This window comes from Rana temporaria, chromosome 13 (genome assembly GCF_905171775.1).
Source record: "Rana temporaria chromosome 13, aRanTem1.1, whole genome shotgun sequence".
NCBI classification, from domain to species: domain Eukaryota; kingdom Metazoa; phylum Chordata; class Amphibia; order Anura; family Ranidae; genus Rana; species Rana temporaria.
This window is the reverse complement of record NC_053501.1, coordinates 75842472-75914560: the sequence shown is the minus strand read 5'-3', so window position 1 is coordinate 75914560 and position 72089 is coordinate 75842472.

Sequence of the window (72089 nt, the reverse complement as noted above, 5' to 3'; positions counted from 1 at the left end):
AATTAAAGATTAAGAGATACGTCCTGGATAAGTCTATTCAATATCAGGGTGCTTGGTCCCCTCCAATTTTCCTGTACTTGACCTTGTTCCAAGGATTTTGAGTCGGACTAGTAGGTGTGTTCCTCTTGGCAGATGGAAGTTGAGGCGGATTAGTGTCCATGACCGGATCAAGAGATATAATTTTCAGATCATACAGAAGTCGTTCACCCTCTTGGAAATTATGTATTATATGGTTTCTACCATTATAATTGAATTTTAAGGCGAAGGGGAAAGCCCATTTATACTTGATGTTTTTGTTGATGAGGGCAGACAATAACGGTTTCATTGCTCTTCTTTTCTGAATGGTATATGGTGAAATGTCAGAAAATATTTGTATATTAGTACCTTGGTATTGAAGATTCTCCTGTTGTCTGGACCGTTTCATAATGTCTTCTTTGGTGGAGAAATAATGAGGCTTGACCACCACATCTCTGGGCAAACCATCTCTTCTCATTGGACCTAATGATCTATGAGCCCTATCAATTTCCAATTTTATATCAGGTGCAGATGGAAGGAGGATTCTCATAATGTCTCGTATTGCTGAATGAACGTCCATAATGGACTCAGGAAGACCCCTAACCCTGAAGTTTTCTCTTCTTGACCTGTTTTCCAAATCGTCAATCTTAGTTTGAGCAGCCTCCAGTTGTTCTTGTAGGAAATGGATATGATCATCATGTTGTTCAGTTTTAGAGACGTTAGTGTCCAATTTATGCTCAACTGAGTCTATCCTGTTGCCAAGACATTGGAAGTCTGCCCTAATATCTTTAGTAATTTTCTCAGCCGTGTGAGCTAAACCCCTTTCCAGCATTTCAGAGATCCTGTTATAAAGATCAGCAACATTGAAAGAAACTTCTGGAGCATTTTCAACGTTAGTAGTTACTTGTATAGGGTCATGTGATGGAGAAACCATAGGAATCCCATGATCAGCCATTATAGGTGTTATACCCTCCCTTACTACAGATGAAAATAAAGCTGAAGATGTAGTAGAACTTAAGGTAGGAGGTGATGAGGAGGGTGTCACATGAGACGAGAAATGTTCAGTAAACTTAGGATCCACCACAGGTACCTGAGGACTTGTATGAGGAGGGGTGTCCATATCAAAAAGACTCTCCTTGATAATTGAGTTCTTATTTTTTTTGCCCTGTTTCCCCTTCATATAAAATAAGTGTTATAGTGAATTCTTATCAGCAGGGGTAGAGTTGTTCTATATCGTAAAATCAACAGTTCACTCCTATATCAGCTCCTATAGGCATAACAGTCTTATAACCACCATCTTACAGTGGGTATTGCTTATGTGAACTGACCAGGTCCAGATTTGAGCCTTTACAGTAAGTATTGTGAAAAGATCAGCATCATAAAAATGTCTCAAATTACGTATCATGCAGGTGTCATATTAGTGGATAGGTCTGCAGCTATCTTCGACTAACATCGGACGGTGAGTAGGAACCCCTCAGTAAGTTTCCATTGCAGGAATAATCATAGGATAATCCGATATTGTATAACACAGGCCCTGGGGACCGTATCGAGTTGGTAACCAATCTCTGACTACTGTGATTAGTCTATTATTGCAGTCAGGTATCCAGTGTACAAAAAATTACCTCAGTGTAGAGAAGGAATTAATATAATAAAAATTCCAAATAGTGTGATATAATGGATTATTTAGGTTGCAAGATGTTACGGTGAACTGGGGATAAAATCCATCTACACTCTATCAGATCCTCGCAGTAGTTTTGCAGGATAATGGTCACAAGTCACCACACACTGAGTTTTAGTCACTGAGGTGGATTATAAGAGAAAAGTGTTTAATTTCAGCAGTTTTCGCCTCAGAAAAGCAGTTACACTTTTTTTTTTTTTTAAGTCTGTGGTAATATACTTGTAGGCCACAAGATGGCGGCGTTGCCTCCGCAGTTTAAATATATATCAAGTCTGTGTTAATAAACTTGCCGGCCACAAGATGGCGGTGTCACCTCCGCAATTGAATTGCTTATGAATTCTGTGGTAATATACTTACAGTCTACAAGATGGCGGTGTCACCTCTGCAGTTTAGTTTTTCAGTCTTTCCAAGGTATTTCATCCAATTCTGAGGTGATAATTTGACACCCCACAGGGTGTAAGGATCACTGTCACAGTTTTAGCTTTCAATCCACATAACGATCGGAAGCTGTGTTCGTTTAGCCCGCTGTCACAGTACTTTAGATCGAGGGGTATAATGTTTACTGGGCCCCAAAATGGCGGCAGGTCTCCAGGTTAAAGATCTGCTCCCGGACCTAATAACCGCTTCAAATCGCCGCTCAAGCTTATGTCTCTGGGCCACCACGTAGATCGCTACACATCTGAGGAGGATGACACTATGATTGTGTCTTTTTCTGCTGTTTTTACCTCACTTGAGCACGGCTGTGATCAAGGCTTCATAGGCCCCAAGATGGCGGCGGGACGTCTGCAATTGAACTCTGTCACGGACTGATTTACACCGCCGGCAGACCATCAAAAGGCACAATAATGGTATGGGGCTGTGCAGGGAGATTCCCCGAGTCAGGATGGAAGGGTTAGAAGTTTAAATTCCCGATCCTCGGTACCGGATGGCTTCGGATTCAGTTCAGCTAGGACGGAGCTCCCTCAGAGAGCATCCATTGCCATCAGCGTCCGGCCACGCCCCTCCACCCAGGATGTTCTAAACGGATGATTACTACTACAGATAAGCTTTTTGTTATTTAATACATTGTGAGTGACACCTTGATATGAATACCTGTTTTTAATATTAAAAACGTGAATACTACGCTTAGAGGGCGCTGCTTTTTGTCTCCTTGTGCCTTTTCAGAATTACTTTTTCTTGCAAGCCGGCAGCCTTCCCTGCGAGAGTACAACTGTATTATTTTACATGAACTTGTTCCAATGGACTAATATTCACAGTTCAGTGATCTTTTATTGAAGATTGGTGTCTTTTTCAGTCTTTTTTCAATCCTTTTTTAGTTTTCTCTCCCTCCACATCTATCCATCTCCTTAATTAGTTTTATACTTCACTTTCTCTGGAGTGCACTTGATTTATCCTTGTGTTTGCTTATACAGCTAACCCTGTCTATGTGGTTTAAAGCGATTTTGCCAAGCACGAGAGTGTAAGGCATAAATATCTGGTGAGTGTGTCATCCAAAGGGAGTGGAATCACTGGCACTTAGTGGTGTGGTGGAAGATCAGAAAAGTTTACACTGGATCAACCTTTTTTTTGGATGAATCCCATTATGCTTATGAACTTTTTTTTTTTTTCAAATAACAGTTTTTATTAAATTTCTCATAGGTAAAAACAAAACACAGACACAGATGGAGTCAGATAAGACCCATATACAGTTATAACAATGCGAATTGAGTGCGCAACGGAAATAGAGGGGAATGGGCCGAAAGTATAAAACAGTGCAAAATGTAAACAGTCTCCCTCGGTATCGGTGCCATTAATACTAAACATAGTAAACAGTATTCTAAAGTTGGTATCATATATAACTTGGCAGAGAGAGTCTGCCTTTCCAGAAGGGGATAGAGGAAAGGGAAAAGAGAGAGAAAGAAGAGGGAATAAGTAAAAAAGAGCGTTAGGTTACCGTGTTGACTCCTGCATTGGCTTATGGCGGGTCCTCCCGTTGGCGCCACCTCTCCCAGACCTCATCATGGCGGTCCAGCCTATCTTGCATTCTAGCTGTCATCTTCTCCATTAGTTCCACATCCTTGACCCTGAAGTACAGAGCCTCCTGGGATGGGGGTGTGTTTTTTTTCCAGTTCAGGGCAATCAGGCATCTAGCTGCAGTCAGAATATGTCTGAGCAGTTTCTTATACGGTTTGGCCATGTTTGGCTGATCAAGGCCCAGCAGGAAAAATTTGGGTGACATGGGGAACCGCTCCTTAAAGAGGCGGGATAGCAATTGTTGTGTACTTTGCCAATACGAAGCTATGAGGGGACATGACTAGTATATGTGGAAGAGAGAGCCTCTGTCCCGCTGGCAACGCCAGCAGTGGTCAGAAGTGGAGGGATATATTTTATGGAGTATGTCTGGGGTTTGGTACCAGAAGAAAATAATTTTGTATGCATTTTCTTTATATAGGGTGCACAGGGAGCTTTTAGCAGCCTGCCTCCAGACGGCCTGCCACGCCTCCATTGGGAGCTCCTCCCCCAGCTCTCTCTCCCACCGTAACATGTATGCATGTTTTGCTCGAGCTGGAATGCTGTATGCGTTCAAGATCTGGTATATATCCGAGATCAGCCCTCTTCTGAAGAGCCCTCCCAGAACAATACGCTCAAACGGAGAAGGTGGGGAAAATTTGAGATGTGGGGCTATGGTTTGGGCAAAATGTCTAATCTACAGATAACTATAGAACACCTGCATTGGCAGGTCATATTTCGCTTGGAGCTCCGAGAAAGGCAGCAGTCTACGAGACCGAGGGTCTACTAAATGGCCAAAATGAAACAGGTTCCGCAACGCCCACGGCCAGGACATCTGGTGTGTCAGACTGTCCGGTATGCTTATGAACTTTTTATTGGATGTAGTTTATTTCACTTGTCACAGGGTGATATTGTTACACTTATAATTTGAATTATCACATTGTCATCATCTTTATAGCAATACTTTAAAGTGTACTGCGTGTGAAGTTGTCTTCATTTTATTTTATTTTTAGGTTTTCCTTTGCACTCGGTGGGGGGTCCATACACATAAGTGCAATTTAGCACCACTTTTTTCACTATTGAGTTTAGAATCACAATTTTTTTTTCAAATATATATCTTATTAAACACCAAAAAGGAGGGGGGAGGCCCCCACATTACAATAAGAATGTGAACATTGGCAAGATTACATAGTCCATGTACCGTGTCTAAAATAGTTACATACATACATTACAGCGTACGTGTTAGCATAAGACAGTAGACCCAGTGTTTCTCTCCAGAGAGGTCATCATTCACTATCAACAAATTCTGTGGAATTATCAGGAGAAAATGGGCTCCCTCCCCTCGCTCTTTTCACCTTTTCTTAAACCTAAAACAAAAATACTGAAAGGTATAAGGGGAAGGGGATAGCTCAATCGGGGGGGGGGGGGGGGTTTGGGGGAAGAGGAGAGCATGGGGGAAAGACATTGCGGCGACTGTAAGACATGAACTCAAGGCTTGAGAAGAGAGAGGAAAGGAAAGGAAAATCTATGATCCCAGAAGGCGTTGCACTTAATTTGAGAAGATAAAGACATTCCATATACCGCAGGTCTGTGTGTATAGCTTCCTTCTGTGTTGTGCGGTGAGGATCAAATCCTCCATCTTCCTCACCTTCTCTACCTTCCTCAGCCAATGTGCAATGGTCGGGGGGGACTGTTGCTTCCAATAAAGGGGTACACATGCCTTTGCAGCATTAAGCAGGTGGCCTATCAGGCACTTCTTGTATATTTTGGTTGGTATCTTTGAAGGGTGCAAAAGAAAGAACGCGGTATCATCTGGGATACAATATTCTGTAAATTCTTGTGTGATGCAACAGACCTCTCGCCAGAAATCTCTCAACCTGGGGCAGGACCAGAAGATATGCAACAATGACCCCTCCTCCTCGCTACAGCGCCAGCAACGGTTCGAGGTCGAGGGGAAGCATCAAGACGCCGCCGAAACAAGTCACTCAGTGACACTGATGAAGAAACACCTAAAACTGTTATTTTTTTAGATCAGCAGGGGGAGAAAGCCCGCACCAGCCGGGCGCAATCTCCAAAATCAAAAATAAAACCAAAAGTCAAAGACTATTTCGAAGGACTCACGAATGAACATACACAAGGAGCCAGAAAAAACAATAATGGATGAGTCAGAGGGATCACCACAGTCTAGGCGCCAGGGGGAAAAAAACACATCTGGGACAGGTGAAGGATTGCCTCAGTTTCCAAACGGACGGCAGGGGTGTAGGCGCCAGGGGACATCCGTTATGACGGGGGCAGGCGCAAACCAGAGGGCATAGTGATGAGGGAAACAAGGGGCTAAAAAACAACGGAGCAGTACGGCATACCTGGTAATGAAACAGAAGTCTCAGGCCGACTTCTATGGCTGCCATTTTGGGCACTGGCATGCCCTTCCTGACAGTTCCATTCATTAATTATCCCTAACAGTTTTGTCAAACTTTTTTTTGTTTATTAAGTGCTGTTAACAATCTTGTCAAATTATTTATTATCGTTTTTAATTGTTATTTTATGTAACTTGTATATATGTAGTGCACAACATGTGTTCTCAATTATGGCCACTAGATAGCATGCTATATAATGGCAGTCCCAGTCCCATTCTATTAGCTTGACAAAGCAGTGATCCTCATTGCGCATGCTCTGAAACACATTGGAAACATTCGGTGACATTGTTGTGCTCCATGCTGCACTCCATGAATGCCCATCCCTCATTCTGGCTCTCTTCTACAGACTAGCCAGGTTCCTGGACCCAGCCAAGCGGCATCTCACCTGACAAGGACTAACCAGTGCCTGTGTTATCTTTTCTAATGTAAGTGGATATATACCCTTCTTTTATTAAATAAATGATTTACAGTCTGCACTTAGAGGCGACTTTTTATCTCTCTTTTGCATGTATCCTGAGACTGCTTCTGCTCCTTACAAGAGTCTTTCCCTGATGTGCTGACATCTCTGTGGCTTTGTGACTCCATTCTTGGCTCTACTACGCCATAGACTCTTTCAGTAGTAACTTGTGGACTAAATATACAGATATCTTAACAACACTAAGATCATTGTATTGTGCCATTTTCCATTTTGTTGTACTCTGAGTGCAGACACTGATTCCCCTCCAGCAGATCTCCATCAAGCTTTTCCACCTTAGAAAGCACACCCTCCTCAACCAGGCAGGGCAGCCTAAAGAACATTGTGCTAGGCCCCATACGACTCTGGCCTACACAGCCCAAACACTTGCACCCCCCCCCCCCCAAGGCCAAAGCCCACAAGAAAGAGAGCTCACCAGGCCACTCCCAAAGGTTTAATAGCTTACCCCAGAATGCTTCACTGAAGGACACTACTAGTGGTAGCCAGAAGGGACAAAATGTCTCAATAGCACCAGCTTTACTACTGTCCCATAACTATAGCCCTAAGTGCCAGTGACAGCCAGTGGTGGCAGAAGCTTACTGCAGCAATTCCAACACATGGGGAGAAGCCGAATTCGAGGCTTCAAATTGTTCAAGGCAAATTACAACCCAGGAAAGGTAAATACCAGACACCCCTAAAATACAGGGTGGCTACAAATTTCATTCAAGTCCCACATTAACCTTATCGTTTGATCAAGGCTGCATTCCCATTACTGGAGCCATTAGCCTTTAGACATTTTTTATTTTGACTGAACCCCATAATCTTATCTATGGAAGGATCCAAAGTAAATCAATTCATGGACATCATCTTCCATGCTGTTGCCATAAAAAAATGACAATTCACCTAAAAAATACTTGTGTTCAGTGTAATACCCTAAGAATCCAACTGTCTTCAGTCTCACTCTTACTCTGATTTATAAGCCATTTCCACCCCATTGCTGCAGTCAAAGGTGGTTTCTGTGGAAGCTGATTTATTGCATCTGTCTGGGCAGCCAGTCAGTATTTCTATCTTAAAGCGGGGGTTCACCCCAAAAAAGATTTTTAACATTACATTCAGCCAAGTCGTTAGAATGACATTTGGCTGTTTTTTTTAATTTCCTTGCCGTACATACCGTTTTATATATATATGTTCACCGCGGCTTCCGGGTATAATCTGCGGGACTGGGCGTTCCTAATTGATTCACATGCTTCCGATCATGCATAAATCGCGTCATGAGTTGCCGAAAGAAGCCGGACTGCGAGTCGGCTCTATACGGCGCCTGTGCACCGACATTCGGAAGCATGTCAATCAATTAGGAACGCCCAGTCCCGCAGATTACACCCGGAAGCCGCGGTGAACATATATATATAAAACGGTATGTACGGCAAGGATTTACAAAAAACAGCCTAATGTCATTCTAACAACTCGCCTGAATGTAATGTTAAAAACATTTTTTTGGGTGAACCCCCGCTTTAACCTGATCCTACCCTCAACTTAGAAGTTGAGGTACTGTAAGGCAGTGGCTAGAGTAAGAGCCTCAACGTTTAGGTAAAAACACTTTTTATTCAAATAATTAAATTATGGCTATTGGCATATTTGGCCATCCAGAATCTGGCCATCCTGATGGCTAGCCTATTATGACAGAAAGTCAGCCAAATATATCATGAATAAGTCACAATATACTGACTACAACAGTTCAGGTAAGGATGACATCACAGAATTAGCTGGTTAGCAAATACTGTGCTCCCAGACTGGAGATGAAGAACCATGGCTAAGTGGAACAGGCTGGACAGGTTTTCAGACATGACGGAGCGTGTTAATAAAATATTCCCAGGGCTTTCTAGTATATATCTCCTCCTCTGCCTTTGTCGTGTTGATAATTCTCACAGTTTTATACTAGGTTGGGTGTTTTCACACCCAGAACTTCAACTCTCACTCTTCTGTTAAATGACTAACAGGTCTGAAAATTGTTGTCATTGAACAGCAAAAATGTGTGCTGTCTGATTACTGAAGCAGTGACTCAAAGTCTAGTGTGATACAGGATATGTGCTCCTCTGTGATAATGCCAAGCTTACCAATGCAATATATGACAAAAGTGGCTTAATGAGGGAAGAAGGTCACCATTAGACTTACTAGTTAAGGTCAATAACACTTAGTACTTTGTATTGATACATATTGCATGTTCCTATGAATGCTGCCTCATGGCCTATCAATGCATCCTATCATTTCTATCAATGCATCAATAACAGTGCGACTCTGCATTCCCGAACTCCCTGTCTACTCTACCAGAGGTCCCCGGATCAGAGGAGTAAGGGCTGCCGCTCCCTGCACGTCGGGCTCAGCCACCAGGTACATGACAGAGGGAGCTCGCTATCCATTCATAGTTCTGACTGACCACAAAAACCTTGAATACATCCGTTCTGCTAAAAGACTGAACTCACGTCAAGCCAGGTGGTCATTGTTCTTCTCCAGATTTGATTTTGCAATTTCTTATTTACCAGGGCCAAAAAATATTAAGGCTGACGCCTTGTCTCGCAGCTTTTTATCAGAGTCTCCACCTCCGCTTCCTCCACAACCCATTATCTCTGAGGATAGGATTTTGGCTTTCACCCAGACTGACATCTCTGAGGCCTTGTTACCTGCACAGGCTGAAGCCCCTCCCTCCACTCCCTCTGGTATGCTTTTTGTGCCCCTGGCTCTTATTTTGCAGGTATTGCAGCAGGTACATGCATCAAAACTTGCAGCGCATTCGGGGTTTAGACAAACTTATGAGATTATCTCTCGCAACCTCTGGTGGCCATCGATTAGGCAGGATGTGTTAGCCTTTGTCCAGGCTTGTGAAGTTTGTGCCAGAAGCAAGGGCAGTACCTCTAAGCCCCCGGTCTTCTATGTCCTCTACCAATACCTACCTGTCCCTGGACCCATTTATCTATGGACTTTATCACTGACTTGCCTCTGTCCCAGGAATGTTCCACGATCTGGGTGGTGGTAGACAGGTTCAGTAAGATGGCCCACTTTGTTCCTCTTCCGAAACTGCAATCTGCTAAAGAACTGGCATCTTTATTCATTAAACATGTTTTCAGGCTCCATGGGGCACCAATCAACATTGTCTCAGACCGTGGCTCTCAGTTTATAGCCCAGTTTTGGAAGGCCCTTTGCTCTCAGATGGGGATTAAGTTATCGTATTCTTCAGCATATCATCCTGAGACAAATGGCCAAACAGGAAGGACTAATCAGACTCTAGAGAAGATGGTACGTTGTCTGATGGCCAATGATGAGGTGGAGTGGGTCAACATCCTTCCATGTGTAGCGCTACCCCCGGAGGAGCCGCTGGTTAGATTTGGGATCGGCGTATTTAAGTTACCTCTATGTGGTGTCTAGGGGTGATGGTAGTGATGAGAGCAGTCATAGAATGTCCAGACTGTTGGTTGACGTTTTCAAATACTTTATTTCTTGGTCAAACACGACCAACATGTCAACTTAAAGTAGACAGGATAGTTTGGTGAAGGAAGAACAACTTTGCAGAATCAGGCTATGGATAGAGAAAGCAGTCCTGCCTTCTATAATTGTATTTGTCTCGTCGCCACTCCAGCCGGAGTGGGTAAAGTGCCCCTGGACAGGCCTCTCTCACAGGTCTGGCAGCCAGGGCGCCACTTAGAACTTCTGGGAAGGAACAAGTCTCTGCCACAGACTTGGCTCTATGAATTAGGGTGTTGAGGTGAGGCCTCTGCCACAGGCCTAGTGCTTGAAAGTTTGAAAAGTAGAGCGAATCCTCCCAGTATGTCTTTTGAGGTCACCGACTGACAGCCTGAATACAACCTGTCAGTGTCCGGTGCCCAGATCCCCGGTGGTTCGTTCAAGCCCTATTAGATCACCTGCCTCCGGGTTCTCCTCAGACCGATCCCCCACTGAACAACACCCAGCTTGGGATCTTCTCAATAAGGATGGAAACCCAGTAAGTCACTGGGGTCCCCTGACAGCATCAGTTGCTCCGGGCTATGAGAGCCCAGAGACAGGAACTCCACAGCACGTGACCCCGGCCTGGTAGGCCATAGTGGAGGGGCCCGTGATGTGCGCACAACCTAAAGGTGGGTGCCGCACCTGGAACCAGGAACCCGCGAAGAACCCCAAACCACAGCCTCCGCCACAGAAATCCCCCTCCCCAGCATGCCCCGTGAGGGAAAACTCCTCCAATTGGCTGCTTGGAAGAAGCGGCTCCGCCTGGACCCCTCTGGCACCACCTGCCATCCAAACATGAAACTGCATCTCTGGAGTACAGACTGACCCACAGGACAAATCCAGAATTGGCGAATTTAACAAATCAAATGAATGAGAGCAACATAACTCTCTCATTCCCCCACTGAATTTATTATAGCACCTGTACGAAAAGTACACAGGCGCTACACATGAGCAGAGTTTGCCTTTAATAATTGTGCCAGCTCATCTACAGGGACCTCTCCTTTCTTCTGTGTTTACGGGTTACATCCTTGTGTGTGCTCTTTTGATCTTCCACCCTCTGATGTTCCAGATGCCAACACCACGATTGAAAATTTCTCCAAAATCTGGTCTGATGTTAATCGTGCTATTTCCCTTTCTGTGCAGGCTTTTAAGAAAACGGCTGACAAGAGGCGTTTAAAGGCTCCAGGATATAAAGTTGGTGACAAAGTGTGGCTATCATCTAGGAATCTGTCCCTGCATGTTCCATCCAAAAACGTGGCCCAAAATTCATCGGGCCCTATGAAATTTCAGAGATTGTTAATCCTGTGTCCTATAGATTAAAACTTCCCCCGTCCATGCGCATTCCAAATGTCTTTCATGTTTCATTGTTGAAACCTGTTCATTCCAGCCTCCAAGTAAATGAACCAGGACCGGTGGATGTGTTGGATAGTCAGGAATATGAAATGGCATTTATTCTTGATTCCAGACGAGTACGCAATTCCTTGCAATATCTCGTTCATTGGAAAGGTTTCGGCCCAGAGGATCGATCCTGGGTCCCAGCTCAGGATCTTCATGCTGACCACCTTAAGAAGAAGTTCCATCTTCATTATCCAAGTAAGCCTGGGGGTGCAGGAGCAACCTCTCGAGAAAGGGGGGGTACTGTCAGTACTAGGATCCCTTTAGGACCCAGCACAACTCACCTGACACAGCCTTTGCCTGGGAAACAACAGTGATTGGCCAGCTCACCTTTAAATCACCTGTGTCATCATCCAATCAGTGCTCGTGATTTAGTTACCTTGTTTGCCACTGTGTGATCCAGCCTGACCTTCTGCTCTGTATATTCGTGTATGACCTGGCTCGTTTGACACCGTTTGTTCGCTTCTGATTCGGTACCGTTTGAACCCTGTTCTACCTGTGTATGACCCAGCTTGTCTAGACTACGCTTACCCTGATTCTCCTGTAGCAACATTCATCTGCAGCGGTGAACTACAAGTCCCAGCTGACCTGCTCATCCCACCTTCATCTGCAGCGGTGAACTATAAGTCCCAGCTGATAAAGGAGATAACTGAGGGCTAGTTTTTGGACTTTTTAGGCACAGTTTGGTTGGTCAGAATATATTCACACAAGGAGAGATTTTCTCTAAAAAGTTTTTTGTTTATTTAGACATAAAATATCATAGTATAAATGTCCCAGCTGACCTGCTCACCCCACCTTCATTTGCAGCGGTGAACTACAAGTCCCAACTGACCTGCTCATCCCACCTTCATCTGCAGTCGTGAACTACAAGTCCCAGCTGATCTGCTCATCAGACCTGCTCATGGTATGTGCTTGTTCTTGAACTGTTTGCAAAGTTAGCACACCTGAATTGTTATATGCTCCTAGCCTGACAATACATAGCAAAATCAAGCAGGAATGTGAGACAAGGGGGAACAGAGTCCTGGACAGGGCAGGGAGCATATCAGGAACACATGCAGGCTGCAGGCATCAGATCAGACAGGGACAAGCCGAACAGAGAAAATACTAAAGCCCTGAACCACAGTGAAGGGCGGGCTTATATACCTGCAGCAGCTCATATCAAGTGAACCTTAATTAATAAGAAGTCCATTCCCTGGGAGACACCCGCTGGTGGCCACCAGAACTGCACCCTTGTTGCTGGAAGGAACAGTGCCACCAGCAGGTGACCAAAGCCATAACACAGATCATGACACATGGTTTGTTAGCCAAATTGGGTAGTCGGAACAAGCCAGGAAATCAGGAAGCCAGAGATCAGCATAGTGAGAGGCAGAAGACAGGATCAGGAACCAGAAGGGACATCAGACAACAGGAACACAGCAGAGAGTCTCTATATAAGTTGAAGGCATTGAAGAAATAAATCAGGCAGTTAAATAGCCAGAAGGGGCTGGCTGTGGGTTTGACTAACGAGCAGGAGATGATCAACATGTGAGCCACTGTGGAACTATGAGTACTGGCAATCAACCAACAGCTGAGCAACCTGAGCACAGAGAAGGAAGTGCTGAAAGTCCAGCCCTGACAATATCCCCTCCTCAATGACCCCTCCCCCTCAGAGGACCACCAGGATTGAGGGGAAAAACGTCTATGCAAAGCACTGAGGACAGGAGCATGTGCGTCCGAGGATGAGACCCAAGAGCGTTCCTCCTGACCGTACCCTTTCCAATGAACCAGGTGCTGTATGCACCCTCGGAACCTATGGGAGTCAATGACCGATTTTATCTCATACTCCTCATGGTTCTCGACCTGCACCGGGCGAGGACGTAGTACCGAGGTGATGAAGTGGTTGCACACCAAAGGTTTTAATAGGGAGACATGAAAAACATTTGAAATACTCATGTTAGAAATACGCATGTTAGAAGGAAGGTCTAATGCGTAAGCCACTGTGTTGATCCTACGGAAAATATCGTCGAAATAAACCACCAAAAATAATTGGCAAAGCCAAGAAAATGTTGAAACGGACGTAGACCTATAAGTCGAGGCCAATGTAGAACTTCAGATAATTTCTCTGGGTCCATCGAAAAACCGGAAGTAGAATTGTCATAACCCAGAAATTTAACCTGTTCACAACGGAACTCGCACTTCTCCAACTTACAATACCGGTTATTATCTCTCAGCCTCTGTAGCAAACAGGAGACATCTGTGTGGTACCTCTCTAGGGATTTAGAATATATGAGAATATAGTCAAGATAAACCACCACACATTGCTGCAACATATCTCAAAGAACATCATTGATGAGCTCCTGAAAAACTGCAAGAAGCGTTGCAAAGACCAAACAGCATTACAAGGTATTTCTAATGTCCTGTCCTGGTGTTAAACTTAGTTTTCCATTTGTCACCCTCCTGGATCCTCACAAGATTGTATGCCCCTTTCAGATCAAGCTTCGTGAAAATCGCTGATCCCTTGAGGCAGTCAAATAATTCCATAATCAACGGAATTGGGTAGGCGTTCTTAATCGTGATGTGATTGAGACTCCCTCTAAATCAGGGGTGCCTAACCTTTTGAAGAGCGAGGGCCACTTAAGCGACTTAGTAACCAGTCGCGGGCCACAATGAGCAGATGAATGGTCCGCGTCCACTCTGCATATGCAAAGCGGACACAGACACAGCCCACTATACTCTATGGGCCCTCTCATCTGATCAAATGGAAGGGGACTGATCCACTTTTGTTTTTTTTAGCAGATCGGTTTGGAAATAAGCAGGTGTAAACGGACACAAGTCTGTTTACATCTGCTGCTCCATAGGTGGTGAATGGAGGGTCTGATAGATCATGTTAAAGGGGCCTAAGGCTACTTTTACACTGATGGTCTGCGGTCTACCCACACCGTGGATGCAGCACAGCGCACCTGTGGCTTCCCTACAGGTTAGCTGTACTTTGCCATAGAATTCTATTATATCTTTCAGGTGTGGCACACTTTCTGAAAGTGCACCAAACCCACAGAGAAAAAACAGACGTCTGACTCAGTGCAGGTGCACTGCACTACAACTAAGGATCAGTTGTAAAGCAGCCCAGTAACCACTGCAGAACATATATGTCCATATATGCACTGTGATTTTAGTAATAAACGTGCTGTCCCAGGTAGAGTGCATTTGGAATCACTCCACCTATGACAGGAGCCAGTGCTATAATGGAAGCATTGGCTTATGTTGCTCTGCTCCGCAGCTGCTTGCTTTCTCTACCGCTGGCTTCATTCACAACACTGATGCTCTGGCATGGTGGGTAGGCAACCTGCACTTGCCAACCCACCACCCCAGAGCAGGAGGCCGTGGGCCACATCCGAGGTCTCCGTGGGCCACATGTGGCCCCCGGGCCACTGCTTGGGCACCCCTGCTCTAAATCGATACAAGGTCTCAGTTTATTACTCTTCTTTTTCACAAAGAAGAAGCCAGCACCAGCAGGAGATGAGTATTTGCGGATGAACGCACGAGAAAGTGCGTCAGCAACATAGTCATCCATAGCTTTATCCTCCAAGACAGACAAAGGGTAAACTCGGCCACAGGGAGGCATAGCACCAGGTTGAAGGTCAATTGCGCAATCATACGACCGGTGTGGAGGCAAACTACTGTCTTGTCCAAAGACATTGCTAAATTTGCAGTACTTCTCTGGCAAGGAGGAGAGGAAAGAGATGCACAAGCCCTTAGCCAAATTCCGAAAACATGGCTTACTGCATTGTGGTGACTAGGAAAGAACCTCAGCACGAAGCCAATCAAGAGGGTTTGTGCTTCTGTAACCAAGGATAACCAATAACCACCGGATAATAAAGAGAAGAAATGACTTGAAATTGGATTATCTGATGGTGAAGAGCCCCTATGGCCATGATCAACAGAGCAGTCTCATGAGTCAAATGGGCAGGTTGTAGAGGTTTCCCATCAATAGCCTCAATGGCAAGTGGAGTGGCACAAAGCTGCAGTGGAATCGAGTGCTTAGACACAAAGGCACTGTCTATAAACAGGCCTGCAGCCCCAAAGTCGATTAGAGCCTGTGTCTCGATGGACGTCTAAGACCACGAAAGGGTAACCAAAACTAGAGGCTTATCCTTCAAGGTAACTGTAGACGGGAAGGATGGAGTGTTCGTGCTCGTGCCCGTGCTATCTCCAGAACTTTGTCTCCGCCCACCCACCTGAAGCTCCTGCCACGCCACGCTGGGGAGAGAGGAGAGTGAGCCGCGAGTGTGGGATAGAGGGAGATGTGGAGGTTTACACGGCTATGCCAATCATCGCAGCCGCCATCCCTGTGTGGCCCACCTCGGACCCCACGATACCCCATGATGCTGTTGAAGCTGCTGAAGCCTGCACTGTGACCTAGTGCGTTTATCACTTGCCACCCCGCTGAACTGCCCCCCCCCCCCCGACTCTCTGGTTTTGGATGTACAGTGCTGTCCCTGTACCTTAAGCTGCTTGAGAGAGATCTGTCCTCAGGGGAAGATAAGAAAGCTGCCCTGGAAGCTGAAAGTTGGGTTCCCCTTCGGAGTAGCTGAATACCCAATGAAGGTTTCTGGATTTGCGAGCTGGCCTGCAGTAGGATATCTCTATCGGACTGAGTGCCCTGGAAGCGGTAGGATCGAATAAACCTAATGGATGCATATTGATGTATACACTGAGTAATTGAACTGTAATTGAAATGAATGAAACTACTGCCATAGGAATTCAAAATAAGCGGAGAGCCTATCTGTTCGGCTGATATGGCCTGTTGATTGTTTATCAATGACTGGAAATAAAGGAGATAAAGGGCAACTGGCTAGCACCTGTTAATTGCTAGCTGTTGTCCAACACTGGGACTACCTAAGCCTGCTGATAAAGCCCAGCTGATAAAAGCTAACAAACGCAGTGGATGACTATTCCTACTTAGTGTAAAGGTTTCTTGCTCTCTGATAAATTGCAGCAGATAGCCAATGTTGCTAATGTCGAATTACAAACGTTATGGGCTGTTCTCACCAAATTCGAGTGGCATGTCACGGCCCATAATTCGCTGTGGCATCGCAGTGCATTGTTGGCTGATGATTGGCCAAGCATGCACTATGACCCGCATGCTTTGGCCAATCACAGCGCGCAAAAAACGGAGAGCCATAATTGGCCAAAGCCAGGGTGGCTTTGGCCAATTATGTCTCAGGGGGTTTAGTACACACCCCACACTATATAAGGCCGCCTCCGTGGCCTTGTGTAGTGTGTTGCGGTGGTTAAAGACAGAGCGACAGAGAGAGTGTCATTTATTTTTAGTTAGATAGAGCAGGCAGGCAGGCGAGTCAGTTACAGTTACAGTGTGTAGAGGACATATATGCATCCCAGATGTTGTATATCTGTTTATACACTGTATTGAGTTTAGCTAGATCCGATCCTGTATGCTCTTCCTAATATACTGACAGGCAAGCAGGTGATTGTGCTAGCTGCAGTATTTTCACTTGGTGTACCGTGTCCTCTGCACAGTATGCACCTAAAACTACGTTAATACAATTGCTGGTGTTCGCTTATTAATACCACAGGCAGTGACTGATCAGCAAGTATTCTCACTTGGTGTACTGTGCCCTCTGCACAGTGTGCACCTAAAGCTACGTGAATAAAATTGCTGGTGTTCTCATATTAATACCACAGGCAGTGACTGATCAGCATGTATTTTCACTTGGTGTACTGTGTCCTCTGAACAGTGTGCACCTAAAGCTACGTGAATACATTTGCTGGTGTTCTCATAATAATACCACAGGCAGTGACTGATCAGCAAGTATTTTGACTTGGTGTACTGTGTCCTCTGCACAGTGTGCACCTAAAGCTACGTGAATACAATTGCTGGTGTTCTCATATTAAAACTACAGGAAGTGACTGATCAGCAAGTATTCTCACTAGGGATGAGCCGAACATCCCCCCCCGTTCGGTTCGCACCAGAACCTTCAAACGGACCGAACGTTCGCGCAAACTTTAGAACCCCATTGAAGTCTATGGGACTCGAACGTTTGAATTCAAAAGTGCTAATTTTAAAGCTAATATGCAAGTTATTGTCCTAAAACGGGTATGGGGACCCAGGTCTTGCCCCAGGGAACATGTATCAATGCAAAAAAAAGTTTTAAAACTGAAGTTTTTTTCGGGAGCAGTGATTTTAATGATGCTTAAAGTAATTCCTTTAAATATCGTACCTGCTGGGTGTCTATAGTATGCCTGTGAAGTGGCATGTGTTTCCCGTGTTTAGAACTGTCCCTGCACAAAATGACATTACTATAAAAAAAAATTCATTTAAAACTGCTTGCGGCTTTAATGTAATGTCTGATCCCTGCAATATGGATGAAAATCATTGAGAAAAATAGCATGGGTTTCCCCCCAGATCATTACCAGCCCCTTTGGCCCTATATACAGCAGTAAACAGGCGGTGCAAACAAGACAGGGACTGTAGGTTTGTTGTTAAGTAAAATCTGTTTGTAATTTTGAATTTCAGCCAAAAAATCTATTTTTAAGCTTTTTGTAAAAGATAGAGAAGGGTTATCACCCTTGTAACATTTGTTTTGCTGTCTGTGCGCATCTGTTCAGAAGATTGTACCTCACTTTTTGTCCCAATGACAAATATCTTTTTGAATTTTTTTTTTTTTTTTAGTGAAAGCAGGATTGGTGATAAAGCATCAGTAAACAGGAGACACCTCTTACAGAAGAGAATTTCCCTTCCTAGGGGTAGATTTCCTCTTACTTCCTGTTGTCTCCTTCCGTTTGCAAGTAGGAGTAGTTTGTAAGTTGGATGTTTGAAAGTAGGGGCCTGCTGTGTATACTCTGCAGACATTTTGGCCCTAGGTGTTGGTGTTGCAACAACACTGTAAGCCCTCACAGTTAGTCTTGGTGGGCACTGGAACGCCCTGCTGTGAACTATTATATCAAGAATTGTAATTTCATGCCATTGTTGAACAGTGGTAGAAAAATTGGAGCTTTGGTGCTGGCGCCACAACACTCTAAGTCCTCACAGTTACTCTTGGTAGGCGCAGGAATGGGCCCTGCTGTTAAATATTAGATCAAGAATTGTAATTACATGCCCCTGTTGAACAGGGGCAGAAACATTGGGCTTTGTTGGTGGTGCTGGTGCCACAACACTGTAAGCCCTCACAGTTACTCTTGGTGGGTGCAGGAATGGGCCCTGCTGTGAAATATTAGATCAAGAATTGTAATTACATGCCCCTGTTGAACAGGGGCAGAAAAATTGGGCCTTAGGCACTGGTTCCACAACACAGCAACCCATCACAGATACTCTAGTTGGAGCGCACTAAGGAGCCCTGCTGAAAAGTATTGCTTCAAAAAATGTAATTACACGCCCCTGTTAAACAGGGGTAGAAAGATTGGGCCTTAGGCACTGGTGCTGGTGCCACAACACTCCAACCCTTCACCGATACTCTAGTTAGAGCGCAGGAATGAGCCCTGCTGCAAAGTATTGCATCAAAAATTTTAATTACACGCCCCTGTTGAAGGGGCAGGAAAATTGGGCCTTAGCCACTGGTGGTGGTGCCCAGAACCAACAATGTTCTTACAAGCTATCAGCAAGATCATTGAGGAGGAAAAGGATATTCAGTCAGCATAACAGGATAGTCACTCAGCATCAGCATAGGCAGTCTCCAAGGGATCTGACATTTCAAAAAAATTATTCAGTTACATCAGCATCAGGTGCTTGGTAGCTGGTGGTGATCCAAGCCTGATTCATTTTTATGAAGGTCAGTCGATCTACGGAGTTGGTGGAGAGGTGCACCCTGTGATCGGTCACAAAGCCTCCAGCAGCACTGAATGTGCGTTCTGAAATAACGCTGGATGCAGGACAAGCCAGTAGCTCAATTGCGTACTGTGCAAGCTCTGGCCAGTGATCCATCCTCAAGACCCAGTAAGCCAGAGGATTTTCGGGGGGAAAGGTGTCCAAGTCTGAGCTTGCCCCTAGGTATTCCCGCACCATGTAAAACAGACGCTGGCGATGGTTGCTGGAACCGGTCATACCTTAGGGCTGCGGACTAAAAAATTGTCTGAACGCATCGGTCAGACGGCCACCTTCTCCACTGCTCCTTCTGTGACTCACCGAAGCCTCAGCAACACGTTGTCCAGGACCAGGATTTTGTAACCCCCCAGTCTCTGGGAACACGTTGCACAGACCTTTCTGCAAAGCCTTTCCGAAGATGTTTCATCTTCTGCTCCCTCTGCGCCTGCAAGATAAGGTCCGCAACCTTATTCTTGTAATGTGGATCAAGGAGAGTTGCCAGCCAGTAATGATCCCTCTCCTTGATAGCACGAATACGAGGATCCTTACGCAGGCTTTGCAGGATCAGGAAGACCATAAGGCGTAGGTTTGCTGAGGCATTCGGTGCAGAGTCCTCTGGGTCACTGAGGACAACATGATCCGCAGCCACCTCATCCCAGCCACGTACAAGACCATGGGTTCCTTGGGACTGTAATTGATCCCTTGAAGACTGCTGCTGATGCTGAGTGTTAGGCTCCATCTCCATGCTGACACAATCCTCCTCCTCTTCCTCCTCCTCCTCGTCCTCTTCCAGGCAGCCTGGCTCTCGGCAGAGGACGCCAGGCTAGCTGCGACCCGTGTTAGATCCCCCGCAAGAGTCCCAATGTGGCGGGTCTGCCTGGTTTGGTCCCTTGCAAGATTTAACTCCAGCTGATCAGGGACTCCCCTCGTTTTTTTAAAGCCTTCCTCGGGGCAGGAGCGGCTTGAGGCCGGGTGGAGGGGCTGGCCCTGGAGGGGCTGGGGTCCCGTGAGGGGCTGGCCCTGGAGGGGCTGGGGTCCCGTGAGGGGCTGGCCCTGGAGGGGCTGGGGTCCCGTGAGGGTGAATCCCTGATAGGGATTGAGAGCCCTGAGGGGGAAACTCTCATGAGGGGGGAGGTTTGGGAGGGGGAAGGAATGGGGGTCTCCACCAATAAATAAAGAGTCTCCTCCTCTAACACGACCTGCTCCTCCTCCACTTCCTCCATCACAGACGTAGGGGCAGTCTCCACCCTGGATGTGGTGGGTTGCCCTGCAGCCGATGATGGCCCAGCTCCATCCTGCACATCTGTGGAGGACACAAAACATTCAGATGTTGGTGGACCCACACACTTGACACTTCTTCCCTCCCCCCCCCCCCCACACACACACACATGCAACACACCCGAAAGAAGATAAAACACACTTACCTCTCCTCAAGGGCTGATCCCCAGAATCAAAGCCCTCCAGGCCCTCCACCAGCTCCCTAGCCAGGAACCTGGCCACAACAAGGTCCTCCGCTGTCAGGGTGATCCTTCTGGCTGGTCCTCCTCCTGTTCCACTGGCATGCTTTTTGTTGGCCACCAATTTTTCTTTTACTAAGCGACGCAAATCATTTTCTTCCGGATGTGCTTTGGCTCCCTCTCCGCCACCCCCAAAGCATTCACCTGCGCTGTGATCTCCGCAAAAATTCGGAGTTTGTCAGCCTTGCCAGTGTAGGCACTCTGTGGCCCATAGAGGCGGTCCCCATGTTGGGAGAGGCCCTCAATAATTACTGCCCTCTCCTCTGTGCTGAAATTGCTCATCCGCTTTATAAGCCATAACTGCCCCACCACACTGCAAACGACCTAGCTTGAAAAAAAAAAGCTTTAGTACATTTGCACCTGCAGGGCGGAAGTCTGGGCTGATTTATGGACTGGGCATTGGGAGTGGGCCGGCGTAGCTCAGGGGTCACGCCGGGGCGCAGTTCTGAGCATGTGCAGATTGGGGCATTTACCCCTGGATGTCACTGAGCATGCGCGGTCTAAGATGCGCCCCGGCGTGACCCCTGCGCCACGGTCGGCACTTCATTAGCATAGGGTGACTCCCATTTGGCCTTACCCTGCCTTACGCCGTCTAAAATCCGCCCCGCTGGCCCATCTTACACAAAAAAGTTTTGCTGAATCACCTAACTGCCTCTCCGCGCTGGACCGGCGTAGTCTAAAAATGATGCGATACGCCGGTCCAAATCTGCGCCATTGTTCATGAATCTGGCCCAGTAACTTTAACTGACAAGCCTGCCTGCTCTATCTACCTAGAAAAAAAGACACTCTCTCTCTAGGACTGATCTCTAACCAGCGGCGCAACACACTACACAAGGCCGCCCTGCAGGCGGCCTTTTATAGTGTGGGGCGTGTACTAAAGCCCTGAGCCATAATTGGCCAAAGCCACCCTGGCTTTGGCCAATTACTGCTCTCTGTACTGATGGCACTGTGATTGGCCAAGCATGCAGGTCATAGTGCATGCTTGGCAAATCAACAGCCAGCAATGCCGCAGTGAATTATGGGCCGTGGCGCGGCACTCGAATTTGGCGCGAACGGCCCGTAACGTTCATCTTTCGACGAACGATCGAGTCGAACATGGGTTCGACTCGAACACGAAGCTCATCCCTACTCTGGAACATCCCACTAAGTAATTAACAGGGCTCTGTGTCCCGTGATGTACAAAAAAGAAAATAGGATTTTTTTAAACAGCTTACCTGTAAAATCCTTTTCTTGGAGTACATCATGGGACACAGAGCTCCCGCCCCTCTTATTTGGGATATATATATATATATATATATATATATATATATATATATATATAGGGCTAGATTCAGATAGCCCGCTGTAACTTTGTGCGGGCGTAGCGTATCTCACTCCGCCTTAACGTAGTGAGGCAGGTTCTGTATTCACAAAGAACCTGCGCCCTAAGTTACGGCGGCATAGCGTAAATCTGCCGGCGTAAGCGCGCCTAATTCAAATTGTGGAGAGGTGGGTGTGTAAAACATGACCCCACGTAAATGACGTCTCTAACGAACGGCGCATGCGCCGTCCGTGAACATATCCCAGTGCGCATGCTCGTAATCACGTCGCAAATAGTTAATGTTTTCGACGTGAACGTAATTTACGCTAATCCCTATTCGCGAACGACTTACGCAAATGACGTAAACAACGTAAAATTCGACGCTGTCCCGACGTCCATACTTAACATTGGCTATGCCTCATATAGCAGGCATAACTTTACGCCGGAAAAAGCCTTACGCAAACGACGTAAAAAAATCCGCTGGGCGCACGTACGTTTCTGAATCAGCGTATCTAGCTTATTTGCATATTCTACGCGGAAATCAGCGGAAGCGCCACCTAGCGGCCAGCGTAAATATGCACCCTAAGATACGACGGCGTAGGAGACTTACGCCGCTCGTATCTTAGCCTAATTTAAGCGTATCTGGTTTCCAGAATACGCTTAAATTTACGACAGCGTACATTCAAAGTTATGCCCGAGTATCTACTGATACGCCGGCGTAACTCTCTCTGAATTTAGACCATACTGTATATATGTATATTGGGATATTTATTGCTTTGCTACAAAAACTGAGATACTCTCCATATGGGAAGCGTTATATAGAGGGGAACTTCTCTTGTAATTAGGGTGTGCCAGTGTCCAATCACCTAATGATGACATATAACTTACTAAGTAATTAACAGGGCTCTGTGTCCCGTGATGTACTCCAAGAAAAGGATTTTACAGGTAATCTGTTTAAAAAATGTGCTAGTATGCTTCTTATCTTAAAACAAAGCCCTCCAGCAGTGTGCTGTCATCCCTGACAGTGCTTCCATCCTCACTTGGTTTTTCTTCTGGGTTTGCAGTTTACAACCATTTGAATGGCCGAACCGTGATGACGTCACTCCTATGCATGCGCACAGGAGCCACGATTGTGGCACAGCGATCAGAAGAATGCAGTGTGCATGCACCGGTGATGTCACTGGCTGCAGAAATAGTTAATATCTCCTAAACAGTGCACGTTTAGGAGATATTCCTTGTACCTACAGGTAAACTTTGTTTTAAGCCTACTTGTGGGCACTATTCACCAAGTGGTGTCTACTATCACTTACAGAAACTTTCTTGCCATTCACATCGTGTGTGCAAATGTAGATCATCTCAGTAGAGGTGATTTATGTAATTTCTATTGTCCTACTTCATAACCGATTGGGATGCATCGTGTAGTTTTTTTGTTTTTTTTTGCATTATGATCTTCAGTTTCTTTTGTCTGCTTACAACTGCAATGAACTGCTATTTCAGTTTTTTTTATTATTATTGTTGTTAATGTAAACCGCAAGCTAGTTCCTGAGACCAGCTTTTTTTCCCATGACTTAATTCTGGGTGTGGCAAACATTGTACAGTACTTTAATAGTACAGAAGGAAGACAATTTGTTTCTCATGACAGGTGGTAAAGTGATTTGCTGGTTTCTGTCTGGGCACAGGGCCACGTTTTGACTACATGATTAGATAAAGAATATGGAGCCCTGCCTTACTAATGTCCCCTAGTGCTTCCAGTGTGATCAGTTCAGAAAAAAAAAATCATTTAGTGAAATGCTGACATATCAAAAACATGATTTAATTGAAGAGAAAGGCACAGTTACTCAGTTTAAGCCATTGTAAGAATGTTATTTTAGCATTGTTAATTGTAATCACCATCTAAATAGTGAAAAGTACACAAACAGAAACAAATAAAAAAATTATTACAAGATTACATAACTAGACAATAAATATTACCATTGCTTCTCTGCCTCTCCATAGCACTGCAATTGCGATCTCTAAAACTGATCCAGTTGTGACAACATAGCTATAACAGTAGAATTAACAGACAGTGGGCCAAATTCAGGTAGGGGCGCGCACTGATACGGCGGCGCAGTGTATCGTCTTTACACTACGCTGCCGTAAATTACAGGAGCAACGCTGTATTCACGAAGCACTTGCTCCGTAATTTGCGGCGGCGTATCGTAAAATGGGCCGGCGTAAGCGTGCGTAATTCAAATGATCCCGTAGGGGGCGTGGGGATCATTTAAATTAGGCACGTTCCTGCGCCAAACGTACTGCGCATGCGCCGTCCCTAAAATTTCCCGACGTGCATTGCGGTAAATGACGTCGTAAGGACGTCATTGGCTTCGACGTGAACGTAAATGGCGTCCATTGCCATTCACGAACGACTTACGCAAACGACGTAAAATTTGAAAATCGCGGGAACGACGTCCATACTTACCATTGGCTGCGCCTCCTAATAGCAGGAGCAGCCTTACGTCAAAACCGACGTACGCAAACGACGTAAAAAACGACCGCCGGGCGCACGTACGTTTGTGAATCGGCGTAAGTATGCAATTTGCATACTCTACGCTGACAACTACTGGAGCGCCACCTAGCGGCCAGCGTCAGAATGCACCCTAAGATACAACGGCGTAAGAGACTTATGCCAGTCGTATCTTAGGCTACAGTCGGCATATCTAGCTTTCTGAATACAGAAAGTAGATACGCCGGCGCTACTTAGCAATTACGCGGCGTATCTATAGTAATTGCTCTCTGAATCTACCCCAGTGACTTGATCCAAGTGACATTCAGGGTTTTTTATTTGAGAGTTGTGTGTGTGTATATATATCTATCTATCTATATATATATCTATAGATATCTATCTATCTATATATATATATATATATATATATATACACATATATATATATAGATATATATATATATATAGATATAAATATGTAGCGGGGTCATACTATCAGGAACTATTTGATAGTTATGTATACCTAAATCCCCGGGAGTTCCAGTTACGTTGTGTATATGTGTTTACTTCCTCCTACAGCAATGCATTGTGGGATTTGAAGCATTAGGAGAAACAGACTCCATTGACATTGGTAGAAACAGACTATAGTACCCACAATGCATTGGCTTCCCAGAGAACATTGCAACCCCGCACAGCTTTATGGGGGAGGTTACTTAAAGGCTGGGAGGAGCTGAATTCGCTCTCTTGGGATCGGTGCTCTCCCCTCTGCGGAACGAGGGAGAGCACTACAGCCAAGCAGCTAGGCCTGAAGCCTGAGGCGGGATCCATCGGAGGATCAGCTATCCGGGGAGAGACAAGAAAAAGTGCCTCAAGCTCATGTTTTCCAGAGACCGGAGGAACTCATCGGCTGAGGGTCGTAACAACAGAGAGCGAGAGACCGGAGACGGTGTGAGCGGTGTTTGATCAGCGCATCTCTCATGAGGAACTTAGGCGGACTGGGCCTGTTCGGGTGAGAGGGCACTTGTCCAAGTTCAACATTACCTCAGCCTAACGACTAATAGCACTCCATAAACCGGAGCCACGTATTGTTCACTGATTTCGTTCAGAGGCCTACATCTGAAAGTCACGCTAGCAGAGTTGACTGATACTGACTGGAGGATCGGTCCACAGCACCTGTGTTTGTCATACCCCCTTTGATTGAGCCTAAATCCCTTGGATTATAAATAAGTTAAGTGCACCAACGTTTCCAACCCCCTGGATGGGTTCACTACACACTGAATTTGTACAGGAAGGCAGTCGAAGACGGTTGAAAACAAAGATTTTGGTTTATTCTTCCATCTTGCTGGAAAAAAGTGCAGGCATCCAAACAGCATAAACAAAATCAAACATAAAATAAACCCTGGCCACTTGGGGCGTCTACCTTCACCACGCAGGAACCTATCTAGGGAGTCTGGCACAGCCTAGTGCTGGGCAGACACTGCTGTTCATATAGCAGAAAAACAATAGTCTCTTTTTGATTTTTATCACACAGAAAAATCAATCACCACCTCACCTCCTCAGAAGACTTTCAGCTACTGCTCTCCTTACTCACAAAGCCTCAGGATGCAGCAAATCAGTGGTAATCCTCTGGATTACTTATAGAGGCCTTAATTGCCTCATTCTGAACAGCTAAAGTTTTTCAACGCCCCTAAACCTTTTTTGGCTACTTCTGCAGCCGCCGCCTAATAACAATTGGTGTATTTTCTAAACAAGGCAGAAATGTATCTCCCGTCTGTGACAACACCTACAGATTTACCTGACTTACTGTCATAATACATATATACTTAAGTTTGTCTAATCCGCTGTTTATTTCTTTATCTCTTTTATGCCAAGTAAAGTTATTCTTGGTTTACTATATTACTTGTGTGAGATGTGTTTGTTCCTGAAGACTGCATCAAAGAAGGAGGTAACAATATTATTGCATGTCATTATATACTTTACTTGTGTTATTGTGGTCCCAGCCAAAGAAAAGGGATTTGCAATACATTTACATTTATCTGGTGTGCCAAGGGAGGGTTCGAGCAAATTAGAAGGGTGGATAGGTTAGAGAGGTAGATCCCAATCTATAACCAACGGCTCCTTCGGGGGTGAGCGCTAAATATATATATATATACACACATGTGTGTACACATATGTATATATACGCACACACTAAATGTCCTCAGGCTGTTTGTATTGATTGTGCACAGTGGGGCCCAGGCCCCCTGTTTTGGAAATGTTTATGTAGTGGTACCTCCATGAGGGCTGCTGATTGACTCTGTACATGGCAGCCATCAAATATTTTGGGGCCCCTTACACAGCTTTAGTAGGCATGGGCCCCCTGCAGCAGAGAACCGGGGGGGGGGGGTTCCAACAATGTGTGAGTGACATCTATCTCACATCTCTCCTGACGCGAAATGATTGCCGGGGGAGGGGGGTACATTCGGGCCCCTACATGTGTCTTCATTCGGGCCCCTACAATGCCTGTACCACCCCGACTCTGCAAATCATCTCTTACCTCTGACACCTTGGATTTTATTCTGAAATGTTGAGTCGTAATGAGAAACTCACACAGTATTATCACTGAACCACTCAGAAATGTTTACTGAAGTAGCAAATAAACACAATGAAAAGTATGAATAGGATATGAAAGAACACAGGTTATGATTGACAGAAAGTATCACTTAATGCACTTGCATACATATGCATGTAATTTGGTGGTAACCTGAAGGGGTATATGTGAACAGGTGCACAGGGGGATAAATATCCAATACCTTTGATACATGTATTGAATACCTTCCCACTGAGGCCTCAGCACACAAACCAAAACAAAACACACAACATGTGAACACAATGGCACAATGCAAATTCTAATGCTATATCAATAAATGTCTCCCCCTATGGTATAATTCAGAGCTCAACTCCAATGTAGAACAGTAAAGCCTAGTAAAAGACGAATAAGTGGGGGTTTTGTAAAGGATAGCAGTTTGTGCAATTATGGTGTAAAATAGATGTTCCCTTTTGCCTGTCATCTAACTCCCCCCCACTGGCATCCTTCCTGGGTGATCCCAGATTTCCTTTAGCTTATAACAACGAAGATCTGTTTTCTCCCTGGATTGCTAATAACTTAATCACTCTGAAATCTTTTCTAACCAAATGGGAGTTCACATCATTCTCTTCATTACAGGAGAGATTCGATCTCCCAGCTTCGGAAAATGAACATTACTCTTTTATCAGGTCATTTTATGATAATCACTTTTCATTGTCTACTCTACTCATGTCTCCAACACACTGTTTGAAAGAATTTGTATTTCATCATCCAGAGACAAGAGGTTAATCTCTAGATTGTATCAATATCTCAATGACTCTGCACTACTAGATAAATCAGAGCCGATGCTCGGATGGGAGGCTAAGTTTGATTGTTCCCTCTCAGTGGAGACTTGGCACTCCATGGCAGATAACTTACGTAAATGCAATAAGGCCATTTCATTTAGAGAAACTCTGTTGAAACTTTTCTCTAGGTGGTATCTAACCCCCTCCAAAATCCATACATTCTACCCCACAGTATCCCCCAACTGTTTCCGGGGTTGTCCAGACCTAGGTACCTTTTTGCATACCTTCTGGAGCTGCCCGCATCTTGACCAGATTTGGCGTACCGCTGTTGATAGATTTGAGATCTCTTTGAAACTCAAAATTACTCCCACCCCCCAAATTTGTCTCTTATATGCAAATATACCCGATATCCCTAAACCTAGTGCTAGACTATTCCACTCCTTGTGTAGTTCCATACAATGGATGATTGCTTTGAACTGGAAATCCAAAAATGTAATTTGGCCACAAGTAGTTGCTAGGATGGAAATGCTGAAAATCTCGGAGAGAATTTTCCATACCCTTCACAATAGCCTCCATATGTTTGAGGCTAAATGGTCCTACTGGAATCTCATATAATATTTTGACAGTTTTTTTCAGTTTACCCCATTTTTTTTTTTTTTATGATGCCAATTCATGTCTGCACTCATGTTTATAACCTGTCTTTGACTGCATATCACCTCTTGCCTTAAGATGCGATGTTTGTACTACCATTGACTAAATGTTGATCTCATTTTATTTCCAGTCCCAACCATGTCATGTAACTCCTTTTATATAACAACAAAACCTGGGGAATGCCCAGAGAAAAACCAAGCCTACTTACCGACCAGCTAGCAGAACAACCAATTTGTATGGAAAGGCTCCCCAGTGGGGTTTTTAGGCAGCAGGGAATTTGAAAAATATAACAAAGTAACAGATGTTTGTAAAAAAGTCGAAAAAATATTTAATAAGTAGAAAAATATAAAACAATAAGCTCTGGTATAGTTTACACTGAAGACATATACACGTGAAGTAATGCACCAAGTAAAGATGTGAGTGCGTATGTGGGAAAACAATAGATAATTATCTATTGTTTTCCCACATACGCACTCACATCTTTACTTACAACACCATTATCATTCCTTTTCACCCTATGGATTGATACTACTCATCATATATTATATAATTATATTCATATATTTTGTGCATATTCTTACCTACCCAACATATAAACTAACTGATTTTCATTGCAACTAATTCTTTCCTCTCCCCGCATATTATGAGAATGGGCTTTATGTGCATGCCTAGTGTCATTTAGCTTTCAATAGATTAACTATATATATGACATATGAGTCATCTAAAACTATTTTACACTTAAACTTTTTAACCACTTAAGCCCCGGACCAATATGCTGCTAAATGCCCAAAGGCGTTTTTACTATTCGGCACTGCGTCGCTTTAACAGACAATTGCGCGCTCGTGCGACGTGGCTCCCAAACAAAATTGACGTCCTTTTTTCCCCACAAATAGAGCTTTCTTTTGGTGGTATTTGATCACTTCTGCGGTTTTTATTTTTTGCGCTATAAACAAAAATAGAGCGACAATTTTGAAAAAAATTCAATATTTTTTACTTTTTGCTATAATAAATATCCCCCAAAAACATATATACAATTTTTTTTTCTTCAGTTTAGGCCGATACGTATTCTTCTACCTATTTTTGGTAAAAAAAATCGCAATAAGCGTTTATCGATTGGTTTGCGCAAAATTTATAGCGTTTACAAAATAGGGGATATTTTTATTGCATTTTTATTAATTTTGGTTTTTTTTACTACTAATGGCGGCGATCAGCGATTTTTTTCGTGACTGCGACATTATGGCGGACACTTCGGACAATTTTGACACATTTTTGGGACCATTGTCATTTTCACAGCAAAAAATGCATTTAAATTGCATTCTTTATTGTGAAAATGACAGTTGCAGTTTGGGAGTTAACCACAGGGGGCGCTGAACGTTTTAGGCTTCACCTAGTGTGTGTTTACAACAGTAGGGGGGTGTGGCTGTAGGTCTGACGTCATCGATTGTGTCTCCCCTATAAAGGGGATGACACGATCGATGCGCCGCCACAGTGAAGCACGGGGAAGCCAAGTTTACATACGGCTCTCCCCGTTCTTCACCTCCGCGGAGCGATCGTGACGGAGCGGCTATAAACGAATAGCCACGCCGTCGTCCCGGATCGCTCCCCGAGGGAATCCGCCCGCCGCACGCAGCGGGGGGGGGGGGGGGGTCCCGATCGGACCCCCGACCCGCGCAAAGGCAAGGACGTATATATACGTCCTTCTGCCGGTCCGTGCCATTGTGCGGACGTAAATAGTCGTGCGGCGGGCGTTAAGGGGTTATTAGGCAATTCCTTGGCAGCCGCTTTGCTGGGCTCCCCCTCCCCCTGTCCGGCCCGGATCCCCTGGCTGGTGTCTCGGATCTTCCCACTTTTGCTATGGGTCTCTGTAGGCCGGTCTATATGGCACACTGTGAGACCGTTTGGGGGTTCTAACCATCCTCGTGGAGATAAGCAATCAGGGGTCCCGATGTGGATTTTAACCAGACTCTGGTCCAAATACAACTGAAACGCATACACTGTGAGTTGGTAACTATACATTTAAAGTTTATTCTGTCTAAACAGTATTCTGTACTATATGTCTTACTGTTTTATTATTACACGTCTATTCTTCGTTACAGTTTGCACCTTATTTTCCTCCGAAGAAGACCCATATAGGGGTTGAAACGCGTCAGAACTACTTGACTTGAACATTAACCATTTATGTTAATTACTGTCATGTAACTTGGTGCATTACTTCATGTGTATATGTCTTTAGTGTAAACTATACCAGAGCTCATTGTTTTATAATTTTCCACTTATTAAATATTTTTTCTACTTTTTTACAAACATCTGTTACTTTGTTATATTTTTCAAATTCCCTGCTGCCTAAAAAACCCCACTGGGGAGCCTTTCCATACAAATCTTTTTTAGGGGTGAGCAGCACTTTCCCTACCCCCTTGTGCCCTCGTTCCATTCATGCAGAACAACCAATTAACCTGTCTAACAGTATGCGTTAAAAACAGGGGTTTTGTCCGCACGCATTTGCAAACGCATGCATGAGCCACAGAGCCGCGCCAAGGCACCCTGTAATCTGTGGTCCTAACACTAAACAATGAGCGTCCCCACAGTGGAGGCACATGCATTTTAATGGAAAGATAGGGGCAGGTGGACTGAAGGGGAGCCACCCCTCCTTAAAGGTACAAGAGCACACCAAAGACCCAGCATATAGCACAATGGCTGCAAAGGTGTTGGTGCACTACTGGACCAATACAAGCACCACAGGTGAAACACAAACATGTTCACCGCCCTCATCTATAGCTGGCAATCGCAGTAAGTAGCATTGGAAGGCTTAAGCAGATAACAACAAAACCTGGGGAATGCCCACGGAAAAACCAAGCCAACTTACCGACCAGCTAGCAGAACAACCAATTAACCTTTTATATACCTTCAACAAAAACTTTTGTAAACAAAAAGGGGGGGTTGCTGGGATCTGAGCTGCCCCTTTAGCTTCCAGATTCCGATTAGCCCCTGCCCGCAGACCCCGACAACCAATGGCCGGGGTTGTCCAGTAGAGGCCCTATCAACATGGGGGCAAAGTGCTTTGGGAGTACCCCAAAGCACCCCCCCCCCCATGTTGAGGGCATTCCATATCCTGACCTCCAGGCTACATGCTCGGATAAGGGTCTGGTATGGATTTTGGGGGGGCCCCATGCCAATTTCTTTTTTTGTTGGCATGGAGTTCCCCTACACTGTTTTTTTCCTTGATGTTTCTTCTATATTGCCAGAAGCCGGCAATACATTACAGCTGCGAGCAAGTTTAAAAGGGTTGTAAAGGTTCATTTTTTATTTTTTAAATAGGTTCCTTTAAGCTAGTGCATTGTTGGTTCACTTACCTTTTCCTTCAATTTCTCTTCTAAATGTTTTTTTTCTTTGTCTGAATTTCTCACTTCCTGTTTCTCCTCAGTAAGCTTTCCACCATCATCCATGGGGGTTAGTCAGACAAAACAGCTTACTGAGGAGGAACAGGAAGTAAGAAATGCAAGAAAACAAAGAAAAAAAACATTTTGAAGGGAAATCAAAGGAAAAGGTTAGTGAACCAACAATGCACTAGCTTAAAGGAACCTATTTAGAAAATAAAAAACATACCTTTACAACCCCTTTATGTGAATTTTTTCCTTTAGAAATGTCATTTTGCTGCGGCACTGTTCTACACACGGCACAGCTTCCCACTACAGGCAGACTAAGGGGACCCCCAGGCACGATATTTAAAGGAATATTTTATTTTTATTGTTTCACTTTAAGCATTATTAAAATCACTGCTCCTGAAAAGACGGTTGTTTTAAAATTTGTTTTTGCATTGATACATGTCCCCTGGGGCAGTACCCAGGTCCCCAAACTCTTTTTATGACAATAACTTGCATATAAGCCTTTAAAGTTAGTACTTTTGATTTTTCATGTTTGTGTTTCATAGACTTTAACTGTGCTCGCATGTTCGCTAGAACTTTTTGCCTGTTCGCATTTTCTGGTACGAACCAAACTGGGGGGTGTTCAGCCCATCCCTAGTCAGGAATATTAGTAGGACAGTTGTGTGAAGCATGAAGCCAGGATTCAGCAATAACCATTAAATCATAGTTCTCTTCATCCACCAAAACTTCCAACTCTTCTTTTTTGTTTTGCCTACACAGAGATTAACTATTGCATTTCTTCTAACTTAATGGTTTAGAATTGTGGCAAAAACTTGTTGGGCTCGAGGCATTAGGATTTGAAGGGAGCAGTCTGACATAAAAGGTCATTCTCTTCCTTTTTATACCTGGGTCCAGGGCTTTTTTCCAGGGGGAACTTGGGGGAACTCAGTTCCACCACCTCTGGCTCAGACCCTTTGGTGCCTGCTCACCACAATCACTTGTAAACGCAGAAGTCTGGTTTCTGTGTTTACACGTGACAGCTCTGCACTCTGTGTGTAACCCCCTGAACTCTGCACTCTGTATGTAATGCAATCCTGGTATTTAATACCCCTTTAAGACCCTTCTACTGTTTGTGAAATCTGAACAGGGTCGTGGTTGAGTTCCTGCACCTATTTTCTGAGAAAAAAAGCTCTGCCTGGGTCATAGGTTATTTCAGTACTTACTGGTTTCTACTGTTTAATATATTGTGATTTTCTTTTCGTTGCATACCCTTTGCATACCTACCAAGAGTAAAGCCTCATTCACACCAGTAGTTTTTTTTATTTTTCTCGTTCAACCCAGCAGGGCTGAAAAAAAAAGAAGATAACTCAGGAAGTTAGTACAGTAATCTCTTCTGCTGTTCTATTGCGTTCTGACAGCTAACAGTTGAGAGCGCTGATCGGGAATCGATCGCCAGACATTTTTCGGTTATGCCCTGATTCAAGTACACACGGGCCGATTTGTCGGCAAGTTTCTATTGAACCGGCTGATGCCGCCCGACATTCGGCCCATGTGTACTTGGCTTAATAGTTTAACACTGATACATATCTGCTTAACCACTTAAGACCCAGGCCATTATGCAGGTAAAGGACCTGGCCCCTTTTTGCGATTCGGCACTGCGTCGCTTGAACTGACAATTGCACGGTCATGCGGCGTAGCTCCCAAACAAAATTGGCGTCCTTTTTTTCCCACAAATAACGTTTTCTTTTGGTGGCATTTGATCACCTCTGTGGTTTTTATTTTTTGCGCTATAAACAAAAATAGAGCGACAATTTTGAAAAAAAAAAAACGATATTTTTTACTTTTTGCTATAATAAATATCCCAAAAAATATATAAAAAACATTTTTTTTACTCAGTTTAGACCGATATGTATTCTTCTACATGTTTTTGGTAAAAAAAAAATTGCAATAAGCGTTTATTGATTGGTTTGCGCAAATGTTATAGCGTTTATAAAATAGGGGATAGTTTTATGGCATTTTTATTAATATTTTTTTTACTAGTAATGGCGGCGATCAGCGAATTTTTTCGTGACTGCGACATTATAGCGGACACATCGGACACTTTTGCACTGATTACTGTGAAAATGACAATGGCAGTGAAGGGGTTAACCACTAGGGGGGCGCTAAGGGGTTAAGTGTGCCGTAAGGGAGTGATCCTGTGACACGATTGCGGGACACCGGCGGCGATCGGGTCCTTGGGTCCTGCGGGCGCGGTCACGGAGCTTCGGACCGCATCACGAGCGTTCCGCCGGCGTCACGAGCACGACCCACGGCTGGGCACTTAAAGTGCCTGTGCCCAGCCATGCTATTCTGCCAACGTATATCGGCGTTAGGCGGTCCTTACATGGTTAAAGGGGCTGTAAACCTTTGTAAACCTTTGTGTCCGACCCCTCCTCGTTTTACTTATCCGAGCCCCGTATTTCCTTCTCTCCACGGAGTCCTGTGTTTGATTGGATAGATTGATAGCAGCGCAGCCATTGGCTCCCGCTGCTGTCAATCAAATCCAATGGCACAGGCGTCTGGGGCGCGCCCGCAAGGTAACCCCCTCAGGAGAACGCTTCTCCTAAGGCAGTGGCTCTCAACCTTGCTAGTGCTGTGACCCCTTGATAACATTTCCCAAGTTTTGGGGACCCCTAACAGTAAAATTATTTGTGTAGCGTGACTTGTCAGCACCCAAGGCAAGACTAGTAATTTGCGCCCCTAACCCACGGACATTTTCCTGGTTGGCTCTACTGCTGCGAGAGGCAACTACATTAAAATAATAAAGAAGGCTATTGGCTCCCACAGCTAATGGTTATAGCGAGGTGGGGTTCACCGCTCCAGGGAAATCCCAAGTGCAAGTGCAATTGTGGATAAGTCTAGGTGGATGTGGGTGCTGGCAATGCACTTGGCAATGGAAAGTAGCAAAGGACGGATGGACGGCCGCACACCAAAGAACTCTTGAGTTGTCTTTATTGAAGGAACATAAGCAGAAACCGCAAATACACAACAGAAATAAAAAACAGCTGACGCGTTTCACACTTAGTTAGTGCTTATTCATGGCCATGAATAAGCACTAACTAACTAAGTGTGAAACACGTCGGCTGTTTTTGATTTCTGCTGTGTATTTGCGGTGTCTGCTTATTTTCCTTCAATAAAGACAACTCAAGAGTTCTTTGGTGTGCGGCCGTCCATCCGTCCTTTGATACTTTCCATTAGCTAATGGTTTTAGTGGAGTGGTGCACATGACTGATATACAGTATATGTGCAGTGATTATACAGTACTTGAACTGCAGAGGTGAAAGTAAAAAAAGGGCTTTACAAAAGTTGTATTTTCATTTTTATTTCTTAGTCAAGGGCTAAGTTTTATAACATTGTGCGGGACCAGAAGGCTTATTGAAGCAGGATGGTTTAGTGACATTTTAATGATATATTAAATAAGGGAGCTACAAAATGATGAACTTATCATGAAGAAGCAAACACTGCAGACCGATTCAAAACTTTTTGGCTCTGGAATTTCCATTTATACATAAATGAAGCCGGCTGTTGGGAAATATGTAAAAATACACTTTTTAACCTACAGCTAACATACAGTACTCATTGTGCTGTATTAAAGGTCTGTTTTCTATATGCAACATTTATCCATTTCAGAGAACTAATGCGCTTTCAACAGATGCATATGCTCTGCTTAGTATAAGAAATTGGAGTGTTTAGTGTATTTTGAGTTTAAAAGTAATGAACAAAGTGCTTTGTGAGTTTTGCCAGGCTACAAGACAAGTACTTTGTGTCACAGATCCATGTGACCATGGAATTCTTTAGATGTCTGTCATTCCTTGTCAACCTGTTCCTGCTACTCCATATGGTTTATGTATCAAACACAAACTTGCTGCACAAAGTTATTTTAGATGGCTGACGTAGCCAGTGCCAAATAGTAACAGAGATAGAGCCAAATTTGCCTGCCTACAGTATATCTATTGCATGTGCTGTGCCGTGTTGTGTCTCCATTGTTGGGACCACACACCATTAGTCAGTTTAAAAAAAAAGACACAAATCCAACTAGTTCAACCAATAAAAAAATGAAATAAATACAAAACCTTTATATAACTCTATACCCACAGTTGATTCAGAGCAAGGAAAAAGAAAAAACCTTATAAAGCATATTCCACTTTGCTCCATGGGTGGGAAACAATTATTTTCTGGTGCTAGGGTTGTCACCTTTTCCTCCAACCAAACCCGAACACTTTAGCGGTGCACGGCATGACACCCCAACTGCGCCACGATTTTGCCGCGATGGTTAACCTGACAAATCGCGGCAAAATAACATAAACAGAATCGTGGGATGCCTGTCACCCAAAAGAAGTTTCACTTCGCGATTGGGGTGCCATTATCCCCAACCCCTCTTATTACAATTCTTCTTTCCCTACCAGCACAAATCCTCCTCCTTCCAATACCCCCACGGCAGCCAACAGGGAGTACCACGGGGCCCCAGTACACAGGGAAGCCCGGAACGCAAGTGGGATCGGAGCAGCGGGATGGGGGGGGGGCAATTACAGAGGAGGGAGGGGGCAAATACAGAGGAGTCAAAACATAAGGGAGAGAGAGAAGCGTCAGGCAGCTGCTGGTGCAGAAGTTTTTAATAAAATAAATGTTTAAAAACAATCCACTCACTCTTCATGTCAATCTGAGTTCTGCTGACAGGGGGGGGGGGGGGTGCTGACACAGAGAGAGGGGGATGCTGACACAGAGAGAGGGGGTGCTGACAAAGAAAGTGGGGGGTGCTGACACAGAGAGAGGGGGTGCTGACACAAAGGGAGGGGGTGCTGACACAGAGAGAGGGGGTGCTGACACAGCGAGAGGGGGGTGCTGACACAGAGAGAGGGGGGTGCTGACACAGAGAGAGGGGGGTGCTGACACAGAGAGAGGGGATGCTGACACAGCGGGAGGGGGATGCTGACACAGAAGGAGGGGGGTGCTGACACAGAGAGAGGGGGGTGCTGACACAGAGAGAGGGGGGTGCTGACACAGAGAGAGGGGGTGCTGACACAGCGGGAGGGGATGCTGACACAGAGGGAGGGGATGCTGACACAGAGGGAGGGGGGTGCTGACACAGAAGGAGGGGGATGCTGACACAGAAGGAGGGGGGTGCTGACACAGAGAGAGGGGGGTGCTGACACAGAGAGAGGGGGGTGCTGACACAGAGAGAGGGGGTGCTGACACAGAGGGAGGGGATGCTGACACAGAGGGAGGGGGGTGCTGACACAGAAGGAGGGGGATGCTGACACAGAAGGAGGGGGATGCTGACACAGAGAGAGGGGGGATGCTGACACAGAGAGAGGGGGGGGGCTGGCACAGAGAGAGGGGGGTGCTGACACAGAGAGAGGGGGGTGCTGACACAGAGAGAGGGGGGTGCTGACACAGAGAGAGGGGGGTGCTGACACAGAGAGAGGGGGGTGCTGACACAGAGAGAGGGGGTGCTGACACAGAGGGAGGGGATGCTGACACAGAGGGAGGGGGATGCTGACACAGAAGGAGGGGGATGCTGACACAGAAGGAGGGGGATGCTGACACAGAGAGAGGGGGGATGCTGACACAGAGAGAGGGGGGGTGCTGGCACAGAGAGAGGGGGGTGCTGACACAGAGAGAGGGGGGGGCTGACACAGAGAGAGGGGGGTGCTGACACAGAGAGAGGGGGGTGCTGACACAGAGAGAGGGGGGGCTGACACAGAGGGAGGGGATGCTGACACAGAGGGAGGGGGATGCTGACACAGAAGGAGGGGGATGCTGACACAGAAGGAGGGGGATGCTGACACAGAAGGAGGGGGATGCTGACACAGAGAGAGGGGGGTGCTGACACAGAGAGAGGGGGTGCTGACACAGAGGGAGGGGGATGCTGACACAGAAGGAGGGGGATGCTGACACAGAAGGAGGGGGATGCTGACACAGAGAGAGGGGGTGCTGACACAGAGAGAGGGGGGTGCTGACACAGAGAGAGGGGATGCTGACACAGAAGGAGGGGGATGCTGACACAGAAGGAGGGGGATGCTGACACAGAAGGAGGGGGATGCTGACACAGGGAGAGGGGGGATGCTGACACAGAGAGAGGGGGGGGTGCTGGCACAGAGAGAGGGGGGTGCTGACACAGAGAGAGGGTAGTGCTGACACAGAGAGAGGGGGTGCTGACACAGAGAGAGGGGGTGCTGACACAGATAGAGGGGGGTGCTGACACAGAGAGAGGGGATGCTTACACATGAGGATGCCTGAAACAGAGGCTGATGGAGCAGATGAGAGATACCTCAGGACAGGAGACACACAGCGCACTCCAGGCAGCGAGAAGGGGCCCCCAGGATCAAGCAGGCTCGATCACCCACAGTCAAGCCCTGCCGGACCAATCACAGACCCTCAAGTTCGCCGCCCGCACATGACCGGGCTGTTCGGCCAATCAAAGGGCGCCTGCTGCCTATCGCTGGCCTCAGAGCGCAACAGTGTTCCAGTAGTGTGTGACAGTGATGGTGGGTGCGGGATGCCAGAGATCCGTCTGCCCCACGCTACACCACTGGTCACAGCAAAGTTGGACTGCCGGTATGTGCCCGGATCTCAGGCGGGTGAAAACCCGGGCACATGTGTCAAAACCCAAACTGTCCGGGTAAAAACCGGACAGGTGGCAACCCTACCTGGTGCCCCGAAGGTAAAAGGATTTTCCCTGGCTCAGCAATCACTGGCGTTGTCAATAAGGCCTTATGCACACTGGATGTTTTGCTTCTAGGGGCGTCTGACGTTTTTTTTTTTTCCTGTCTCCAAATGCCTCTTCTTGTTAGCCTATGTGTCCATGCGCACATAAGCTTTTAGCAGCGTTTTTAGTGGCAGGAGCTTTTAGAAGCAGGAAACAAAAAACACTGCCAGTGCGTACAGGAGCAGCAGAGTATGGGCAGAAAAAAACGATTGACGCTGCTAAAAGCTGCTAAACACATCTAGATGTTATTGCTTGAGCAGTAATTCATTTTAATGGCCAGAATAAATTATTTATTCTGGCAAATTAAATAAATCAATTCCCAAGAGCTTGACGCTTGTAAAAGCTTGAAAAAGCCTGTAGAAGCTTAAAGGGATTGTAAAGGTAATTTTTTTCCTAAGTAGCTTCCTTTACCTTAGTGCAGTCCTCCTTCACTTACCTCATCCTTCCATTTTGCTTTTCTTGTGAGAAATCCTCACTTCCTGTTCTTCTGTCTGTAACTCTACACAGTAATGCAAGGCTTTCTCCCTGGTGTGGAGTGTCGTGCTCACCCCCTCCCTTGAGGGGAGAGGGGGCGAGCAGGAGAGTCAGGACGCTCTCTACGTTGCAGTTAGAGAAAGGAGCTGTGTGTTAGTGGGTGTCCTGACTCTCCTGCTTGCCCCCTCCCCCCTCAAGGGAGGGGCAAGCACAACACTCCACACCAGGGAGAAAGCCTCGCATTACTGTGGTGAGTTACAGACAGAAGAACAGGAAGTGAGGATTTCTCAGAAGAAATAAGGACATTTAAAAGCAAAATGGAAGAATGAGGTAAGTGAAGGAGGACTGCACTAAGGTAAAGGAAGCTATTTAGGGATTTTTTTTTTTTACCTTTACAACCCCTTTAAGGAGCAACTGGGCATTTTTTTTGGAGCTCCTGAAGGCCCCATTCACACCTGAGCGTAGCGTTTTTGCACGTTTTTCAGGCGTTTTGTCATGCGTTTTGTTGCACGTATTTGCGCCTTGTAATGTAGCGTTTTCTGGCATTTTTGAGCTTTGACCTTTTTTTAATAGCCAATAGGAAAAATGAACATCTATTTCATCATTTGTTGCTAGGTTTTTATTTTATTTTCATCTGCTTCCTGGGTGAAATTTCTTTTTCGGTTCATCATTGTTCTTCTTGTTCCTGACTGTGTTGTGTGGTGTGTCTTGTTTTACAAAGAAGAGTGACAATGAGATGGCGTGTTTTGTGGCAGCAGCAACTGTTACGTCATATTTTCTGCATGAAAGACAGAGGAGGAAGAAGAGGGCACGCAGATACTGGATCCACCCTGTATTTGCCGATAGAGAGGCCAATTTTGGGTCATGTACAGTAGTGACCTTACATCAGTTTCCCCAGCGTAGTGCTTCCTTACATCAGTTCCCCCAGCAGAGTGCTGCCTTATACAAGTGTTCACAGCGGAGTGCTCCCTACATCTGTGTTCCCAGCGGAGTGCTCCCTTACATCAGTACATGTGTTTAGATAATGTACTAAATAACAATCATCCTATCATCTCCCTATGAACAAAAAGCAAGGGAAGAGGCGCCTCTAAGTATAGAGACCACCACCATCTCCCTATGGTCTGTATGGTGGTTAGTTCCGTTTGCAGGGGTTTAGCTTACCTTTATTATCCTTCATATGGCCATTTCTTATGTCTGCCCAGTTTGTGAACACTTGGCTGGCAATCTGGTTCCATGCCCTTCTCTTGCTCGCTCGAAGCTTGTAGCATGAATGTCTGGAATGATCATAGAGGCAGGTGTGCTGCTTTACCATTCGGATAAAGCTCTCCGGATCTAATATAGATAATACCTCATCCATCACTTCCTCTAACATGTTGTTTTCCTCCATGTTTAAGAGGAACCCACCAGCCACCACTGCCTGCGACTAAATAGGCACATAGCAGCCAGGCACACTGTAGTTTACAGTCACTCAAGACAGAAAACAGGCTGCACATGTCTTTATTTTGTTAGGGAACTGGAATGGATGAGGGTAAGCCTTGAGATACTTCAATAAACTTCAAACAAACTGCAGTAGAGGACACTAAAATTGAGGACACCCCTTTAAGGTGACCTGGTACTAAACAGGGACACCTCAACAGAAGTAGAGTCCTAAATATACAGAGACAACCTCTCCCAAATGAGGCCAAAGAAAGTGTCTAAGTCCAGAAGGCTGGTATTCACTGTGTCCTGAATACTGTTTAGCCAGCCGCCTGCAGTATTAGTCAGTTTCTGCACTCTAATTTCCTGTGTCCTGGATCCCAAAAGAAGCTCTCCACAGAAATTCAGGAGGCTAAGCCAGAGGTATAGCAGAGCATGACTCTATATTTGGCCACTGCAGTAACCTCCTATCCAGGCATCCGGCCCCTTTGCGGACGCGGGGCACCTGAATTCCAGCTGCAGGGGTGTTTTTTTGAAGCACCTGATTAGAGCCATAGGCATTGCGTTCGCAGTCCACCCAGGTGTGTGAGAAAAGCACATGAATATTTAATTTTCTAACACTGAACCGCCTCTTAGGCCCCGTACACACGAGAGGATCCATCCGCTGGAATTGATCCGCGGACCGGCTCCAGCGGATAGATCCCCTGGTGTGTACAATCCAGCGGATCTGTTTCCGCGGATTTTTATCCCCTGGGATGGATTTCCAGCGGATAAAAATTTTAAGACATGCTTTAAAATCTATCCGCTTGAATCCATCCCAACGGATCAATCCGTCCGAATGAATTCCCCGCATGCGTCGTAATGATTCGACGCATGCGTGGAATTCCTTATATGACAGCGTCGCGCACGTCGCCGCGTCATCATCGCGGCGATGGCGCGACACGTCATCGCGATGGGATTTCGGCGCGGATTTCGATCCGATGGTGGACCGTATCCGCGGATAAATCCTCTCGTGTGTACTAGGCCTTAGCCAATCAGGAGGCGTGAATCTAATACCCGTTACCTGATTGGCTGAAGGCACAGGCACTTCAAATGGACGCCTAAAAGAAATGGATGAAGAGACACATGGGAGGACAGAGAAGCATAGAGGATGCAGGAGCCATCACTTGACCCGCTGCATGTCCCACAGCTCACCATTGTCACCTGCTTCCTGACACACCACCAGGATGGGGTAAGTGGCGATCAGACGGCGAGCAAGCGAGTGGTGGAGTCACAGTGGCTGCATATGATTGGCACAGAGGCTGCATATAAAGGGCACAAAGGCTGCATATGATAATCACATAGGCTGCATATGATGGGCACAGAGGCTGCATATGATGGCACAGATTGCATTTGATGAGCACAGACTGCATATGATGAGCACAGAGGCTGCATATGATGGGCACATCTGACCTGCATGCTTTGGCCAATCACAGCGCTTTGCTGAGAGAGCTATAATTGTCCGAAGACAGGATGCCTTTGGCCAATCATGGCTCAGGGGGCTAAGTCTACGTCCCACACTATATAAGGCTGCTTACTAGGGATGAGCCGAACACCCCGGTTCGGTTCACAGAAGAACATGTGAACAGGCAAAAGATTTGTGCAAACACAGTTAAAGTCTAATGGACTGGGGGGGACCCATGCTGTTTTTCTCAATGATTGTTTATATATATTGCCAGGTTGCAGCAATACATTACAGCCGCAAGCAATTTTAAATATCATTGTTTACTTTAGAAATGTAATTTTGCTGCGGGACTGTTATGAACATGGGAAAGATGCGCCACTTTACAGGCAGACTAAGGGAACCCCCCAGGAACAATATTTAATGGAATATTTCATTTTTATTAAATATAAAGTGTCCTTCACGCTACCTAAGTATATGAATGTCCCTAGGTGAGAGAAGTATATGAATGTCCCTAGGTGACAGAAGTAATTACTTATTGTGAAAAAGTGCAGCAAAACCTATTAGGCCTCGTACACACGACCGAACATGTCCGCTGAAACTGGTCCGTCGGACCAGTTTCAGCAGACATGTTCGGTCGGCCGACCGGACAATTTTCCGGCCGACCGGAAAGGTTTCCAGCATGCTAAGAAACATGTCCGCTGGAAGCCTGTCCGCCGGACATGTCCGATGGTCAGTACGACTCATCGGACATGTCCGCTGGCCTGAGAACCCGCGCATCGCGTCAAAGTGATTCGACGCATGCGTGGAAGCATTGAACTTCCGGGTTCGCGCACGTCGCCGCGTCATCATCGCCGTCACGTCGCCGCGTCATCACCGCGTCGTCACCGCGTATTCTGTCCGCGCGGAATTTGCCATCAGACCAAATGATCCCAGCGGACATGTCCGATGAAAACGGTCCGCGGACCATTTTCATCGGACATGTTGGGTCGTCTGTGCGGGAGTAACGTATCCTATTTACGTTACGCCTCCGCAACTTTGACAGGCAACTGCAGTATTCTCAAACCAAAGTTGCGGCGGCGTAGCGTAAATAGGCCGGCGGTAGCCCGCCTAATTCAAATGTGGAAGATGTGGGCGTGTGTTATGTAAATTTAATGTGACCCCACGTAAATTACGCTTTTTACGAACGGCGCATGCGCCGTCCGTGGAAGTATCCCAGTGCGCATGCTCCAAATTAACCCGCAAGAAGCCAATTCTTTCGACGTGAGCGTAAATGACGCACAGCCCTATTCGCGAGCGACTTACGCAAACGACGTAAAACGTGAAAAATTTGACGCTGTTCCAACGTCCATACTTAACATTGGTACGCCTCATCTACGCCTCATATAGCAGGGGTAACTTTACGCCGGGAAAAGCCTAACGTAAACGGCGTATCTGTAATGCGACGGACGGGCGTACGTTCGTGAATTGGCGTATCTAGCTGATTTACATATTTCTAGACGTAAATCAGCGTACACGCCCCTAGCGGCCAGCGTAAATATGCAGTTAAGATACGACGGCGTAAGAGACTTACGCTGGTCGTATCTTAGTGAAATTTTGGCGTATCTGATTCTTTGAATCAGGCGCCAAGATACGACGGCTCAGACTCAGAGATACGACGGCGTATCTGGAGATACGCCGTCGTATCTCCTACGAGAATCTGGGCCTATGTGTGTAAAATATCATGTGCCTCCTAAATAGCTAATCTAAAAACGAAGGCTCACACACAGCGAAACTGACGTGTGGAAACCCAATAAATAATATATTGCAACTGTCAAAACTTACAGAGAGATCATAAATGAATAAATAGATATCAATAAAATAAAAAATTTAAACCTAATTCATTAATTAATTAAAAATTACTAAGAAAACAATTAAGGTCAAATTCAACGTTCATACCACCAGGTCTAATGCCGCGTACACACGATCGGTCAAACCGATGAGAACGGTCTGGTGGACCGTTTTCATCGGACCCAACCGATCGTGTGTGGGCCCCATCAGTTATTTATCCATAGGTTAAAAAAAAAGCAATCTTGTTTTAAATTTAACCGATGGATACCTAACCGATAAAACAAAACCGATCGTTTGTAGGCACGTCCATCGGTTAAAAATCCAGGCATGCTCAGAATCAAGTTGACGCATGCTTGGAAGCATTGAACTTCATTTTTTTCAGCACATTGTTGTGTTTTACGTCACTGCGTTCTGATACGATTGTTTTTTTAACCGATGGTGTGTAGGCACGACTGACCATCAGTCAGCTTCATCGGTTAACCGGTCCATCAGACCGTTCTCATCGGTTTGACCGATCGTGTGTACGCGGCATAAGTGTTCTCATACTGTGTATCCATTTGGATTCTTTTTGGCTGATGGTTCTGACCTCATGGCTACCTCTCAATGATTTATTATATTTTTCAATACCCCAAAATTGGAGTTGTGTGGGGTCCTTGTTATGTACAAGTGCAAAATGTCTGGATATATTATGTTTTGGAAAACCGTTAACAATGTTTTGCACATGCTCCTGTATCCTCATCTTAAGTGGTCTTTTGGTTCTTCCAACATACTGTAAATTACAGCTGCACTGGAGTACATAGACTACTCCCTTAGCAAATAAAATCTTTAATCGTGTAGGACCGTCCTGTATTTGTTGCCACAAAATCAGTTTTCTTTTTTTGAAACCTATGGGAATGACGACAGGCATAACAGTTCTTACAAGGGTAAAATCCCTTCCCCATAAAAAGGTTTTGGTAACGACTTTATTGCCCTCCAGACTTATATTCAAATCTAAAAAATACACAGCTTTCTCATCTATTTTCCAAACTAGACTAATGTTTTTGTCATTGTTATTTAATTTGTGAAGAAAGTCATCCAAAGTTTCTCTACTACCATTTCATACAATAATTAAATCGTCAATGTACCTCTTGTACAGAGTCAGTTCAGGAGGGGTATTTTCATATACAGCAAGCTCTTCCCATTGCGCCATAAAGGCATTGACCACGCTTGGGGAAAATTTTGCTCCCATAGCGATTCCTATGACTTGTTTATAGTGCGTTTGGTCATGCCAGAAATAATTATATTTCAGGCAAAAATCCAAGCATTTGATCAAAACGTTTACAGATTAAAGTACTTTGCTTTCTAAGGAGCCATTTCCTTGCAAAACAAGCATTGTGATGCAGGACAATTGTGTATAACGATGTAACGTCTGCAGTGGCAAGTAGAGTGCTTCCTTCGAGTACTGGCAATGTCTCTAAAAGTTGTAATATATGCTTCGTATCCTTGAGGTAAGCTTTCCACGATTCAGGTATAAGGTATTTCGATTCTTTTTTGTTTAAAATTTCTTTCTTGATTCCCAGATTGACCAAAAATTTTCCAATGCTTTCTTATATTTTATCATTGGGTTACCTAGTAGTTTAATATAGGTTTCTTCTTCTTGTAGTTGTCTGTTGAGCTCTCCTTGATATTGTTCTTTAGATTGTATGACTACTGCCCCCCCTTTATCCGCATGGTGGATTATAATATGATTCCTCTTTTCAAATGTTTTTATTGTATTTTTCAAAGATAAACAATAAAGCACAAATAAAAATCATAATAATACAACAGTTTCTTAGTCATACATTGTGTTCATCAGTGTGCCTGGGTAGGCCTCAAATTATCAATTTACTAAACAGTGATAACATAGGACCTTAGTCCAGTTGGATAATGGTCAAATGCTTAAACAAGTAACTAGCAATCCCTGTTTACCCCAACGGGATCATACTGTAAACAAGGGATTATGGCTCATTATATCATATTATAAAACAACGTAAAGGGGTATCAAGGGAAGGAGGGGAAGGGAAGGTGAGTAGGAAGTTATCTTTTACATCCGGTCTATTATAAGACTGTAGTCGTTCAGGAGCACAATTAATAGTTATTAGAATTCTTCAGGAAATTTGAGGCCCTAGGATGTGTAATCCATTCATTCCAATTTGTAATGAATTTACTTATGGTTCCTTTCCTATGTGCTAACATTAGCTCATAGTGAGCCTGAGTATTGAGTCGCTGGATAACATCAGATAAGTTAGGTGCTAAGGTAGATTTTCATAATTTCGTTATGGTCTCGCTGCTGTAAGGAAGTTGGCGACTATAGATCTAAAATGAGGAGGATAGACATCTAGATTTAACCACTTGCCGCCCGCCAATGACAGATTGACGGCGGCAAAGTGGTTGTAGAATCCTGACCGGACGTCATATGACGTCCTCAGGATTCTTAGCCGCTGCGCGCCCCCGGGGGCGCGCATCGAGGCGATCGTTGTTGCGGGGTGTCAGTCTGACACCCCGCAACACCGATCTCGGTAAAGAGTCTCTCACGGAGACTCTTTACCACGTGATCAGCCGTGTCCAACCACGGCTGATCACGGTGTAAACAGGAAGAGCCGCCGACGGCTCTTCCTCAACTCGCGTCTGACAGACGCGAGTAGAGGAGAGCAGATCGGCGGCTCTCCTGACAGGGGGGTCTGCGCTGATTGTTTATCAGCGCAGCCCCCCTTCGGATCGCCACATGGACCACCAGGGATGCCCACCAGGGAAGGGCAAAACAAAAAAAATAGTGAAAAAAAAAGTAAAAAAAAAAGTTAAAAAAAAAAAAAAAAAAGGTTGAAAAAAAAAGTATGGGGGAAAAAAAAAGGATGCAAAAAAAAAGATGCCAATCAGTGCCCACAAATGGGCACTGATTGGCAACAAGTAAATCAGTGCCGCCCCACAGTGTCCATCAGTGCCGCCCCACAGTGTCCATCAGTGCCCATCAGTGCCACCCCACAGTGCCCATCAGTGCCACCCCACAGTGCCCATCAGTGCCACCCCACAGTGCCCATCAGTGCCACCCCACAGTGCCCATCAGTGCCACCCCACAGTGCCCATCTGTGCCGCCCATGAGTGCCCAGTGGTGCCCATCAGTGCCGCCCATGAGTGCCCAGTGATGCCCATCAGTGCCGCCCATGAGTGCCCATCAGTGCCAACTATGTGTGCCCATGAGTGCCGCCTATGTGTGCCCATCAGTGCCGCATACCAGCGCCGCCAATCAGTGCCACCTCATCTGTGCCCGTCAGTACTACCTCGTCGATGTCCATCAGTGCCATCTCATCTGTGCCCATCAGTGCCACCATATCAGTGCCCATAATTGAAAGAGAAAACTTACTTATTTACAAAAAAATTACAGAAAAAAATAAAAACTGTTTTTTTTTCAAAATTTTCTGTCTTTTTTTAGTTGTTGCGCAAAAAAAAAAAAATCGCAGATGTGATCAAATACCACCAAAAGAAAGCTCTATTTGTGGGTAAAAAAGGACGCCAATTTTGTTTGGGTACAATGTAGCATGACCGCGCAATTGTCATTCAAAGTGCGACAGTGCTGAAAGCTGAAAATTGGCTTGGGCAGGAAGGTACGTAAGTGCCCTGTATGGAAGTGGTTAAACCTAGTAGGGCCAATTCAGGTGTGAGTATTCTTAGATTACCAGTGAAGGACGCGATAAAGGAGGATACATTATTCCAAAAGCAAGATAAGGTTTTACAATCCCAAAGAGTATGTAATAAATTGCCTGTATGGGAATCACATCTCCAGCATATGGGGGAAGAGCTAGGGAATATTTTGGATTGTCTGTAAGGGGTCAAATACCAGCGGTTTTGTATGTTCTACACATGAAGAAGAGGAACTGTTAATATGGATGGCTTTCTGACACTCTTCCCGCGTAAAGGTTTGGGATAGATCCTTCTCCCAAACCGCGTATATTATGCTCCGGGCGCAAGTACGTTCATGAATCGGCGTATCTCCCTCATTCGCATATGTGCATAGAAAATCAATGGGAGCGGAAAATGCGCCCATCGTAAATATGCGCCAACAATACGACGGCGTAGGCAAGTTACGTCGGTCGTAGGAAGCCTATTTTTAGGCGTATCTCAGATTGTGGGCACGGCGCACAGATACGACGGCGCATAGTTACACTTACACGGCGTATCTCGAGATACGTCGGCGTAAGTGCTTTGTGAATCCGGGCCTATATCTCCAGGACATTTTAGTAGACTCCAGCAGTATATAATGAGTTTGGAAATTTTAGAGAAATGCTTAAATAATGCATTACAATTTAACTACACCCATTTAAGTCTACTAAAATCTCCAGTACATTTTAGTCGACTAAAATCATTTTAGTCGACTAAAATCATTTTAGTTGACTAAAATCATTTTAGTCGACTAAAATCATTTTATTGATCTAAAATCGAATGGGTGTAATTAAATTGTAATGTATTATTTAAGCATTTCTCTACAATTTCCAAACTCATTATATACTGCTGGAGTGAAAAATCAAATATGTTATTATTTAGGGTATTGATGTATGAACATGCACTACAGACCAGTGTTAATTTTGACATCAAATTTCAATTCAGTTTTAGTCTTATAGCTAGATTCAGGTACATGTGTATTTACGCTACGCCGCCGTAAGTCAGAGAGGCAAGTGCTGTATTCACAAAGCACTTGCCTCCTAAGTTACGGCGGCGTAGCGTAAATGGGGCCGGCGTAAGCGCGCCTAATTCAAATGAGGATGAGGGGGCGTGTTTTATGTAAATGGGTGGTGACCCGACGTGATTGACGTTTTTTACAAACGGTGCATGCGCCGTCCGTGTACATATCCCAGTGTGCATTGCTCCAAAGTACGCCGCAAGGACGTATTGGTTTCGACGTGAACGTAAATTACGTCCAGCCCCATTCACGGACGAGTTACGCAAACGACGTAACATTTTCAAATTTAGACGCGGGAAAGACGGCCATACTTAACATTGACTAGGCCAGCTATTTGTTCGACTAACTTTACGCCGGAAAAAGCCATACGTAAACGACGTAAAAAAAATGCGCCGGGCGCACGTACGTTCGTGAATCGGCGTATCTAGTCATTTACATATTCTACGCCAAACTCAACAGAAGCGCCCCCTAGCGGCCAGCGGAAAAATTGCACCCTAAGATACGACGACGTAGGAGACTTACGCCGCTCGTATCTTAGCCTAATTTAAGCGTATCTAGTTTCCAGATACGCTGGAAACCTCCCCCCCACCAGTGTCACATTTGGCACCTTTCAGGAGGGAGCAGATACCTGTCTAATACAGGTATTTGCTCCCACTTCAGGCAAAAGATCGCTGCAGTATCTGAAGTGATCTACACCATGTCCAGCTCCTCCTCTGCCCCCCCCCCCCCCCCGCTGTCTTTTTGCTCGTTACAGCTCCCGGTCCTGTCAGGGGGAGAAATGCCTGAACAGCGATCAGTAATTTCTCCTAGTCAGTCCCTCCCCCCCTTCAGTTAGAACACACCTAGGGAACGTAATTAACCCCTTCCTCACCCCCTAGTGTTAACCCCTACCCTTCCAGTGGCATTTTTATAGTAATCAATGCATTTTTATAGCACTGATCGCTATAAAAATGCCAATAGTCCCAAAAATGTGTCAAAAGTGTCCGCTATAAGGTCGCACTACCAAGGTCGCCGCCATTACTAGTAAAAAAAAATATTAATAAAAATGCCATAAAACTATGCCCTATTTTGTAGACGCTATAACTTTTGCGCAAACCAATCAAAAAATGCTTATTGCGATTTTTTTTTTACGGAAAATATGTAGAAGAATATGTATCAGCCTAAACTTTGGAAAAAAATCTTTTTTTTTATATATTTTTGGGGATATTTATTACAGCAAAAAGTAAAAAAATATTCATTTTTTTTCAAAGTCGTCGCTCTATTTTTGAGGTATAAAAACCATAGAGGTGATAACAGTAGCTTTAACTATACGCCGGAAAAAGCTGAACGCAAACGACGTAAATAAATGCGCCGGCCGGACATACGTTCGTGGATCGCCGTAACTAGCTAATTTGCATACTCGACACGGAATTCGACGGAAACGCCACCTAGCGGCCGCTGAAAAATTGCATCTTAGATCCGACGGCGTACTAAGACGTACGCCTGTCAGATCGACCCGAGATGCCGTCGTATCTTGTTTTGAAGATACAAAACAAAGATACGACGCGGGAAATTTAAAATGACGTAATTCTTTTGTGGATCTACCCGAAATCTCTTTTCTCCAGACGTAAAGAGTGCCCTCTTGTCCTCAGTGTTGACCGTAAAGTCAATAACTCAACACCAAGTTCACTATATGGACCTCGTATATATTTAAACAAGTTGATCATATCCCCCCTTATTCTCCTCTTCTCAAGAGTGAATACATTTAGTTCCTCTAATCTTTCCTCATAGCTGAGCTCCTCCATTCCTCTTATCAGGTTGCCCTTCTCTGCACTTTCTCCAGTTCTCCGATATCCTTTTTGAGAACTGGGGCCCAAAACTGAACTGCGTATTCCAGATGAGGTCTTACTAATGATTTGTTTAGGGGCAAAATGATATCTCTCTCTCTCCATACCTCTCTTAATACATGAAAGGACTTTGCTCGCTTTGGAAACCGCAGCTTGGCATTGCATGCCATTATTGAGCTTATGATCAACTAAAACCCCCAGATCCTTCTCCACTACAGATCCCCCCAGTTGTACTCCCCCTAGTATGTATGATGCATGTATATTCTTAGCTCCCAAGTGCATAACTTTACATTTATCTACATTAAATCTCATCTGCCACTTAGTCGCCCAATTAGACAGAGGTTGGCTTGTAAATTGGCGGCATCCTGTAAAGACGTTATTCCACTGCATAGCTTGGTGTCATCTGCAAAGACTGAAATGTTACTTTTGATCTCAGACCCAATATCATTTACAAAGATATTAACCACTTAAGGACAGCCTAACGCCGATATACGTCGGCAGAATGGCACGGCTGGGCACAGGCACGTAACTATACGTCGCCTTTAAGAGCCCAGCCATGGGTGGCGCGCGCGCCGCCGGGGCACGCGCTTGTGACCCGGGCCTTATGTTTGGGGACCGCGCCCGCGGGACCCAATCGCCGCCGGTGTCCCGCGATCAGGTCACAGGAGCTGAAGAACGGGGAGAGGTGAATGTAAACACACCTTTACCGTTCTTCTCTGTGGCAGTGTCACTGATCGTCTGTTCCCTGTTATAGGGAACGACCATCAGTGACGTCACACCTACAGCCACGCCCCCCTACAGTAAGAATCACTCCTTTAGGGCACACTTAACCCCTTTAGCCCCCCTAGTGGTTAACCCCTTCACTGCCATTGTCATTTTCACAGTAATCAGTGCATTTTTATAGCACTTTTCGCTGTAAAAATGACAATGGTCCCAAAAATGTGTCAAAAGTGTCTGATGTGTCCGCCATAATGTCGCATTCATGAAAAAAATCGCTGATCGCCGCCATTACTAGTAAAAAAATATATTAATAAAAATGCCATAAAACTATCCCCTTATTTTGTAAACGCTATAACTTTTGCGCAAACCAATCAATAAATGGTTATTGCGATTTTTTTACCAAAAATAAGTAGAAGAAGAATACGTATAGGTCTAAACAGAGGAAAAAAACAATTTTTAGGTATTTTTTAGGGATATTTATTATAGCAAAAAGTTAAAAATGTTGATTTTTTTTCAAAATTGTCTCTTTATTTTTGTTTATAGCGCAAAAAAATAAAAAAACTACAGAGGTGATTAAATACCACCAAAAGAAAGCTCTATTTGTGGGAAAAAAGGGACGCCAATTTTGTTTGGGAACCATGGCCGGAGGGGGACACAAGGATGGCTCCGGGGGCTTCGATCTAAGGTAAGTAATGCATAATGAGCTAGTATGCTAGTCATACTAGCTTATTATGGCTTTGTCTTGCAGGTGTTTTTTTTTTTTTTTTACAGGGTTTACAACCGCTTTAAAAAGTAAGGGTCCCCGCACTGAACCTTGGGGTACACCACTGATAACATTGGACCATTCAGAGTAAGAATCATTAACCACGACTCTCTGAATTCAGTCTTTTAGCCAGTTTTCTATCCATTTACATACTGATATTTCCAATCCTGTAGACCTTACCTTACACATGAGCCGTGTGTGCGGAACTGTATCGAACGATTTTGCAAAATCCAAGTATACCACGTCCACAGCCACCCCTCTGTCCAAGGTTTTTTTATCGGCGTATACCGCTCACTTTTTTGCCCTGAAAATCAGGGCAAAATCGTGGGTGCGCGGTATACGCCGATACCCGCTTTCCCGCGCCGAGTTTTGAATACTGCGCCGACATATACCGAGCGCAGTACACTCGGGTATAGTCGGTCAGTCTCGGCTCCTTCCGCACTCACGTCCTGGACGTACAGGACGTCAGCGCGGGTAGCCGATCATTGACGACAATACACGAGTGTACTGCGCTCTGTATATGTCGGCGCAGTATTTAAACTCGGCGCGGGAAACGAGCGGGGAGGATGCGAGGACGCCGCAGAAGGACGCCGGACCCGCCGAAGAGGACACCCGACCCGCCGAAGAGGACACCCGACCAGCCGAAGACGGACGCCGGACCCGCCGAAGAGGACACCCAAAGCCGCAGAAGGACGCCGGACCCGACAAGGCCGCCGATGGAAGCCGCGCAAGACACCAAAACTGTAAGTACAAAAAAAAAAAAAAACTTTTTTTCCACAGGATTGGGGGCCACTTTAGGGGTGCGCGGTATACGCGGGAAGCGCGTTATACCGCGATAAATACGGTACCTCTTCATAAAAAGAAATCAGGTTTGTCTGACAACTTCTGTCTTTCATGAATCCATGCTGTCTGCTGCTTAAATAGTTTTTTTCCAGCAAGAACTAATATATGTGGTCTTTTATTAAACATTCCAGTATCTTCCCAACTATAGAAGTTAGACTAACAGGTCTATAGTTACTTGGTAAAGACTTTGTTCCCTTTTTAAATATGGGCACCACATTGACCCTGCGCCAATCCAGTGGTACTATTCCTGTCATTAATGAGTCCCTAAATATTAGATACACTGGCTTTGAAATGACAGAGCTCAACTCACCTAGGATCCGTGGGTGGATGCCATCTGGCCCAGGTGCTTTATCCACCTTTATTCTGTCTAAATATTTCTGGACCATATCACTTTTGAGCCAATGTGGATTTGAGGCTGTGTCACTCCCACCACATTATGGACATGAGCTCCCTCATGCTCCATTGTACACACAGAGCTGAAGAAAGCATTTAATACATTTGCCTTCTCTTTGTCCCCAGTCACCCACTCTAGATTATTTTGTAAGGGGCCTACATGCTCAGACTTCACCTTTTTACTATTAATACTTTTACTATTTTACTATTATCTCCCGGCTGTTACTGCTACCCCTAACAGCCGGGAGAGCAACCCATCTAGTAGAGGTGGGGAGGGGAGTGCAGGTAGGCCTAGACAGTTGGTGGTAATAGGGGATTCTATAATCAGAAGGACTGATAGAATAATTTGTCGCCAGGATCGCTTCAACCGAATGGTTTGCTGTCTCCCTGGTGCCAGGGTTCGGCATGTGGTGGACCGGGTGGATAAATTACTGGGAGGGGCTGGGCATGACCCAGCTGTCTTGGTCCACGTTGGAACCAATGACAGTATACATGGAAGGTGGAGGCTCCTTAAGAATCAATTTAAAGAACTAGGCTGCAAGATGAAGGGAAGGACCTCCAAGGTGATATTCTCTGAAATATTGCCTGTGCCATGCGCAACACAGGAAAGGCAGGGGGAGATTAGAGAGCTGAATGCATGGCTAAAGACCTGGTGTAGGAAGGAGGGATTTGGGTTTCTAGAGCACTGGGATGACTTTTCATTGGGGTGCAACCTATATGCGAAGGACGGTTTGCACTTGAATGGAAGGGGGTCTGCTGTGCTGGGGGAGAGGTTTATGGGAATGCTGGAGGAGTATTTAAACTAGGATTGAGGGGGGAGGGTGAACTAGAATTACATCGGGTACACAGGTCAGCTAGGGGTCAGACATTAATGGAGAGTGGAATGGGGATAGATGGGGGGAGGGTCATGGCAGGTGACAAGAAAGTTCCCATGTTGCAAACAGCCATTGGAAATAATAGTGCCATTTGTACTACTATAAATTATATGAAAAACACTAGAGAAAAATGTAACAATACATTTAAGTGTTTGTTCACCAATGCCAGAAGTCTGCCAAGCAAAACAGGTGAGTTGGAAGCTCTGGTGCATGAGGAGAGCTATGATGTAATCGGTATTGCTGAAACTTGGCTTCAATCCTCACATGACTGGGCTATTAATATTCCTGGCTATGCTCTCTTTCGGAAAGACAGGGTAAAAAGGAAAGGTGGAGGGGTCTGTCTCTATGTGAGAAGTGACCTCAAAGCAAGCGTGAAAGAGAACCTGGTTGATGGAGAGTGTGATGAGGCTGAAGCATTATGGGTGGAACTGCATACAGATGTGCGTAGTTCAAAATTAATCATTGGAGTTTGTTATAAACCACCCAATGTTAATGAAGAGGTGGAGACTCAGCTCCTTGCACAGATGGAAAGGGCTGCAAGGGCTGGGACGGTGATAATAATGGGGGATTTTAACTACCCAGAAATTGACTGGATTAATGGCACTTCTGGGACAGTTAAAGGACAAAAATTTAAAAACCTATTGCAGGACAATTTTATGGTGCAGTTTATTGAGGCCCCAACTAGGAATGATGCTCTGTTGGACCTGATAATCTCAAACCATTCAGAGCTTATTACTAATGTTCAGATAAAGGAACACCTGGGTAGCAGTGATCATAACATGATTTCATTTAATGTTAACTATAAGCAGGAAATACATACAGGAAATATTAAAACACTAAATTTTAAGAGAGCAAATTTTCCAAGGATGAGGGCTGCTCTCCAGGACTTGGACTGGGAGGGACTATTGACACAGATGAACACAGAACAGAAATGGGAATTTTTCAAAAAGACTGTGTGGAACCTCACTGCAAAGTATGTTCCCATGGGCAATAAGTTTAAAAGGCTAAAAATAAAACCTATGTGGCTCACGGGCAAAGTTAAAAAAGCTATAAACAATAAGAAAGTAGCTTTTAAAAAATATAAAAATGAAGGAACACTAGTGTTGTTTAAATGTTACAAAGAATATAACAGGATATGTAAAAAGGAAATCAAGGATGCAAAAATTCAAAATGAACGACAGATTGCAAAAGATAGTAGGACAAACCCCAAAAAATTCTTTAAATATATTAATAGTAAAAAGGTGAAGTCTGAGCATGTAGGCCCCTTACAAAATAATCTAGAGTGGGTGACTGGTGACAAAGAGAAGGCAAATTTATTAAATGCTTTCTTCAGCTCTGTGTATACAATGGAGCATGGGGGAGCTCATGTCCAAAATGGGGGTGGGAGTGACACAGCCCCAAATCCACAATGGCTCAAAAGTGATATGGTCCAGAAATATTTAGACAGAATAAAGGTAGATAAAGCACCTGGACCAGATGGCATCCACCCACGGATCCTAGGTGAGTTGAGCTCTGTCATTTCAAAGCCACTGTATCTAATATTTAGGGACTCATTAATGACAGGAATAGTACCACTGGATTGGCGTAGAGCCAATGTGGTGCCTATATTTAAAAAGGGAACAAAGTCTTTACCAAGTAACTATAGACCTGTTAGTCTAACTTCTATAGTTGGGAAGATACTGGAACGTTTAATAAAAGACCACATGGATGAGTTCTTGCAGGAAAAAAACTATTTAAGCAGCAGACAACATGGATTCATGAAAGACAGAAGTTGTCAGACAAACCTGATTTCCTTTTATGAAGAGGTAAGTAAAACCCTGGACAGAGGCGTGGCTGTGGACGTGATATATTTGGATTTTGCAAAAGCGTTCGATACAGTTCCGCACACACGGCTCATGTGTAAGGTAAGGTCTACAGGATTGGATATATCAGTTTGTAAATGGATAGAAAATTGGCTGAAAGCCAGAATTCAGAGAGTCGTGGTTAATGATTCTTACTCTGAATGGTCCAATGTTATCAGTGGTGTACCCCAAGGTTCAGTGCTGGGACCCTTACTTTTCAATATATTTATAAATGATATTGGGTCTGGGATCAAAAGTAACATTTCTGTCTTTGCAGATGACACCAAGCTATGCAGTGGAATAACGTCCTTGCAGGATGTCTCCAATTTACAAGCCGACCTCAATGCTCTGTCCAATTGGGCGACTGAGTGGCAGATGAGGTTTAATGTTGATAAATGTAAAGTTATGCACTTGGGGGCTAAGAATATGCATGCATCATACATACTAGGGGGAGTACAACTGGGGGGATCTGTAGTGGAGAAGGATCTGGGGGTTTTAGTTGATCATAAGCTCAATAATGGCATGCAATGCCAAGCTGCGGTTTCCAAAGCGAGCAAAGTCCTTTCTTGTATTAAGAGAGGTATGGACTCCAGAGACAGAGATATAATTTTGCCCCTGTACAAATCATTAGTAAGACCTCATCTGGAATATGCAGTTCAGTTTTGGGCACCAGTTCTCAAAAAGGATATCGGAGAACTGGAGAAAGTGCAGAGAAGAGCAACCAAACTGATAAGAGGCATGGAGGAGCTCAGCTATGAGGAAAGATTAGAAGAACTAAATCTATTCACTCTTGAGAAGAGGAGAATTAGGGGGGATATGATCAACATGTACAAATATATAAGAGGTCCATACAGTGTACTTGGTGTTGAGTTATTCACTTTACGGTCATCACTGAGGACAAGGGGGCACTCTTTACGTCTAGAGGAAAAGAGATTTCACCTCCAAATACGGAAAGGTTTTTTCACAGTAAGAGCTGTGAAAATGTGGAACAGACTCCCTCCAGAGGTGGTTCTGGCCAGCTCAGTAGATTGCTTTAAGAAAGGCCTGGATTCTTTCCTAAATGTACATAAAATAACTGAGTACTAAGATTTGTAGGTTAAGTTGATCCAGGGTAAATCCGATTGCCTCTCGGGGGATCAGGAAGGAATTTTTTCCCCTGCTGTAGCAAATTGGATCATGCTCTGCTGGGGTTTTTTGCCTTCCTCTGGATCAACTGTGGGTATGGAGTTGGGTGTATGGGATTGTATTGTGTTTTTTATTTTGTTTGTTTATTTTTTTGAGGTTGAACTGGATGGACTCCTACTATCTTTTGCAATCTGACGTTCGTTTTGAGTTTTTGCACCCTTGATTTCCTTTTAAAATATTCTGTTAAATTCTTTGTAAAATTTAAGAAGCACTAGTGTTCCTTCATTTATATATTTTTTAAATGCTCTTTTCTTATTGTTTATAGCTTTTTTAACTTTGGCCTTGAGCCACATAGGTTTTATTTTTAGCCTTTTAAACTTATTGCCCATGGGAATATACTTTGCAGTGAGGTCCCAAACAGTCTTTTTGAAGAATTCACATTTCTGTTCTGTGCCCATCGATGCCAATATTCTCTCCCAGTCTAAGTCCTGGAGAGTAGCCCTCATCCTTGGAAAATTAAGTGTTTTTATCTTTCCCGTATGTTATTTTTGCTTACAGCTAACATCAAATGAAATCATGTTATAATCACTGCTACCCAGGTGTTCCTTTATCTGAACATTAGTAATAAGCTCTGCATGGGGTTTGAGATTACCGGGTCCAACAAAGCATCATTCCTAGTTGGGGCCTCAATAAGCTGGACCATAAAATTGTCCTGCAATAGGTTTACAAATTTTTGCCCTTTAAGCCTAGGTTCACACTGCTGCGAATTCAAAATCGCAGTAAAATGCGCGATTTTACCGGGATTTTGCGGCCGCGATTTTGCCGCGATTTCGGTCGCAATTTAATGTAAATCGCGGCCCGAAATCGCAAAAAGTAGTACAGGAACTACTTTTTGAAATCGCAGATGCGGCGTCGCACTGATTAGGACAGTGCCATTGCCGACAATTGCTGCCGATTTGAGATGCGATTTGACATGTCAAATCGCATCTCAAATCGTTCCAAATCGTACCCAGTGTGAACCAGGGCTAACTGTCCCAGCAGTGCCATTACTCCAGTCAATTTCTGGGTAGTTAAAATCCCCCATTTGTATCACTGTCCCAGCCCTTGCAGCCTTTTCCATCTGTGCAAGGAGCGGAGTCTCCACCTCCTCATTAACATTGGGTGGTCTATAACAAACTCCAATGATTAACTTGAACTACGCACTTCTGTATGCAATTCCACCCATAATGCTTCAGACTAGACATGTGCAGACTGGAATTTTTTGTTTCGTTTTTTCGTTTGGAAAATAAATTTAATTAGTTACTCTAAATTTATTTATTTCGTTTTTCGTTGGGGAATAGCTTTCGTCCGAAAATCCAATAATACTTGGTTTCTGTCGAATGGTCAAAAGAATATTCGACGGAACGTCGAATATTTTTGGTATCTGTCGATTGGTCAAACGTCGAATCTTTACGTCGAATCGTAGATTTCCGTTCGAATATTCCACCTACAAGAATTCTAATGTTGTAAGACTAGTAATAATGACGAATCTATTCTCTATAATGTTGAATCTATTTTCTCATAAATCGAAATCTATTCTCTGTAATGTCGAATCTATTATTTCTATAGTGTCGAATCTTTTCTCTATAATGTCGGATCTTTTCTCTATGATGTCGAATCTTTTCCCTATAATGTCGAATCTCTCTATATCGAATTTTTACCGCAACGAAAATGAAAATAAAGCATTTTTTATGTTGGATCTTTCGGTTTTCGTTTCTTGCACTTTCGTTATCGTTTGTTAAAACGATAACGAAAAAAACTGATTTTCGGACGAAAATGCATTCTAACGAAAACGAATGCACATGTTTACTTCAGACTCATCACACTCTCCATCCACCAGGTCCTCTTTCACACTCAATTTGAGATCACTTCTTACATACACAGCGCTTAACAGGGAGAACACAAAAACTCCAGACAGGTAGTGTTGTGGTTTTGATTTAAATCAGGGGTCTCCAAACTTTTCAAACAAAGGGCCACTTTATTGCCCTTCAGACTTTAGGAGGGCCGGATTGGGGCCAGCAAGGGAAGAAAATGTCACGGGCCCGGCATCAGTGAGAACATATATGGCCTCAGGGTTGGTGGTCAATAGGAAGAGGAGTATTCCCCCTATTAGGATCATTGGTATTAGTGGATAAAATAGTGCCCCATAGCTGGTGTCAATGGGAGGAATAGTGCCTCATGTCAGTGGGAGGAATTGTGCCCCAATGGCCGGATAAAGGCTAGCAAAGGGCCACATCTGGCCCTCGAGCCGCAGTTTGGAGACCCCTGATTTAAACCAATGACCCTACAGTAGTACTGCTAGGCAGAAATGCTAAGCACTTAGCCACTGTGCTGCCCATATACCATAAGCTGTATGGAAGTGCTTTGGTTAGCCATTATGATTACACATGAAGACTAACAGGTGAGTTTGCTGGTTATTATAATAACTGTGGTCATATTAAGTGCACCCTACAGCAAATGTAAGCCTGCATGTTCTCCCACATGGATCCTTAGACATAGGTTGTAGCACATCATTACTCTTTTCGTTATCTTATGAAATAAGCATGTATAATGTCAGTGTGACGTATAGTATGCTGCCACAGTAACCTTATAAAATGTTGTTAATCTAATTTCAACAATTTTAAAAGTGACTATTAAGTACAATTATTTGGCATATAAAACAATTCCTACATAGTTAAGGCATTAGTCATTAGGGATGATTTATGGTGGCAAACATTACAGCAACACTTACCTTTTTATTATTCAATCACACCTATTTTAAAACACTATCTATAAACAGATTAAGTTTAATAGTAATTGTAACTGTTTCTTACCACCATATTAGATTGGCTCATCTGGAAATTAGTGATCTCCCAATAACGACTTTATAATCAAAGTAACAAAAAAAGAGTATGCCCAAGCTCAACTGAATGGTAATCGGTCATTCATTGTATTGGTGGTCATGTTTTCTTCAGCTGTTAAGGGATCAGCTGCTTTTACTCTTCATAATAAAAAATGCTAACAATGTCTCTGCCCATTAATATACTGTCTGTCCAGAACAGACTGCCCTAGGATGTAACTAGAAACTAAGAGAACAAAACTAAATAGGAATATACTGTATGTAATTATTGCAAACAACAAGAAAATCAGGAGCACGCTTAAATACCTTTAACCAGTTAAGCCCCGGACCAATATGCAGCCTAAAGACCCAAGGTGTTTTTACAGTTCGGGACTGCGTCGCTTTAACAGACAATTGCGCGGTCGTGCGACGTGGCTCCCAAACAAAATTGGCGTCCTTTTTCCCCCCACAAATAGAGCTTTCTTTTGGTGGTATTTGATCACATCTGCGGTTTTTAGTTTTTGCGCTATAAACAAAAATAGAGCGACAATTTTGAAAAAAATTCAATATTTTTTACTTTTTGCTGTAATAAATATCCCCCAAAAACATATATAAAAACATGTTTTTTCCTCAGTTTAGGCCGATACGTATTCTTCTACCTATTTTTAGTAAAAAAAATCGCAATAAGCGTTTATCGATTGGTTTGCGCAAAATTTATAGTGTTTACAAAATAGGGGATAGTTTTATTGCATTTTTATAAAATTTTTTTTTTTTACTACTAATGGCGGCGATCAGCAATTTTTTTTCGTGACTGCGACATTATGGCGGACACTTCGGACAATTTTGACACATTTTTGGGACCATTGTCATTTTCACAGCAAAAAATGCATTTAAATTGCATTCTTTATTGTGAAAATGACAGTTGCAGTTTGGGAGTTAACCACAGGTGGCGCTGTAGGAGTTAGGGTGCACCTAGTATGTGTTTACAACTGTAGGGGGGTGTGGCTGTAGGAATGACGTCATCGATCGTGTCTTCCCTATAAAGGGAATGACGCGATCGATGCGCCGCCATAGTGAAGGACGGGGAAGCCGTGTTTACATACGGCTCTCCCCGTTCTTCAGCTCCGAGGAGCGATCGCGACGGAGCGGCTATAAACAAATAGCCGCGCCGTGGTCCCGGATCGCTCCCCGAGCGGACCCGACCTCCGCATGTAGCGGGGGGGTCCCGATCGGACCCGCTAATAGGCGAGGACGTACATGTACGCCCATGTGCCTGTACGTGCCATATTGTGGACGTATATGTACATGCGGGGGTCGGGAACTGGTTAAATTATTTATGTGTGCATGGGCATATATGCATGTGGGAATAAACATGGCTGCTACTTAGAATTAACAGAATTATCACATTCTTTAAAGTGAGACATTCCAGATCTAATTTCAGAAGTCATTTATGAGGTTAAATACTCAAATCTGTCATGTTTTCCTGTTTTTTTTTTTATTATTTCTGCTGTACAACGTTAGCTGTTTGCAAAATTAAAGTTCACCATTTTAATTCATTAATTTTAATTCACAAATGGCAAACTCTATAATGGATTGTTCACCTCTTTACTTAGATTTGGCTCTATCAGTCCAGGCAGGAGGAGAGCAGAGGAATGACCCTCACTTATGTCAGACCTCTCTCTTCTGTCCCCTGACACCACAGGCCCACAAACTATAAACATTGCACTCAGTTCAGTGGTCAATGGCCTAACTCCCAAGAAAGAATACACCGCTCATGCATCACATATGCCGAGACCTGGGTATGTGTGCATGTCCATATGGCCACAATAACTTCAGTCTCTTTGGAGAAAAAGGCCTTGAGTCTTCGGCTAGCCACTTTAGTTGGAGCACTTTGAACTCCTACTTGGAGTGTAAATGCAGTATGCTGGCAGTGTCTGAACAACAGGACAGACACTGTGGCTGCTTAACAGGGCATCTGTGTGATCCAGGTTCTAGCAAGTGTGGGAAAAGTGAACAATGCTGTCTGCATGCAGTGTCTTTGTTTCTTGCAAATGGGCAAGTGCTAGGGTTGCCACCTTTTCATCAAGCCAAACCTAAACACTTTAGTGGCACAAAGCAATTTTTTTTGCAGTTTACACTATAGGATTGTAAAAGACCTGGGACATCTTTGGGTGCCCCAATAACAGTAGTATTGAACCACATGTAGCGTCCATGATGAACAGTGGGTGTGGCCAAATTGTGTTAATAATGGGAGAAGCTTAAGGAGTGTAGTTAAATCAAACAAGGTCAGTCTGTCCTCCAGTATAATCCCCCTAGGTCAGTCTGTCCCCCAGTATAATCCCCCCAGGCCAGTCTGTACCCCAGTTAAAGCGCTTCCCCCCACCAATATAATTAAAGCACTGGTAGCTGACAGGAGGGTAGAGGGGGATAAGAGGACTGGTGCGGCAGGGCTGCCACTGATGTGTCCAGGTTTCAGATGGACTGAAACCCAGACTGTCCGGGTGAAGCCCGGACAGGTGGCAACTCTAGCAAGTGCCCGCTCACCAATCCTGCGATCAAGGCCCAAGCAAAATGTCCTGGAACAGGCAGGTTCTTCAGGTAGCCAGACTGGCTACCTCACAACTGGACACTTCAGGCCATCGGTACAGGTGTGCCTGGATATACACCCGGGATACCCCTCTCAGGCAGGATGTCTCCCGGCCGTGCATGCCTGGCAAGAACGGTATGCCAACCTGGGAGGCAACACCTCTCCCCAGGTTTGGTCTTCCCCTCTGCCTCGTGGAGTCTAATTAGCTCCTAGTCATTCCCTGGTGTCCTTTTCTGATTTTTCCCCAAAGCATGAAGGGGTGTGTAGTCCTGTCCCCATAGGAAACTATTGGGCCATTTGTGTTAGGGACTATCTATCCCACAATCCTTTTTTGCAGCAGCTCTGGTTAACCATTGGCTTCTCCCTTCCTGCCAATAAAGAGGCAGGGGAGGAAGCAGAGTGAGCAGCTCTGTGTGTCGCTCTTCACTGCATAGTGAGAGGAGAGGGAGGGGGGAATTTCCCCGCAAAAGTTGACCGGCCCTCTCTCCCTGAGAGCCTGTATAATCCCGGTGGCGGCCGGAGTGAGATGCGTGCCCATGGGGTACCTGTTATATTATTAAAATTTTCACTGTATGAAGTTTGTGGCTCAAATGGAATTAGTCTGGCTATAGAACAATGGTGTACATCATTTATTGTATGTAATGCAATCTTTATCTCTTCTTTTATCTATTCACCAGATTTTACCATTTGTAGGTAATAACACCAGAGATTTTTGCCTTCCTATGGATCCACTGTGGGTATAGGTTTGTACTACTTCTACTTTTTTTCTTATGGTTAAACTAGATGGGTTTGTCTTTCTTCAACATGACTAACTTTGTAACTACTTCTTATAGCTCATAAAAGTTTTTCTCCATTGCTTAGTGTTCCCAAAAACAAATTTTTTTAAAAAGCCACATTGTTTTTCTGGTTCGTAAATAGATGATGTCTAATATTTACTGGGGGAACAATGGTTGAAGTAAGCTAGAAAATTACCAGGTCAAGAAATTTTTATTAACCACTGCTTTATAAATAGGCTACGTATTCACACTTTGACCCACCTAGTCTTAAAGGGATTGTAAACTATCACCTTGTAAAACAGCCCATTCCTTTTACAATTGAAACAAAAGGCAAAACATTTATGTATATGTAGCGGCCTGCTACTTTTTAGCCAGCGCTGCTTTAAATTTAGAGGGTAGTCTGAGAGTTAGTTGACTCAGACCGTATGATTTTTTCCAAATTTTGTGCCTCTGTTCCAGCCATGGCTGTACTGTAAGTGACCACCAGGGCTCAAGTCCTGCGGGAACGCGTGGGTACGGAGTTCCTGCACTTTTTTCACAGCAGGAACTCAGTTCCCTTTGCAGGACTAGAGCAGCCGAGCCACCAGAGCCAATCCTTCACTAAGCGGCGATGCCCAGCTCGAGTCACTGTCAGGGGCAGGCGAACCTTAGTAATCCTTTATGTTACTGGCCGCTTCCTGTATATGGATTCATCGGGTAGTGTGCGGGTATTCCGTCACTTCCGCGATGCCGCAATGTCATTGTTCCCAGGAGACATTGCGGAGGTCTGCAGTGAGTTATCGCGGGATTTAGAAAGAACTTGCTTTAAAAAAAAAAAAACATGCAGTTTAGTAATTATGCATATGAGCCTATCATTTTATTTTTTTTTGGTGGGGGTGTGGATCTTGGGTGGGAGTTCCCACACTTTTTTCCCCAGGACTTGACCCCTGGTGACCACTATTGTTGTCTGTGGTGCCATTACCAGCCCAGGCCAAGGGTGGCAGCAGTCAGGTCAAGGTGTTTTGGGTGTTCCCCTTCGGCAGCCAATCAGTGGGGGTTGATCGTCCTGCTGTGCATGCTGGGGAGGAGTACTTAAGGGACAGACGTCATTGGACCAGGGTCGTTGATCACTGGTCTATCGTCCCACCACAGGTGGCCTTCCTGTGTCCAAAACGGAAAAAAAACAGACATCATATATACGTCTACATGAAACTTTGGTGTTTCCTAGATGTATTTGACAATAACCAAAGAAGAGGGGGAAAAAATAAGGTGTAGGAATATATCTTTTTGCTGTTACCTATAGGGGAAAGTAAGAAAGTTAATATTCATATATTTTACATAATATACCTCTCCCCCCGTTGGATCCCTATATCAAAATGCACATGTGAGCCGACCTAGTGCATGTCCTAAACCTACATGCATACATCTCGTATTCTCACATCATGCACCCTCTACGGGAGCTCCATTAGTTATAGCCTGATAGCAGATTCCACCCTATCTATTTACTATGTGCCGGTGGCACGGTCAGGGCAACAGGTTAATATATGTATAACCCCCATCACTTCTCCATATAGTACCTATCCCCCCTCCCCCCCACCTAAAATATAATCATACTGCAGCTCATATTGTAGGCATAAAATTTCCCCTCCCTCCCAACCCCCCACAGGCATAGCCGCCCTATAAATGGAGTGCCCATACCTATGGGGGAAAGGGGGAAGGAAAAGTTAATATTCATATATTTTATATAATATGCCTCTCCCCCCTTGGATCCCTATATCAAAATGCACATGTGAGCCCACGTAGTGCATGTCCTAAACCTACATGCATACATCTCGTATTCTCACATCATGCACCCTCTATGGGAGCACCATTAGTTATAGCCTGATAGCAGATTCCACCCTATCTATTTACTATGTGCTGGTGGCATGGTCAGGGCAACAGGTTGATATATGTATAACCCTAAAATGCACTGATTACTGTGTAAATGTCACTGGCAGGGAAGGGGTTAACATTAGGGGGCAATCAAAGGGTTAACTGTGTTGCCTATAGTGTGTTCTAACTGTAGGGGGATGGGACTCACTATAGGAGATGACAGATCGTGGTTGCGAGCTTGTAGGAACTCACGATCTGTCATCTCCTCTACGAACAGGGACGTGTGTGTGTGTTTACGCACACACGTCCCTGTTCTTCCTCTCGTGCCCGCAATCACTCGTGGCGGCGGTCATCGTGACAATTCATGGGTATCCAATCGCCACAGTTTTCCTACCCCATCCTTGGGAGCCTTCTTCTCTTGCAACTCTCTTTGGAAAGCCTGCTGCAGTTGAGGATGAAAATGTCATACTGGAGCACCCTCCAAGGCTAGTGGAGTGAGTAATCTTCATACAAGATTGGTGTTGGTGCCTATCAACAGGGAATTTCAGCCTGCCCCAGGGGGTCGGGGGCAGACAACTGCCAACTTATGGTTTTCCAGCCAAGCCAGTATCAAATGTTATATTGATGGGTATGTATCTGTCGTATGGGCACTTCTGGGTCCCTATGCCCCAAATCTCGAATTCTTAGAGTTTTCACAAAGGGATATGCCTCAAGTACTTATGGCAAAATTCTCGATACAGCAACGTCACCTGGGCTCCAGTATCTAGCAGGGCTTGAGTGTAGATGCCCTCTACTTGTATCGAGACTATAGGGGAGGGCTCCATTAGGTTCTTTGGCAGGTTCCCAGCAGGTGACCCTATAGTTTGTTCTCTACATTATCCATATGTCCCTCTCTAGATTGTCGAGAACTCCCGGGAAGAGTTGGAGGATGACATGATCTGGGACTTTCTACATACCCCCAAGCTTTTGCGGGTGCCAGAGAGTGAGATCTGGGCCCGCTTTAAAGACATTTGGCGTGATTGCAGGCTGGGGAGGGCTATTTACAAGGACCGGGTGCTCCGGGTGCTCATTGCCAAGGCAGGATAGAATAAAAAGAGCCATTCGGTCTCCATTCAGGAGGAAGGGGAAGAAGAGGTTGCCCTGCCCCAATTTCTATAACTAAGGGGACTGCCAGGTGTTACAGCTGACATAGAGATCATACGCATGAACTGCTGGGAGTAGCAGAATGTGTTTTTGTTTCCTCCTGATTTTTTGCAGGATCAGACCGGCCTGCCACCCTGGATGTGTCAAACTGAAGGACGGATTCCCCTGTTGCAAGGACACTGAAGGGTGAGGTCTGATTCTATTTGAACTATTTTACAGAGCCTGTTAGTCCGGGGAGGAGACCCTCCCATCAGAAACTCAGAAGAAGAATTGTTCACCATACTTATGTTTTTTTTATGTTTTTTTTTCTCCACATTGTTTCTGTCAGCAGGCTATGACCCCCTCCTGACAGAACAAACAGAAAAATCCCCAACTAGGATTGGCAGGGGGCAGGCTTTCTTGAAATACCCATGGTCAGCCCAGCTGGGGAGGAGTTGTCGGGTGGAAGAACTAAGGCTGAAGTACTAGGCTGTAGGGTACTTTGAGGGAGCTCCCCAGTCTGGGGGCTGGGGGGTTACATTGGGCCTGGGATTCGGGTGCAGGACGAAGTCATTCAAGAACTCAGGAAGGATCTGGCCAGGAGGTACAGAGAGGAGTCAGTGTGGACAGCAGGAGCTAGTTCTGCCGGGCAAGTCTTCAGGAGGAAACCACCGGTTGCAGCTAGAAGGGCTGGTGAGTGAGAGGCACAGTCAGGCATGCCTGAGAGGACTGTGAGTGACCAGTCTGAGATGGGTGCAGAGCCAGCTGTAAGAACAGTGATGTCACAGGCAGTGGAGTCAGGCAGCTGCAGCAAAGAGGGATGGCAGGGCCTGAATAGGGCTTACTGGGAGCAGTAGTCCACCTATAGGACAGCTAGCACTAGAAACTTCATGTTCTTGCTATACAATCACTCAATTGTTTGTTTCACTGGGCTTCCCATAAATTCCCTTACCCATCCACATTCTATTCCCTCAATAAAATACCAAAAACAAACAAATACATGGACTGTTCATTGTCTCCAAGGTGATAGAGAGGTGAATGTCGGGCTGGGCAGGGTGACAGGTGGGCCACATTACTTAGCAGCACCTACGGGAGTACCACTACACTCAGATTGAGCTGTTTATCCCATCTTCCAGAACGTTTATGAATAAATTAAATAGGATTGGTCCCAGGACAGAACCCTGGGGGACCCCGCTTTCCACACCAGACCATTCCGATCACCACCCTCTTGACTCGCCCCGGAAACGAGTTTTCAGTCCATGCCAACAGACCTTAGTTTGTACAGTAAAAGTTTATGGGGAACTGCATCAAATGCCTTTGCAAAATCCAGATACACCACATCCACGGGCCTTCCTTTATCTAGTTGGCAGCTCACTACCTCATAGAATGTTAATAGATTGGTCCGGCAAGAACGATTCTTCATGAATCCATGCCAATTACTGCTAATGATACCGTTTTTATTACTAAAATCTTGTATATACCTCATTTTTTTTTTTCACAAAGAACTTGTATATACCTAATTTGCCTGAAAATAAGTCCTACCATTATTTTCTGAGGATGGCTGCAATATAAGCTCTACCCCAAAAATAAGCCCCAGTTAAAGTCGTTGTAAAAATATGTAATCCCTTTTGTAAAAAAGATTTATAATGTGCAGTGTGTCTCCCTTTGTAACTTTATTGTAGAAAATACCTTATTCACGTGACCCTGCAGAGATCTTCTCCTCTCCTCCTCTCCTCTTCTCATCTCCTCTTCTCATCTCCTCTCCTCCCAGTTGACATCAGCGACCCCTCCCTCTGTAGGGCTCGTAGAGGGGAAGAAAATCTCCAGCAGGTCACGTGAGCGATCAGCAATGCTGTAAATAATGTATTTACTACAATCAAGTTACAAAGGGAGACACACTGCACATTATATAATCTTTTTACAAAATGGATTACATAATTTGACTTAAACCAAGGTTTATTGTTGGGATTGCAGAATGTCATAATGCTGACTGCTGAGCTAACGGGGGGAGAGAAGACAGGACACACAAGAACTTTTTTTTTAAACATTTTATTGTTTTATTTTAGTTTTTTTTAGAACATAGAGAGGGGTAAATGACATGGCACAAGCACTGTGCTGTCTATCATGCTTTAAAGCATGGGTCTTCAAACTTTGGCCCTGCAGTTGTTCAGGAACTACAATTCCCATCATGCCTAGTCATGTCTGTGAATGTCAGCGTGTTACAATGCCTCATGGGATGTGTAGTTCTACAACAGCTGGAGGGCCGTAGTTTGAGGATCCCTGCTTTAAAGGAACAGGATATATATATATTTTTTTTGTTAGGGTTACAGACACTTTAAGATTATCATAACATGACTGTATGTGAATAAATGTAGATTATTGTACATATCATAAATAAATAAGACATCCCCTGGAAATAAGCCTTAGTGTGTTTTTTGTTGCCAAAATTAATATAAGGTCTTATTTTTGGGGAAACGTGGTAGTCCCTTATCATCCCCTCCAAAAGCTTACACACTATTGATGTTAGGCTAACTGGCCTGTAGTCCCCAGGGATATATCTCGGCCCTTTTTTAAATATTTGTGCTACATTAGCTTTTCTCCAATGAGCTGGTACCATTCCAGTCAGTAGACTGTCCATAAAAATAAGAAACAATGGTCTGGCTATCACTTGACTGAGTTCCTTAAGGACCCTTGGGTGCAAGCCATCTTGTTCCAGTGACTTATTATTTTCAAGTCTATTTCTAGTTTTGTCCTCTGTTAGCCATGAGGGTGCCTCCTATGACATGTTATGAAGATTAACATTACAGTCTGAATCCCCCCATTTGCCTTGTGAAGGCTGAGGAGAAGAACAAATTCAAAACCTTTGCCATCTCACTGTCTTTTGTAACCAGATTCCCTTCATCATCCTTTATAGGGCCAATATGTCCTGACCTCCCTTTCTTACTATTATATACTTAAAGCGGAGTTCCGACGGAAAAAAAGTATTAAAAGTCAGCAGCTACAAATACTGCAGCTGCCATCTTTTAATATTCGGACACTTACCTGTCATGGGCGCCCGCAATGTGAAGCCTTGCGGCTTCAGTTCCTGGTTTCTACTGTCTTCTGGGACCTGGGTGTCTCCCAGAAGACAGCACGGGGACAGAGTAGGCGCCGGACGTGGCGTAGGTCACCGTGGTGATCTATGCCCGGAGGTGGGAACAAATACCTAGATTACACAGGTATCTGCTCCCTCCGCCCCCCTGAAAGGTGCCAAATGTTACACCTGAGGGGGGGGATTCCAAAAAGCAGAAGTTCTGTTTTTTTTTTCTCTCCTCCGATATGTGCCTTTCGTGTTTTATCTTAGCCGCAATGATTGCACCCTTACATTTTTTATTGCAGTCTTTGTAATGTTGGAATGCTGACGATGACCCCTCAGTCTTGTATTTTTTGAAGGCCTTCTCCTTTGCTTTTATGTGCATTTTTACATTGCAGTTAAGTCGCCCAGGACTTTTGTTAGCTCTTTTAAATATATTTCCCATTGGAATGCATTTGCAATACCTTTATTTAATATGCTCTTAAAGCACTCCCATTTTTCCTCCATGTACTTTGGTCCTAGGATTGTATCCCATTTAATACCTTTTAGCAAAGCGCGCAGTTTAGGGAAGTTGGCTCTTTTGAAATTCAGTGTCTTTGTATTACCCTTGTGCTTCTTATTTCTGTTATTTATACTAAAGCTAATTGACCTGTGGTCACTGTTTCCTAAATTGCCCCCTATTTCCACATCCATGATTAGGTCTGTATTGTTAGTAATCAGTAGGTCTAGGACTATTGTTTCTTGTTGGTGCATTTACCATCTGACCAATGAAATTGTCCTGCAAGACATTTAGGAAATGACAAGCCTTAGACGAATGTGCGACACCTGAGTCTATATCTGATTAGTTAAAAATCCCCTATTATAATGACACTTCCCATCCTTGCTACCAGTCCAAGCTGTGATAGGAGATCTGCCTCTCCCTCCTCCCTCTGATTAGGGGGCCTATAGCATATGGCAATTATTACTTTGCCCTTAGTTTCCTCCCTTTGGAGCTGCACCCATAAGGATTCCACCCCCTCTCTTGCTCCATTGGCGATGTCATCCCTCTTAATCACTTGCACATCATTCTTGATGTACAGGCATACCCCTTCCCTATGTCTGCGAGAATAGGGAATACCCCTGGAAGGTTGCCAACCAATCATGAGAGCTGTTAATCCAAGTCTCTGAGATTCCCACAAAGATCCTGCTCGGACATCAGCAGTTTAAGTTCTCCCCATTTTGTCAGCCAGACTTCTAGCCTTACTATACAAGCCTCGTAGGTTTGTCTGGTCGTATACTATCTCCTTGTTGGTAATGAGGCTGCCATTTGGATTTGTCCAGTTACTTACCTTGGGGTTTAGGTATTTTAATCTCCCTACTGCTAATGCCCCCAATATTACCAGTTGGACCTTGTTCCATGCTGGCTATCTCTACATCTGAACTCTCCCCCGTCACCTAGTTTAAAAGCCCCTCTATCTTTTCGGCCATCTTCTCTCCCAGCCGAGCTATGCCCTCCCCATTTAGGTGCAGTTCGTCCCTGCTAAAGAGCCGGTAACCGACTGAAAATTCAGTCCCGTTCTCCAGAAACCTGAACCCCTCCTTTCTACACCTGCTCCTCAGCCACCTGTTGAGTTCCCTAATCTCCTGTTGCCTCTCTGGTGTGGCTCGAGGTACTGGTAGTATTTGAGAATACTACCTTGGAGGTCCTATTCTTCAATTTAGCTCCTAAGTCCCTAAACTTGTTTGTCAGGACACTCCATCTTCTTCTGACTTTGTCATTGGTGCCAACTGGTACCATGACAACTGGGTCCTCCTCAGCCCCTCCCAATAATCTGTCCACCTGACCCGTGATGTGCCGAACCCGAGCGCCTGGTAAACATACAGTTCAGGGCTTTGGGTCTTTGTTCCCTCTAACCTTCCTGAGTGTCACCCATCTACTCTGCTCTGGTGCCTGCACCTCTTTGTCTCCACCTGACTCTGTGATGTAGGTGAAAAGGTGTAGCGCTATCCCCGGCCGGCACCTGCCAGGAACGATCCCAACTCCCCTTTAATATGGAGAGTCTTCTCAGTGTTGCCAGCTGCTTCCCTAGATTCAGGACCTATGCTTCCAGGGAAACGTCATTCTTACTTTTTGCACAGCAGTATTTGCCCTCGATCGGATGATTGAGGAACGCAAACACGCTGCAATATTTGCACCGAGTTGCATCTCCACACCCGCCGTCAGTCCGAATACCTATGGTGACTGGTGTTATTGAGAAGCCTCTTTGTGTCCACTAATTACAACTGTAAAATGGGAGGGGTGGATTTCAATGACTAGATGATGGGGCCGTACTTAGTTTTGCCCAAAAGGCCAGATGCCATTATAAAAAAGTGTCTGTATACTTATTCCAATTGGCTCTGTTCAACGCTTATACTTGTGCTATACAAAGCGTCTGGACTAACTGGATCCTTCCTAAAATTCCAGGAAGAGGTAATCGAAGCCCTTCTGTATCCAGCAGGCGCAGTGGCACAAATTCACAAATGTAGCAAGAGCGTATGCAGGCGTGACAAAAAAAAGAAGCAAAAGACATAAAAAAATCATAAAATAAAAAAAACTAAAATAGTTGTCGTTTTATTGTTCTTATTTCTCTATTGTTATGCTTGGTTTTATTGTATTCTATGCTATACTGCAATGTTTTATTGTTTCTGTGCTTTATCATGTTTGCTTTGCAGGTATGTCCTGCGGTTTTACTGTACTGTTACTGTGAATTATGCTATAATGTAATAGTTTATTGTTACTGTTTTATTGTGTTTGCCTTGTAGGTATGTCCTACTCTTTTACAGTACTGTTACTGTGATTTATAGTTAACCTTTGTTTGCAGATACACCATTCAGCGGCAGCACAGATTTTATTTATTTTGACAGCAACAGGGTTTGCTCTCACGATACATAAATCCATGACTCCAGTGC